Here is a 71,716-nt window from a genome sequence, read left to right on the forward strand (position 1 = left end):
GTCGAGTTCCTACAAATCTACACCACCGCTGTCCAAGTGGCATGCGGCAGTGAAAAGGTGATGGCCAATTATTTCCACGTAGCCTTGAGGGGTTCTGCCCATTCTTGGCTTATGAACTTACCCCCAGGATCCATCGGCTCCTAGGATGACCTTTGCCACCAGTTTGTGGCTAACTTTCAGGGCACATTCACGCGCCTCGGCCTGGAGTCCGACCTTCACACCGTAAAACAGCAGGAGGGGGAGACGCTGCGGTGCTTCATATAGCGCTTCAGCCAGGTTCGCAACACCATCCCGCGGATAACCCACCACGCCATTATCGTCATATTCCGGCAGGGTGTCCGCGATGAGCGGATGCTCGAAAAGCTAGGCACACACGAGGTCGAGACCACTGCGGAGCTCTTCGCATTGGCCAACAAGTGCGCTAAGGCGGCGGAGGCTCGGGCGTGGCATGTTCCGCGCCCTGAGCAACCCGCTGTCGATCAACCTGGTCCTTCCCGCTCTGACAGGCGGGAAAAGAAAAAGAGAAGAAGGCGCGAGGTTGTCCTTGTCGTGCTGGCTCAGGGCCCTTCCCATAGGCCAACCGAGGAGCCTGACCGCCGGCCGGCGCGCCAGGCGGCCACCGACAGAAGGCCCGCTCCCTCAAGGGCTCCGGCGCTCGCGAGGGCTCCGGCTCCCGCGAGGGCTCCTACTCCCGCAAGGGCCCCCGCTCCTGCGAGGCCCGAGCCGGGTAAGTGGTGCCAGATCCACTAGACCGAGTGACATGACCTCACGGAGTGCCGCACGGTCAAATGCCTCATCGAACGACGCCAGAAGGACCGCGAAGAGCGCCGAGGGGACGACGGCGACAGAGCCGCCCCCGACAACCAAGAGCTCGGGTTCCAGGAGCCTGAGCACACCGTCGCTTCATCGACAGAGGCACATACACGCCCTCCTCCCACCACTGTGTCAAAACCATATGGTGCGAGGTGTGCTCGGCGACCCCGAGCACGGAGGCCGCAAGGCCCCTGAAGTGGTCGGACTCCCCGATCACGTTCAGCCTGGCCGACCACCCCGCAAGTACTGCAGGCATGGGGCGACTACCCCTGGTAGTGTCCTCCACCATCTGCAATGTAAAGGTCAGTAGAGTGCTGATCGACAGGGGTGCAGGCCTAAACCTCCTCTCCCGGGAGGCCTTCGAGAAGCTGCATGTGCCTTCCAGGTGCCTAAAGCCGTCGCTCCCCTTCTATGGGGTGACACCCGGGCACACCCTGCCCCTCGGGAAGGTTGAGCTGCCCGTGACATTCGGGAGCCAGGACAACTTCTGGACGGAGAACGTCATCTTTGATGTCGCGGAAGTCCCCCTCCCCTACAACGCCATTCTCGGGCGCCCGACGCTCGCTCGGTTCATGGTGGTCACACACTATGCATACCTCACGGTTAAGATGCCGGGCTCTGCAGGCCCCATCTCCGTACCCACCGAGACCGGCAGCGCCGTCTCCTGTGCCGAGGAGCTATACTCGGCCTTGGTCTCTGCTCGGGCTGAGGTCGAAGGACACCTAGGGGGCCCGGGACCCTCTTCATCCAAACCCCAACTCGCTGCCGACACCTCCGTTCCTACGAAGGAGGTCGTGGTGGGCGAAGATGCTTCCCAGGTCGTCCGAATCGGCGGTGACCTGGGCGACAAATAGGAAAGTGCGCTCGTCGCCTTCCTCCAGGCTAACGTCGACGTGTTTGCATGGTAGCCGTCTGATATGCCAGGGATCCCTACAGAGGTGATCGAGCACCACCTTGCTGTGCGCTCGGACGCACGGCCGGTGAAACAGGAAGTCCGGAGGCAGGTGCCCGAGCGCCAGGAGATCATCCGGGAGCAAGTAAGCAAGCTCCTTGACGCCGGCTTCATCCGAGAAGTCCTCCACCCCGAGTGGCTAGCAAACCCAGTCATCGTCCCGAAGGCCAATGGCAAGCTCCGCATGTGTATCGACTACAACGACCTAAACAAGGCTTGCTCAAAAGATCCTTTTCCTTTACCCCGCATAGATCAAATTGTAGATGCCACCGCGGGGTGCGATCTTTTATGTTTTTTAGATGCAAATTCTGGTTATCACCAAATTCACATGGCCGTAGAGGATGAGGAAAATACTTCTTTTACCACTCCGGTGGGGACTTATTGTTATGTGTCAATGCCATTTGGTTTGCGCAACGCTGGGTCATCTTTCCAGCACGCTGTGCGCATTACCCTTGATTCGCGGGTTGGCTGCAACGTTGAGGCTTACATCGATGATCTCGTGGTCAAATCCCGAGACCGCGCCACCTTGCTGGAAGACTTAGCTGAGACTTTCAACAGTCTCCGCACTACCCGCTTGAAGCTCAACCCCGAGAAGTGTGTCTTTGGGGTGCCCGCGGGTAAGCTCCTCGGTTTCTTGGTCTCTAGCCGAGGAATCGAGGCCAACCCAGAGAAGATCCGGGCCATCGAGCAGATACGACCCCCAGCTCGACTCAAGGAAGGTCAGCGCCTCGCCGGCTGCATGGCGGCCCTCGGGCGCTTTATCTCCAAGCTCAGGGAGTGGGGGCTCCCCCTCTTCAAACTCCTGAAGAAGACCGGTCACTTTGACTGGACGCCAGAGGCCGAGCAGGCCTTCCACGACTTAAAGAAGTACCTCACCTCACCGCCCGTACTGGTGGCTCAAAACCCGGACCTACGACGTGCTCGCAAAGCACGGGAAAGGGTGGATCGACGCTATGCCAATCGATGTCCCCTGATGATAAGAAGGTGTGTGTCCACTCTAGAGAACCTACGCACTGGGTCAAAGATGTCCCATGAAGCACCCCGCACGGAACTGGATCAACCCCAAATCCCATATGATGATCTCAGTTCAACATTCAGACTGTCACGACTTTCAAGTTGTATCTCATGATAGCCAATATCGATAAGACCCCATCAAGCTCATGGAAGCTCAGTAGGCAAAAAAAAAAGAGTGATATATTCCATATCAAAGGCTACATGTCTATCTACTTCTCAAGAACTGGAAATGTAAGTAAGAGAAGTCTGCTCCTTTTTAAGGGGGGTAGTCTTCCTAGCTAATCTCTTGGTTCTGGAACCTCAAGACAGATATTGGAAACAACTAGTCAGCAAAGGTAATGTGGTAATAAAGTGTGCTAAAGGAAGAACAGTACCCAGAAGCTGCACTCCGACCACAGAAGTGATTGCTAAGAACAAGTACTCTTTCCTCGGAATTAGGATATGGCTTAAGTCAATCAACATATGAGAAGATCCTTAAAAAAAAAAATAAAGGAAACTTATCAGGAGTGCTAAAGCTACGGAATTCTCAGGAAATCAGAAAGCACTAAGATGTATCATTATCTCAAGGATTCTTATCGGTAGTATGGAAACAAGAGTGGTGTAGCAAATCGATCGACAAACTAGCGGGACACCCTAAGATCTAGTATCTATGATGAAATACAACAACATTGACCAAAGGGATTTTAGATTCATCCAAAAAGGAGACAGGGACAAGCCGGGGCTCAAGAGTACCATGATTCACTTGAGAGCACAATTTGAATAGGGATCAGAGTATCCGAGGCGATGCTAGCCAAACTTCGATGGAAATCGAAGGTTCCGAGCCCTCGGAAGTTCCGGTTGCTGGAGAGGGGGCGAGAACACGTGAGAAAGGTGAAAGGAATTGGTGAAAGAAGTGAATGGGTAAAAAGGAAACCGTTCATAGGGTAAATACCTTATGTTGAAAACTATACATCGGATATTCTGACCCAAGGATCGGATGTTCCAATGTATGCAAAGTAACATAATTGGTTCTAGGAGAATACAAAGATCGGATGTTCCGATATGAGTAAAGTACCAGAAAATTAGATATTTTGATGGGAGATATCAGATGTTCCGATATGTGTGAACTTCTAGATTTTCATAAGATCTTGAGTGATAAGAATTGAATTTCGAACAAGACTTTGGAGGAATATACTTAGGATATACTTTAGATGTTTCCTTCATTTATGATCAGCGAACACTCATACACACAAAACAATTATCATAAGTGAATTAACATGATCCGAATATCAAAAATGGATAAATTGGCGAGAAAAGAGCCAATAAATCCGACAATAGGCATAAGAGACCAAAAGAACCAAAGATGGTGATTTATCCAAGATTTCGGACTTGCTAGGACCAATATTCATTTAGAATGAGATCCCTAAGCACTTGAATTCACTTTTAGCGCATAAGTCACTCAAAGAGTTTTTTAATTGCAAAAATATTGATTTATTCACACCTTGTGGTTTGTGAGTGCTCATTAAGAGAGCAACACTTTACCAAGATATGTTTCCCATCTTTAGTTCAAAATATCTAGACAAATGACAAACAAGGTATGCAAGGAGTCAAGCCATGTTTCGAGAATATAAGATATTAAGCCCATTCCTTAACTCGCAAAACCTATGCACATCTAGGGGCTTGGTGAATATATCCGCTAATTGCTTTTCAGTCCTCACATGGCTTAGGACTATATCACCTTTTTTTGTTTGATCTCTGAGAAAATGATGTTGGATATCTATGTGATTGGTTCAAGAGTGTTGGATAGGGTTGTTGGCTATTTTGATTGTGATCTCATTATCACACAAAAGAGGCACATAATTCATATGGATTCCATAATCTTTCAAGGTTTGCCTCATCCAAAGTAACTGAACACAACAACTACCCACCGAAACATATTCCGCTTCGGCAGTGGATAGGGCTACGGAGTTTTATTTCTTGGATGACCATGAAACTATGGACGTACCCAAGAATTGACATGTACCTGATGTACTCTTCTTATCCACTTTACAACCCGCATAATTGGAATCCAAATACCGATGAGATTAAAACTTGAACCCTTGGATACCAAACCCCTAAGTTTGGGGGTATGAATTAGATATCTAAGAATCCTCTTAACGGCCACTAACCGGCACTCCTTAGGAGTGGCTTGAAGTCTTGCACACATGCACACACTTAAAATGATGTCCGACCTAGATGCATAGAGATAAAGCAATGAGCCAATCATGGAACAATATACCCTTTGGTCACTGGATTTACCATCATCATTGAGGTCGAGGTGGCCATTTGATTGCATGAGGGTGCAAATTGGTTTGGCGTTCTCCATATCAAACCTCTTTAGCATGTTCTTGATGTACTTTGTTTGACATATGAATGTCCTTTCCTTGAGTTGCATTATTTGAAATCCTAGGAAGAATTACAACTCCACCATCATGGACATCTCAAATCTTTTAGTCATCATCCTACTAGACTCTTCACTAAAAGTTTTGTTAGTAGAGCCAAATATAATGTCAGTGACATATTTGGTACACAAATAAATCATTATCATGCTTCTTAGTAAAGCAAGTAGTATCAACCTTCCCAATTTCAAAATTATTCTTGACTAAATACTTAAGGCACTCATACCATGCTCTAGAAACTTGTTTAAGCCCATAGAGTTCCTTATGGAGTTTATAAACATGAGATGGGAATTTGGGATCCTTGAAACACGAGGGTTGTTCAACATATACCAATTCTGGGATGGATCTATTTAGGAATGCGCTCTTCACGTCCATTTAATATAGCTTGAAATCATGGTGAATAACAAAAACAAGTAATATACTAATTGACACTAATCTAGCAATGTGGGCATACGTATCACTAAAATCAAAACCTTCAATTTGAGAGAAGTCTTGCACAACCAATCTAGCCTTGTTCCTTGCTACTATTCCATTTTCATCTTGCTTATTTCAGAAGATCCATTTTGTGCCAATTATGTTTTGGTTGAGTCTTTTCACCAATGACCATACCTCATATTGACCTCTCTTGAGCGCACAATAGCGTGGTTGCGATCTCGCATCCTCTATTTAAAGGAGGGCAATGCCAACACTTCCTTTTTCTATTAGCAAGCGAGATACCGGAAAAGGAAAAACTTTATCTCTAAATTTTAGGTCAAAGACTAGATCGTGAAAGATCAAGAGAAGCGTGTGGCTGTTGTTGAGTACTACTCAAATTTCCTGGGTACAGCCGAAGAGAGAAGTACCTCTCCTTGGAGGAGCTGTTCACAGAGGACGAAGTTTGGGCAAGTATCAATGAACTACCGCAGGACAAAGCGCTGGGTCCCGATGGTTTTACCGGTCGGTTTTACAAGTCCTGCTGGTCTGTTATTAGGGATGATTTGATAAGAGCACTTTTGGTGGTTCAGCAAGGGAGGGGAGCCAATTTGCGGTTATTAAACACCGCTTTCCTCACATTGTTGCCCAATTTGATGCCATACTGGTGAAAGACTATCGTTCGACAAGTTTGGTTCACAGTTTCGCCAAATTGGTCACCAAAATCTTTGCCAATAGATTGGCTTTGAAGCTTTCTTCCATGGTTTCAGCAAACCAAAGTGCCTTTGTCCGAAAGCGATGTGTACAAGACAATTTTATGCTTGTCCAACAAATAGCTAAGTGGCTGCACAATCAAAATGAGGCACACATCCTACTCAAGCTAGATATATCTAAGGCATTCGATTCAGTTTCATGGCCCTTTCTTTTGGAGGTGTTGCAATGCTTGGGATTTAGGCATCGTTGGTGCAGTCTCTTATGTAGCTTGATGTCCACTTCTTCCACACGAGTTCTATTAAATGAAGAATTAGGGGAGGAAATTGTGCACCATAGGGGTCTCAGGCAAGGTGATCCACTCTCCCCTATGCTCTTCATTCTAGTGATGGATCTTCTTAACTAACTAATCAACCGGGCATGTCAAGTTGGCCTGCTGCAGCCCCTAGCTGCTCCTGTACTGCAACATTGGGTCTCTTTGTATGCGGATGATGCAATGTTATTTCTCCGATTGATGGTGGCAGATTTGGGTTTAATCAAGCACATTCCTCAGATTTTTGGTGAAGCGTCAGGCCTTAAAACAAATATTCTTAAATGTTTAGTGACACCAATCAAATGTCAGGAGGAGGATATGATGGTCAATCAAAACTTTCTGCCATGCGAGGTAAAGGATTTCCCAATTACTTATCTTGGCCTTCCATTGATGGTTAGAAAGCCTCCCAAATCCGTCCTTCAGCCTCTCATTGATAAAGTTTCTGATCACCTCCCCGGGTGGAAGGCTTCTTTGATGAACCGGGCTGGTAGGTTGATAATGGTAAAGGTTGTTATCACAGCAACACCCATTTATCAGATGATTGCCATGGATCTGCCTAAATGAGTTCTAAAAGCAATTGATAAATGACATCGAGGTTTTCTTTGGAAGGGACAAGAGCAAGCTAATGGGGGCAAATGCCTGGTTTCTTGGCCAACGATGTGTTGTCCTATTCAGTATGGAGGGCAAGGCATTCATGATCTGTGGACATTCAATTGGGCTCTTTTGATGAGGTGGTGGTGGCTCCCAAAGACTGAGCCAACTCGGCCCTAGGCTGGTTTACAGATACAAGTTCATCCAAATGCAAGTGCCATGTTTGCCATGGCCACTATCTCGCTTGTTGGTGACGGAAACAACATGAAATTTTGGTTTGATCGCTGGCTGCACGGTCGTACAGCATTGAGGTTGCTCCTCATCTCATTATTCTCATCCCTCGAAGTGTGATCAACCAACGGACAGTGTGGCAAGCACTTGACAACCGTCGGTGGGTAACTGATATCAAGGGTGCCCTTTCTATAAGGGCTATTAAGGAGTATCTGCAGCTTTGGGATCTAGTGGAGGGAGTCACTCTTCATAATGGTGTGCAGGATCAACATGTTTGGAAACTTTTAGGTTCGGGTGTCTATTCAAGTAAGTTAGCACACAATGCTTTCTTTGTTGGATCAATCAAGTTTGTGCCTTGGAAGCGGGTGTGGAAAACATGGGCACCCTTACGCTGCAAGTTCTTCATTTGGCTTGCCATCCTTAATTGTTGTTGGATGGGGGATAGATTGGCCCAACGAGGATTACCACATCTGGCTGCCTGTCCCTTGTGTGATCAAGCAGAAGAAATTGTCCAACATCTTATGGTTTCATGTGTTTTTGCTAGGGAGGTATGGTTTGCTATCCTCCAAAAAGTTGGTCTGCATCTATTAACACCACAACCTGGGACGTCGACTTTCTCTAGCTACTGGTGTCGAGCCCTCAAGATGGTCGAGAAGCAACATAGGAAAGGCTTTAACTCTCTCATTATCCTTGTCGCTTGGGAAGTTTGGAAGCATCACAATGGTTGTGTCTTCAAAGGAGATGCGTCAGTGTGGAGTCTTGAGGCCGGAAGCAGATGAGGGCAATTTGTGGTGTGTGGCCAGAGCTAAAGATCTCCGAAGTCTACTTCTTGGGATCATATAGGCTCTATTGGTCTAGCTATTTTTTTTCTGGTTGTTTTTCTTTACTCTTTGTTGTGGTACGTATGTTATAAGGTGACAGTGTGTGGTGTGGTGTTGTACTTGGTTTCTCCTTCTTCTTAAATGAAATGACACGCAGCTCTCTTGCGCGTTCGAGAAAAAAAATGACCATACCTCATTTTGGGTGAAGGTTTTTAGCTCTTCTTGCATTGCCATCACCCAATCCGCCTCGAGTGCTTCTTCTACTTTTAAAGGTTACAAAGAAGATACAAAAGGGTAATGTTTACAAAAATTAGCAACTCGAGATCTAGTAGAGACTCACCTATATGTCTCCAAGAATATTATCGGCGGGGTGACCTCTTTGTACATTTTGATGAACTCTTGAGTGTGGCACTTGAGGTTGAGGTTCATCTTCCTCTTCTTTATCTTGATTTAGAAATGTGTTGGATATGTCTTGATCTTGAGTTGATGAAGAGGAGGGAGTAGGAGCTACTTCGGGTTGTTTTGGCTTAATTTCACCAATCGCCATTCTTTTGATAGCTTCACTTGGAATTTTCTCATCACCTAGTGTATTAGGATCAATTTGCTCTACTTGAGAGCTATTAATTTCATCAAATATTACGTCACGTGCAATTTCAACAATACCGAAGGTCTTGTTGAAAACATGGTATGCATAAGCATTTGATCCATATCAAAGAAAAAAAAATCCTTCATCGACTTTATAAGCGAATTTAGAGGTTTTAGGCTTTTTATTTGGAATGAAACACTTACTCCCGAATTCCCAAAAGTATGAGATGTTTGTCTTGTTACCGGTGAGGAGCTCATAAGGAGTCTTCTTCAAGAGCTGATGAAGATACAACCGGTATGCCGCGTGACAAGCTGTATTGACAGCCTCTACCCAAAAGCGATTGAAGATCTTGTACTCATCTAGTATTGTTCTTGCCATCTCAACAAGTATGCGGTTCTTCCTTTTGGCCATGCTATTTTGTTGAGGAGAGTAAGGTGAGGAGAACTCATGCCTGATCTCCTCCTCATCAAGAAACTCTTCAATTTGTGTGTTCTTGAATTCACTCCCATTGTCAGTGCTATTGTTCTTGATCTTCAACTTGAACTCATTTTGGGCTCTTCTTGCAAATTTTTTTAATGTTATTTGAGTTTCTCCTTTTTCATGCAAAAGGAATATCCAAGTGAAACAAGAATAATCATCGACAATTACAAAACCATATTTTTTACCGCCAATGCTTATAAAAGTAATGGGACCAAATAAATCCATGTGAAGTAGTTCCAAAGGTCTTGTTGCATCATGATGTTCTTGGCTGGATGTGGCACACCAACTTGTTTTTCTGCTTAACAAACGCTACAAATTCTATCCTTCTTAAAAGTAACACCCATTAGTCAAAATGTGCTTTCCCTTTAAAAGTTTACTAAGATTCATCATACCAACATGGGTTAGTCTACGGTGCCATAACCAACGCAAGTCATATTTAGCCATCAAGCAAGTCTCAAGGTTAGCTTTATCCGATGAAAACTTCGCAAAATAAAGTTTGCCTTTCATTTGACCCTTGAAGATTAAGGAGGAATCATCCCTTCTAAAGATCGTCATATCAACATTAGTAAACAAGCAATTATATCCCATTTTATAAAGTTGAGAAACGGAAAACAAATTATAATTCAAGGATTTAACAAGTAAACACATTTAATATAGAAAGATCATTTGAGATAGCTACTTTACAAAATCCCATTACATTTCCTTTCCCATTGTCTCTAAAAACAATGGTTTCATGTGACGATCCATTTGGGTCAAAATGTAAAAACATAGACTTCTCTCCGGTCATGTGATTTGTGCAACCACTATCAAACACCCAACTTATTCCATCAGAGGTATATTCCTACAAAATAAGTTATGCCCTGTTTTTAGGTACCCACATTTGATTAGGTTCTTTCGTGTCAGTCACAAGCACTCTAGGCACCCAAATGGATTTCTGAACATAAATGTTTCTATTTCTAATACCAACATACTTAGCAAAGACTCTATTAAAGCAATCTTTCCTAAGCACATATGATGCACCAAAAATACCATGAGAAGCATAATTAAACTTTTGGATACTTTGTGCCTTGATGAACTTGGTGTGATGTTGATCATTTTGCACCCAAGTCTTACTCCTTTTCCTTTTTGGGCGGGGTGTATCCAAGTCCTTCATGATTGAAATTTTCCTTTTGAGAGCCAAGGACTTCCTTGAGGGCCTTACTACCACTGCATGAAAAATAGACAAAGAAGACACTACATAAGTGATGGGTTGCTAGGACCCGTCACTTAAGAGTCATAAGTGACGGGTCCTGTTATGACATGTCACTTATGTAGCCTCGGGTCGGGGCCGAACCATGACCCGTCACTTATGACAGGTCATCAGTGATGAGTCATAAAGTTACCCACCACTGATGATATTAGTGATGGGTGAAGTTGTGACCCGTCACTAATGACCAACTCATCAGTGATGGGTCGTCCTAGGCTAGTCATCAGTGACAGGTGACGTTACAACCCATCACTTATGACTTGTCATCAGTGACGAGTCTCCTTAGGCCAGTCATAAGTGACAGGTCTCCCTAAGCCAGTCATAAGTGACGGGTGATGTTACAACCCGTCACTGATGACAAGTTATAAGTGACATATCATGTTATAACCCGTCACTGATGACTCAGCTCTATTATTAGAGCTAGCCAGGTACTGTCTTTTCTTACTTAATTTGCCCAACTAAAAACTAAATGTATTATGCAGATCTGAAAAGATATTGCGCAGAAAGGTTACAACCATGCTATCGTTGAACATTTACGCATAAAAGCACAATTGTAAATACTAAACTTATAACCATGCTATAACTAAGATTCAAACCAAAGAGGTATGAGACTACAAACATTTATAGAAAAATGCATCAATAAGTTACAACTTATGTTTAGCCTATTTCATGAATTTTCATTCACACGTTGAACAAAACTTGTGTAGGGTACGATGGCGTAGTAGGTACAAATATTTTTTATTTTTCTTTTATTTTTCTCTTATTTTTTCTCACCTCAGCAGCACTAGAATAGGAACCATTGTACATTTCTGCTCAAGTTTGGTGTTAGGGGTGGCGGCTTTGGACACAAACGCGCGTTCTGAAAACGGTGCAGAAACTTTATGGACCGAGAACTCAATCTTCCAAGCTGAATTTGGCCTAAAAAAAGTTACCAAATCTAACAAAGTCGGGAAGAAACGAATGTAACTTTTTTTTAGATGTCCGTAGAGTAAAAATCATCAAAATCGGAGTCCGTATATAAAAGTTATGCCCGTTTTACCGAAGGCACTTCAGATCACCTAGTGGTAAAAACAGTCATTCGTGACGGGTCAAGATTACGTCCCATCACTATTGTACAATTATTAGTGACAAGCCATGGTTATGACCCGTCACTTATAACCTTCGGCAAAAAATGTTAAAAGGTTAAAATATCTGGCTTCATCACAACGCATGCGAGGGTGTGGTGGTAAGGGGGTTGTGCGCGCGAGGGGAGGTCGTGAGTTTGATTCTTACAGAACATAGAGTACAAAAACAATGTGAAAAATATCAAGTGACCCGTGGCGAGTGGTGATGACCCCTGTGTTGGGATGGCTCGGGTGAATTTTTTGTTTGACTTTTTTCATGTCTAAAAACCGTTCAACGTTCATCAGTCATTAGTGACGGGCCAGTATTACGACCCGTCACTTATGACAAGTCATAAGTGACGGGTCACGATTATGACCCATCACTGATGACCTTCATAAGTGACGGGTCACTATTATGACCCATCACTGATGTGGTCATTGATGACGGGTCATCACCCGTCACCGATGACTAGTCATCAGTGACGCGTTCGGGGTGATTGGTGTGGGTCCTGTCACCTATGACGGTTATCACCCGTCACTGAAGACCTTTTTTCACGTAGTGTACCCTTATGGCATTTTACAAAGCTATTATAAAGAAGTCCCTTGAGCCTCTCATTTTGACTTGCTAATGCTTGCATAGATTTTGAATTAGTAGCACAAGCATCAATATCATTATCTTTACATCTAGAGCACACATTTTTGTTTGAGACATTAGGGGAGCTAGTTGTATTGCTAGAGAAGGCGGTACTACTCTTGAGAGTTTCAATTTCCACTTCAAGAGACTTATTTGCTTTATTCAAGCGGTCAAAGTTTTCTTGAAGTGACTTGTTTGAGCTCTCAAGTTTAGTATTTTAGATTTTAGCTAACTCAAGTATTTTACACAAATTGTCATATTTCACATTCTCTTTAGCTCGGGCACTCTCAAGCTCAAGGTTTCTCTCTTTCTCAAAGATAAGCAATTCTTCTTGTTTTTCGAGAGTGTCCTCTTGCCCCTCTGTTGTCTCAAGTAATTCACACATGCTAGGTAAAGGTAATTAATCTAGATGATCTAGCAAGTTATTATCGCTATCACTATCATGCTCACTAGTTAGATCAACATTTGAAAGCCCGGTTGATAGTAATACCTTATGCCCTTTTGCCATGAGGCAAATGGGTGACTCATGGTCGCTTGAATCCTCAAATAGCGACTTGATTGGTGTCGGTGTCGGAGGCGTTGGAGTCCCACTCATGACCAAGATGAGCTTAACCCTTGTAACCCTTCTTGTAGTGTGTCGGTGTATCTGGAACCGGGGGTCCCTGAGTCCCGAGGCCAAGCCAGCCGTCCGCCACGTGTCACCGTCCCGCGAGGTCCCTCCTGCGGGGTGAGGAAAGTCCAAGTTCTGGGAGAAGGTGCTCGGGGCCACAGTCCCTGATCCCCGAGCACCCCAGTTCCCCGATGATCTGCAGAGTCTAAGTACCGGGAAGAAAGTGCTCGGGGAGGTGCCCAGTCACCCCCGAGCGCCCTAGTCCCCTGACGATCAGAAAAGCTAAGTTCCGGGAGAGAGTGCTCGGGGGCTGCGTGCGGCAACCCCCGAGCGCCCGGTTCCCCGAGGGTCAGTGTGAAAGTGCTCGGGAGAGAGTGCTCGGGGCTGCACGTGGTAGCCCTCGGGCTCTCAGTTCCCCGAAAGGTCAGTGCAAAAGTGCTCGGGAGAGGGTGCTCGGGGTTGCACGTGGCAACCCCCGAGCACTCGGTTCCCCGAAGGTTTGTTGGAGAGTGCTCGGGAGAGAGTGCTCGGGGAGGTAAATAGTGCCCTCGAGCACCCGGTGCCCCGAGGGCAAAGGTAGGCATTCTCGGGGGAGAGTGCTCGGGGAGGTGAACAGTACCCCCGAGCACTCGGTGCCCCGACGACCCAGAAGGGCCCCCGAGGGGCCCGCCGACGAGGTGTCAACCAGTCAGAGGTCCGAGGTCGCATTTAATGAGCGTGCGCGGCCTGACATCCCCAACTGCTCCCGCTGCAGTGTCAGTCCCTGCCATGCTTTGGCAGAGAGGCATGGGGCTATTAATTGCACGGGTCCCGTCCCGTATCATCCGGTGTGTCTCGGGATAACATCGCCAGGATCAAGGCATTCCGTCTGCCGCCCTGCTGTGGCAGAGGAACAAGACAGGGCAGGCACGCCGGGTTGCTCTGCGGCTGCCCGGTGGGCCCTCTTTACGGCGCCCGTTGCCAGGGCGTTTATGGTGACAGGTGACCAGGCGTGCGCTGCGTTTTCCACCCCCGGTCACTTCACCCAGAAAATATGATGACGCCTTTCTCAGTCGCGGCGTCTTGGAACTTGTGCCTCCCTCCTTCCCGTTCGGGGTATGCCACAGCCGGTGAGTGCATAAAAGAGCCAGCACACAGAAGAAAGAAGAACAACCAAAAAAACAACCCAAGAAGATAACAAAAAGGACAGCAAAAACCCAAATCACAGGACGAGAGCGTAGTTCCAGCCGAAGAACAAGGAGCATCAAGCTCTTAGTTAGACAAATATTCTTGTAACCAGCAACATCCTTGAGGGACTTCCTCGGGACAGTTAGTACATCCACACAGGAGTAGGGTATTACGCCCCCGTGCAGCCCGAACCTGTCTAAATTTCTGGTGCATTTACTTCTTTCTGCACTAGATCATCATCCCCATCCACCGACTGTTGCATTTACTCTCATTCATTTCTCCGGCGAACTTGTTCAGGATCATCCCCCCGGCTGAATCTCTAAAAAGGGGTCTCTCGGGATCCCTGCGACAGGAGTTAATCCTCCGACATAGTGCTTGCTCTTGTCCTTCTTGTGGTACTTGTCATTGTTTACCCTTTCTTCTCACCTTCATCTTTGATCTTCGTGTTGGAGCAATCGGCGATGAGGTGACCTGGTTTGCCGCACTCATAGCATGTTCTTGTTGAGTGTCTTGCCCTTGATTTGCCAAAGGTCTTCTTTCTTCCACCACTTTTGTTAAAGCCACCTCTCTTGAGAAACTTGTTGAATTTATTCACGAATAGCGCCATGTCTCCTCTTTCTTGGCGATCTTCAGTTTCTTTTTCACTAGTGCTTTCTTCAACTTCTCTTCTTGTCTTCAATGCAAGATTTTGTTTCTTGGAGTGTGAACTTGAGTTGTTGATTTCATAGAATTCCTTGGACTCTTATTGCATCAAGTCATGAGCTAGAATTATTCCAAGGATGTCATGAGGTGTAAGCTTGCTGAAATCTTCTCGCTCACGAATGAGTGTCACCAATGTGACATTTATTAGAGTGATCGCTCAGAGCATCCTCTTGACTATGAGGTTATCGGTCATCTCCGTAGTTCGTAGCCCCTTGATCTCATTGACTAGAAGATTTAAATGGTTGTACATCTCACTTGGGGTTTCATCATTGCTCATAATGAACCGATCCAATTTGCTCTTGAGAACCACGAACTTGGACTCACAAACGCTTAAGGTGCCTTCATGTATGTCACAGAGCGTGTCCCAAATTTTCTTGGCACTTTCAAGTCTCCCCACATGGTTGAACTCATCTCCACTCAATGCGCTAAAGATTGTATTTGCGGCTTGAGCATTTTTTTGTTCATTGTTATCATCTTCAGTGGTCGGATTGTTTGAGTCCTGCAAAACATAGCCATTTTCCACTATATGCCAAATGGAAGGGTTAATAGACTTCAAATGCATTTTTATCTTATGCTTCTATGCCACATAATGAGTACCATCAAAATATGGAGCTCTACCAGAGGAACTATGCACATATGAAAGTGAGGAGGAGCTCGTTGAGTAATCATATGGAATTCTTGCTCCCCCTTCGGTAGAACTACCTTTCTTACCCACCATACTAGATTTCTCTAGACAGTTAAGCCTAATTTAAAGAGATTAGACTCTGATACCTATTGAAGGATCGAGATGGAAGCCAAGAGGGGAGGGGGGGTGTGAATAGGCCTTTTTCAAATTGTCCTCTAAACAAGCTAAAACTTCGCCTTAATGAAATTAAATACGAAATTAAAGCTCCTCTAAAACAAGTGACAAGGTGTAATCTTATATGAGATAAAAACAACTAGGAGTAAGACTTAAGAAATACATGAACTTGCAATAAAGTAAAGGTAATATGCGAAATAACTGAAAGACAGAGACACGTGGATGTTATTCCTAGAGATCTAGATGGAGAGAGGTGGGGGCAGGTTTTGCCTTCACCCACCCCCACCTGCATGTCCCCCACCCCGCCCCGACCCGAGACCGGGTGATTTTTTTTTTGCCCCGCCCCGCCCCATGAAGCCCCGACTGTGAACCGACCCGCCCCACCCCGTCCCGCACCGATTAAAGTCATAAAAAGCTCTAGATAAAGTTTAATTATGAGGTAATAGCTACCATAACATACAAATCAATAAAAAGCTGCATTTAAGGTTCACAAGGCCTAACATAATATGACAATAGTTACATATATATATATATATATATTAGTTTACTAAAAGTTTTATTACAAAAGGATAATAAAATTCTTAATAAACTCACTAAGCGTGCATATAACATATACTCCACAGCAGGGCGGCGTGGACCTTGACCCGCCCCCGCCCTGCCCTGATCGGTACTCCGCCCCATCTTGCCCCACCCTAACCGGTGCCCTGCCCCATCTTTGATGAGGATATCACTCTTTCGGATATACACACACCGAGTATTCCTCCAACAATAGGTCCATTGACACGAGCTCGTGCACGTCAACTAAATCATGAGGTGAGCTCGTTCCTTAGTGTTCCTTTATATTTTGATAAGGATGGGATGCTACTAAATAATTGTGATGTATTGTTACTTAGGAACACGGGAGAAGAATAGCAAGGGCGCCCAAGCCAAGGTGGAGATCCAATAAAGTTCGAGTCCGTTTCGGAGTCCAGGACCAGACTGCACTACAATCGTCTCTCTGGACGCATATGGACTCCGTTTTTTACGTTCTACACATGGTTGGAAAGCTAAGGAGATAGGCTTTCCAACAGGACTGGTCCTATGTCCAAATTCTTTCTGAGTCAATAGGAATCGTCAAAACAAATGGATGTCCAGAATCTGTCAGGGTGCTGCGCCACCATCTTTTGAGCTGTTGGGCTGTGTAACGTGTTGGAGTCCATTAGGGACGCATCCAGGGGTCCTTGGACGACCCTAGTCTTTTATATACAGTAGCCACCGCCCCAATTAGGGTTGGATTTTGCTTAGATATTGATCTACACACAGATTGTGAGATTTTCGCTCTTGTTCCGGACCGACTAGGCCGCCGCAAGTGTTTGTGGAACCCCAACTTCGAGTGCTTGAATTCTATTCGCAATATTTCATATTGCATCTTCTACGTTCTTGCTTCTGTTCTCGGTACGCTTGCAGGGATTGAGCCTTCTTGGCGAGGTCAACCGCACGACACGGTTGATAACCAACGGAGCTGTGGTGTAGTGATTGCAAGGAAGACGATCTGTTCGGGTCGAAGCCTTTGGATCATCAACGTCGAGTTCTCCACCTACTGACTTATCGCTACCTATCAGAAGATCAGGCCTACAATCTCATCAGTCTTGCCCCAATCGGGGTAGGGTGGATGGAGATCTGGCTGGTCGGGTGGGGACTTAGACCTCTAGTTATTCCCGAAGTTCGGATCCTTGAGGGGATCCAACGTTTCCGTTGACATGCTCAGTCACACTTGAGCTAGGTCTCTTTCAACCATTTTCCTCCTAATGTTGTACAAATCACTCCTCGGCTTCCTTGTGCTATTTCTTCCTTTGCAAAGGCGAAATCCGGTCTTCACAAACTTTCTCACAGCGCAACACAAATGTGTTGGTGGCTCGTGAACGACTCCTAGCCATCTAGGAGTCCTCAATCACCAAGAGAAACAAATGCAAACATAAAAGCTTGGAGATGACACATAATGCTCAAAGATCAACTTTTTCTTTCTAGCACTCAATGTCTCTTTAAAATCTCTCTCAAAAGATGGAACACTTTCTTAGGAGAGGAGAGTGGCTTTTTGCTTTTGAGAGTGCTCAGATTCGAAATGGCAGGGTGATTGGAGTGGGAGGGGGAATGGGTGTATAAATAGATCCCTTCAAAAACTAGTCGTTTGACACCTTTTCAGCTCACATCAGATGTTCTGATCCCCACGATCGAAACATTCGATCAGTTCAAAATATTAGAATTGAACTTCAAAACCCAACCCAAACCCGATAAAAACAACACATCAGAGCATCTATTGTAGTGGATCGGAACATCTGATCCAAGAATTAAATCGAAATATAAATGTTCATGTTAAAAAAAAAACCAGATGTTCTGACCTTGATCAGAACATCCGATCCAACCATCAGAACGTCCAATGTTGGATTTTAATTCAAGATCGAGAACCTAATCGTTGAGAAAATTGGACTATCCGACGTTAGAATTAAATTCCAATCCGAGAACTCCATGTTTTGAAATTTTGAACTATCTGACGACATCGGAACATCCAATGTTACAGTCAGAACTTCTGACTTCACAGAGAACGCTTTGACTTAGTGTTTGTGTTGTGAACTTGTGTCACTCTGTAAACTGAGTGTAGCTCTTTATGAGCACTAAGTTCATAATCAAACCATGATGTTGCACCCCTCTTAGTAGTACAGCTATCATATACTCAATTTCAAAAACAAAAGTGTACTTAAAAGAGTTACATCATTCGTGTCTTCTTTCTTCAATTTTTGGGAGTCACCAACGTCGTGTCGTCTACATCAATGGGACTTTTACCTATTCAAATACTCATTGAATACATTAATCCCTTAATCGGTTGTCGTCAATCATTAAAACCCACATCAGAGCCTAGATGTACTTTCAACATCAAGCAAACACTGTCTATGCTCATACGACACAGACAAACATCAAGAAAAAACTGTTTGTGAGTATTGGCTCTCCGTGGCAGTTTGTAAACTACAAACAAAATTGTTGTCCCTGAGATCAACGTCACGGGGCTACCTACGGCCCCCCTTATGGCGAAGGACCATTTTTGACGCGTTTGTGACCTCATTGCTAGGGAGAGGGTGCCATTGTTCCTTAAGAAGTGGAAGCTCATCGGTCATTCAGAGGCGGAGGCACTATTTGTGTGCCTTGAGAATTATTTGGAGATGCCACAAAATATGAGAGAGCTTGTGATGAGGAAACCTTTGGGAGTGATCAATAAGGCTTGAAGGACATTCAAAAGCCAACAAGTTAGAGAGTACGTTGATCGCAATCAGGAGCCGTTTGAGGACTATAAGTTCATAAAACATGAGGATTGGGCTGCCTTTGTTGAATCGAAGAGTTCAGAGGAGTTCAAAGCAAAAAGCAGCAAACACAACGATATTCGGGATCGCAACAATCACAACCATAGGTTGGGCACATGTGGGTACGAGGGGAAAAATCCTTCAATGGTAGAAGAAGAACAAGAAAGCTAAGAAGGAAGGTCGCTCGGTGCCATTTTCTGATATTTCTGAGCGTCGTGCCTGGAATTGGTTGCAAGGCAGTGCATCCATGGGACCTAGTGGCGAGATCATCTTCAAGAGTAGCGAGATCCAAGAGGTCTCTGAAAAAATCAGAGAGAAACAACTAGAAGCTAGCAAAGGGTTCTTCATCGGTGTTAGGGAGAAGGACGTCATCTCTGCTACCCTCGGAAATCCTGAACATCCAGGTCAGGTTTGAGGACTTTCCAGTTATGAGGGTTGAAAGTATGGATGGCTTGAACATTGTGAGTTGTATAGGAAGAGAAAGAGGAATGAGCCCATGGACATTGAGCAGCTATCTCAGAGGATTCGGGTAGAGGTCACTAAGGATGTCTTGGCCCGTGTGAGCAACTTGCTGTAGGCACAGAGACTTTAGATTGTACTAGTCAGTGGAAGCCATGTTATTCTAGGAAAGAGTTGTTGTGCATCCATTGAGGTGGAGCAGAGTTGCCACGATCCCATAAGTGACCTTGACGGGCTCACACCATGTGCCCTCATCATTAGGCCAGGCAGTTTCACCATTGAGGTCGCAAGGGGTTAGGTGCAGCCACTACAAAAGACACTGCATTGTGTTGAGGTGTGGCAGGGCAATGCAGTGGTTCAGGTGGACATGGTCCATCCCAACTTCATGGCACACAAGTTGGAGATCCCACCTAATGATGAGATCATAACTCTAGAGGAACTGCAGATGATCAAATGGAAGAAGAGTGGCATACAGTTAAACCCTCTAGTGCTCAGCATTCTTTCCCTGCCACCAAGTGCTCCTACACAATCACCTCCAGCCCCTGTAGCATTTTTAGCACCGACAGCCTTTTGTGAACCTAAGGAACCTGAAACCAAGAGCATTGAGAAGGAGACCGAGGAACAGCAAGTGCTGCAACAGGATGTCGTGCAACCTATTGTGCAGAAAGAGGTGGCCTAGAAAGAGCCGCAGGATGTCCAGTAGAAAGTAGTGGCCCAGGAAGAACCTCGTGTTCCAGCCATGGAACGTTGTACGAACCCAAAATTCGAGTATGGCCAACCGATCCTTTTCCGCCTATGAACTCGCAGAGGTAGGTCCTGCATGTACTGATCTCCAGAATTATTACATGGACCAATGCGAGAAGAGAATAGAAGATATCTTTGTCAATTCTGGCCTGAACCATTTCTACTATGACGGAGGCTACTTCCCCGTCGGCTTCTATGATTTGTTTGACCTCTTTACCCTTGATGCACTGAACATGTCACTTTTGAGGGCCTTCACATTGTAAGGACTTTCAAACGCACCTTTAAATCATTCATACCACTATATATATGACATCTAACTTATTTTTTATGTATATATAGGCACATGATACAAGAAAATAGGGTGAGAAAAAAACCTATTGCATATCTTGACTCCAGTATTCTCTCCATACAAAGCATCAGGTCTGACAAAAAATGGGTCGCTAAACATGTTGTTCATCAATTCTCACATTTCAAGGGCAAGGAATACTTTATGTTTCCCTATAACCCATGTAATCATTGGGTTTTAGTGGTTATAATTTCTAAAGTCAACAAGGTGTGGTACATGGATTCCATAAAGGCACATCTACGTAACTATGCTACACTGCAAAATCTTATCGACACGTGAGTTCTATCAGACTAGCACTTAAATATATATTGTTGTTGTATGCATGTAGAGCTTTTGATTCATAGGTCCACCTCAAATGAGGCGCACAGCTGAAAGGATCAACCAATCTGCACAATTCCTTCAAATATCCTATATAGTAAAATCTTTTAAATACATTCTTATTGTTACTATGTGTCCAACCCACTTTACACAAATATATTTCTATGTTTTCCAGTGCTACTAGCAACCACCGGTCAACTCATGTGGCCTCTACGTTGCCCACCACATGCAATGCATCACTGAAATGAGCAGCCATAAAGATGCAAAGGTCATACATCATCACTTTTAGTTCAATCTTGATTTACACATGTTCATTACTTACATTTTTCCCCTACTGACAGACTTTTAAATTGCCAACAACCCAATTGCCAACTGAAAAACTTGCTAAAATCCGAGGACGACTCGCCCTTTTCTTACTTTCTCAAGTAATATCCAAGAAAGGGGAGTTTCATTCAGATTGGTGATGCATGGCTGCATTTAAATTATGAGATGTATATGGATAGTGCTATATCTGATGTGTATGCTACATTGTGCAACTAATTTGGTAATGAGTTCGGTACATGTGTGAAAGAGTGTTGTTATATATTGTGTAACTTTGATAATGAATTCTATTTAATTTTGTGCTCTATGATTGTCATATGTGTTTGTTATATTAATTGCGTATATATATATCATTCATAATTTTATGAGATTGTAGTATGTCCAGATGGCCGCCTGAGAGAAAAGTTGGTGTTGGGGGGATTAGAGACACACAGACGGTTTTTACACCAATAGATCTGAAATATATACATAGAGACGGTTCTTAAAGTAGCATGTCTGTAAAATTTGACCTGAAAGGCAGTCTGTGTCACATGACATAGACGATTTCTTAAGAACTCCGTCTGAAACCATAAGCCAGGCACAGACGGTTTCTAGAATCTCTGTTTGAAACCATCTGAAAGGCACAAATGGTTCTGCACAAAAACCGTCTCTGACAGTACATACAGACAAACGGTTACTGAAATAAATCCATCTATGATACCTACAGACGTAGTTGTTAATCATACCCGTCTGTTTGTACCTATATTACTGATAGAGTGATACCTGTTAGTGACAAGCACGAAAATATAGACACTTTTGCATAGACGACAACCAAACCTGTCTGTGATAGGGTTTAACAACCGTACGTGATAACCTGTTATGAGGTATTGTGAACATGGATGATGTTATCTACTGATTAGTGGATTGATACAGGTATCAATATTCATGTTTGTACTGATATTTCCATGTTTTCATCTTACCAGGTTGAATGAGGTTCCTCCATCTTGATGGAGAACAGGTCGCATGCTTCTGTTCAGGGTGTTGACATGATAGATTTAAAATTTACTTTGGGGAAAATCATGGGCCTAAAGAACATGCAGCATGCCCCCTCAATAAATAAGAACCTCGTCAGCGGATCCCTTCTTTGTAGAGATGGGCTCAAGTTGGTGTTCGAGTCGAATAAAGTAGTCATGTCTAAGTATGGCCAATTTGTTGGCAAAGGCTATGACAACAGAGGCTTGTTCTGCTTGTCCCTTTCAGATTTCTGCAATAAAGTTGTGAACCATGTTTGCGATTAAAGTAATGGTGTTGTTGAGAATTAGTAGAAAGGGCAATGCAATATTTTTATGGGGTAGGGATCACCTGGCCATTACTATTGATTATAAGATAAAAAAGAGAGACACATGATATAGAGAGATTCAGATCTCCCGGAGGATAATTGCCCTATGTCCTAGTATTATCTTGAGACTTGTTTTAACTCAAGAAGGGGATTATAATGTATGATGTCTATATATAAATCCTAAATTGTTCGGCGAGTTCTTCAATATAGTCTTGAGGATTGAATCTCCATGAGTTGTGTGCATCAATTGAGTTGAGTTGAGAGAACTTGTCTTGGTGATACTCTCTACCCTGGTTTATATAGTCAGATGGTAGAGGGGTCGTGCCATACTCAGATTCCTGAGCATAACTGATTATGACTTGTCCTTCCTGTGATATACGAGGTAACCTTTCCTTAATCAGGAATACCTTCTGTACATGGAGATTTTATTTCTAGAAGCACTACAAAAAAAGGGTGATCACTGTCGGTTCCAAAACCCCATCACTATCGGTTTCAACTATTCTGATAGTGATAGGCACCGATTTTCACTGCTGGGTCTAGAACTGGCAGTAATAGATGTTCTGGGGAGCAAAAATGAAACGAGTCGGCTCTGGCTCGAGCCAGAGCCACCACGTGTAGCCGCTCGGCCGCCCACGCCGTGTGAGCTCTGCCGCCTTCGCACTCGCTCGCAGCTGCTCGGCCGTAGCCACTCGCCCGCACGCTCGCCGTCGCACTCACCTAGAGCCACTCGGCTGTCGCGCTCGCCCATTGCCGCACAAGCTTCGCTGCACGCCTGCATGCATGGGAGAGAAGCAGCATGCATGGGAGAGAGGAGGAAGAGATAAGGTATGGAGAGAGAGAGGGGGGTAGAGAGTAAGGTTGTGCAGAGGAAGGAGGAGACCGAGCAGGGTGAAAATATTAGTGTGTGGATGTGAGCCGGCCGAGCGGACGTGAGCCAAAGACTGATTGAACTAAAATTTCTGGTTTGCATCATCAGTGGCGGTTCGTGGCTAGAACTGCCACTGCTACTCGATATCAATGCCGGTTCTTTGCGGCTCTATTATAGTTCGAACACGAGAGTTTAAGAACCGGCAGTGATACATTTGTATTACCGGTTCTTGCACAACCGACAGTGATGAGCTACTATTTATGGTCGGTTCTGTATTAATGAAGGTAACCGATTATTTCTAGAAGGTCGTACTCTCTACCCTGATTTGATTAACCTACTGAAGAATCATATGACACATGTAGAGCATACATATCATGCTTGGATTTCTACCGTATTTATCAATAAGAATATTCGATGAGTGCATGGTTCATTCGAAGGCTCATGCTCATCTTGGTTCGAGCTCTGTGAGCGACGCCTCATTTGGCGACATTGTTGCCTTCGAATTCCTGGTGGACTGGAACACCCTGGGATAGGCATCCGAGTAAACATCAGCAACATCTTCCACCTCCTGAATGCAAAATGTTGGCCTTGACGGGGCCTGGAGGGAGACGGTGTCACTGCTAAGCATGACGTTAACCGACGACATCATCGGCCTATCTTCAGGCCTGTCCTGAACACACATTAGCCCAACGTTGACAAGCTTCAACATCTGGTCTTGAGGAGCTCGGCGGGACAGGAATGGATCCAGCAACTCTTCGATTGTTCCCGTGGTCCAATGCTCCCATACCTGCACATATGTCGCAAGTTATCGGACTGTTACTAAAAATTAGTTCCGTATAGGCTTGTGAGCTGCAGAAGTACTCACAAGATTTAAGAGATCAACAGATTGCTCCGAGTCAGCGAAGCTACTGTTTTTCTTTCCGGTGACAATCTCTATGATTAAAACACCAAGACTGTACACGTCGGACTTGACTGAATACTTCCCGCGCATCGCGTATTCTGGTGCCATGTATCCACTGGAATATGAACCAAAGATTTATCATGGGCTAATATACCTATGGTACCTTCTACCTTGATGTTTTGTCAAGGAACTGCAGAAAATACTTACTATGTTCCAGCAATGTGACTAGTGACACCTTGGGATTGATCCCAGTCGAAGAGTTTTGCTAAGCCAAAGTCTGAGATCTTCGGGTTGTAATCGAAATCAAGTAGCACATTGCTTGGTTTGAGGTCTCGATGAACTATCTTCAGTTGAGACTCTTCATGTAGATACTGCAAGCCTCGAGCAACTCCCTTTATAATCTTGAATCTCTTCCCCCAATCCATCTCTTTGCTTTTCTGAGAATCTGTCATCCAAACAAGAAGTGTTTTCGGTTACTAGTAAAAAAAGAAAAGAAAGAAGAGATGTCTTTCTTTTGTGGCACTAGCGATGCTGCCAGTGTGAATGAGTTATTTTGAGAAATGGCTCATGAGAGAAATGTACCGAAAAGAATGGTGTCCAGGCTCCTGTTTGGCATGTATTCGTACACAATAAGTTTCTCATGTTCTTCCAAGCAAACGCCAATGAGCCTCACAAGATTTTTGTGTTGAAGCTTGGCAACTAATACTAGCTCAGTTTTCAGCTCTTCTACCCCTTGTCTGGAGCCAAGTGAGAGTCTCTTCACTGCTATTTCTTGACCTTCAGAAAGTACTCCCTGCGCGTGTGAAGACACTAAGCTCATCAACTTCTGCAAATAACATGACCGGATTTAAGATATGACTGTTACCTTATAAACTGCACCGAACCCTCCTTCGCCAAGCTTATTGCTTCCAGCGAAGTTATCCGTTGCTGCCCTTAGCGTCGAGAGGTCAAGAAGGAGCGAATCGATGCTGTTAATGCCATCTGGATTAGTGGAATCTGTTGGAAGAAAACAGATACACGTTGATACAGCTTATAAACACAAAGTTTCTTTCATGAAATTTGATTACCTCATAAGCCGGTGATTGTATAATTTTAATATTGATGCCATTTTAGAATGCGTTGAATAAATGATTTAAAACTTTGACCATTAACACACAAAACAATAAGGTTTCTCATGAAAAGTATATTAAAAGAAATTATCAAAAATACTTTCTTATAACTTAAAATAACAATGTTTCAATATGTGTAGTGGAGAAGCCATGCCTATGTCTAAAATGACAAGTAAAATAAGCAGATGGAGTACAAAGAAGTGAATCACCGTTCCCCTGCTGGTAGACCAATTGATTCATTAACTGTGTTGCTATAGCTAGGTTAAATATTATAAATGAGCGTAGCCGGGCTTACATGGTGTTGCTGAGGGCTGTCTTGCTTGTGTTTTCCTACTCCAGAAACAAAACCATGTTACCGTGAGAGCTAATATTGCAGCAGCTAAAGGCAATGCAATGGCCAAGACCCATCCTGTTCTATGTCCTGTTGTTCCTGCGAGGTGCAAACAGTATCGTCAGATGTGTCACATATTAGCTAATGCCTCCATATCGTCAGCACATCTCTTACACACACACACAAAAAAAATCACGAGCTTCATGAAAAAATAAGTTACAGTGTGCTATTTTGGTACACCTCTTTTACAAAATATACATCTATATTTAGCGTTCCAATTAACTTTGATTTATGATTAGTAGTCTTTAAAAGGTCAAATGAGTAGCTATGAAACAAGACTGTTCAGTAATTTGTACAAAAGAAAACATCATATGAAAATCATTACTGCAAGTCTGCAACATAAGCACTTTCTGTTTAAGCAACTCACCTTGGCCGTTCACCGGTGGCGTCATGTTCACTGGCGGCGGCACAGGCGGCCCCGAGAGTTGAAGCAGCGGGCGACCAGAGAAGAAAGAAGATGTCTCGAACCGGAAGTTGCACCGCACCCCGAAAACTCTCCCGCCATGCTTCCCGGTGAAATACGTGGGCGTTATCCTCCTAATAATTTTCCCGAGGCACGTCCGGCAGTCGGTCGCCGTCATGTCCGGGGTGCACTGCGCCAACGAGTAAATCTTGGGATAAGTCTCGTCGAACTCCTCTTCCCCTGTGCCGAAACGCCTGACCGAGTCCGTCGCCGCGTAGTCCGCGGTGGCGTTGACGAGCCGGCCGGAGGCAGCATCGAACGCCGACGCCGCCGCCGAGCTGACGTTGTCGTAGCTCCAGGCGACGTATAGCCCCCTGTTGTCTGTGGTGTTGGCCAGGAAGTTCCAGTCGGCGTAGCGGAGGATGCAGGGGTCGCCGTACATGGTGGCTCCCTTCTGGAGCGCGCAGAGCTGCTGCGCGTTCTGGAACGCCGTGGCGACGCAGCTCGCGCACGAGGAGGCGTTGGTGTCGCCGCGGCAGAGCGCGAGGGCGTAGACGACGTCCGGCGGCGTTCCCGCGGCGCCGGTGGCGAAATGGGCCGGGGAGGAGGACGCGTTCTCCGGGAGGGCGGTGGCGAGGCTTCGGATGTTGGTTTGGTAGGCGCTGTTCTCCGTATAGTTCCCGGCGGTGTCGTTGCACAGCTGCCACGGCAGCGGTTGCGCGGTGGCGAGCGGCACGTGGAAGAAGGAGAGAAGGACGGTGGCGGTGGAGGCGACGAGGCAGTAGGAAAGAGCATGATGGCAGTGCATGGCCATCGCCATCGCCGTGGTTGTGAAGCCGTGATGGCGAGGAGACAGGAGAAGCAGTTTACCTACTGGGCGTAAAAGAAGAGCAGTGAGGCTAGACCGATGGAGAGTTGACCGGCAAGACTTGCGGGGTTGAATCCAGACGGTGATGCAGCCTGCAGGGCACTGATGCTACCTTTGCGATACAGATTATTAGGTTGTATGACAAATGGAACGGGTCAGATTGCGTATGGGACCGTATGGCTAAAGAAGAGTCAAGTTGAACAAAGAAAAATTGTACACTACCATAAACATATTTTCCAAAGGCGGAGAAGGATACAAGTCCAGATACAACTAGGTTGCATGGCATCATGGACAACGAAAGAACAAAGAAGAGTCAAGTTCAACCAAAGAAAAATACTAGCAAAAATGTCTTCTGGAATTAGGATGCGATTAGGTTTCATGGCAGGTGGAAATTGTTGAATGAGGAGGATTCTGCATTTACTTTTGCAGTACAAGACCAGGAGAAAGCCATATTGCAGACAGCATCATAGTACCATATGTTAACATCACAAGCACTTTAACAAATTGTACCATTGCAGAGGTAATTAAATATGGTTTATCGTAATGAATGGAATAAACATGTCACCTATATAAGTGAATGATGAGTGATATAGTTGTTGTACCACATTCAGATTAAGTGTGCATAAGTCTTCATGGAGCATTATTGAAATTGGGAGTAGATACTGAACTCATGTCAAAGAACGGCCTACCCTTGAAATAAGAAAGAACATTATATATTTATATAGTACCATATTAGAAACAGCGGTGATGATCAATCAGATAACAGGCATAGAGTAAGATCCCACAAATAGCAGACCCAGCGATCGGCCGGATCGCTAGCCACATTTGTTCAACCATAGTCATTGTCACAGCTTTATTTATGTGTCATATAGCGACCTGAAATTGGGAGCGAATAAGTCCTTTCCCTACAGTAAAATGCAATGTTTTCCACGTCAAGTAGGTTACGTGTAGTGTTGAATATTGTGACACTCGTACCTGTTGAATATATTACGTCGAATATATATACTAATATGTTACATGTTGTACTTGAAGGTGTAATTAGTGATATATTTAGAGTTAGTATTAGACTCTTGTAACCTAGTCTTAATACGAGAGGAGAGTCGTTGTTGTAACTATGACGACGTAACAACGGATCCAAGGGGAGTTGATAGTTCTGCTGATGTCAGGATCCGAAGTAGCTATTGTTGCTACTACGGGGAGAAACATCTGTAGTCATATCTTAGAAATGTAAGTTTCAGCTAAAAAACCTTGTTAACAAATATCATTCCTCTGATGTCGTGTGTGATCTCACGTGCATTGTCTCGATGGATCTATTACTTTCACATATTTATTTCCTAACCGTACCTCTGTCATAGTACCGTATAACGTTAACATCACAACGACTTTTACAAATTGCATGGACAATTCAGCCTTATCTCGAAGAACGAGAAAAGAAATACTAGCACGCAACTGATTCGGCAATAATCTGCTTGAACAGTCAATACTCATCTTGGCAAGAGCTCAGTGACTGATGCTTCGTTACATGACATTTCTACTGAATTATCGGTGCACCCTGAAGCTCCTGGCCGTGTTGCTGAAATGGAGCTGTCATTCGCAGTAACCTCCTGCATAAAGAAGTCTTGCCTGGAAAGAGAAGGGAGACGCACCGTGCTGCTGCTAAGCATGATGCTTACCCACGACATTGTCGGCCTAGCTGCAGGTTTTCTCTGAACACACAGTAGCCCGATGTGGATGCACTTCAACATCTGCTCAATGGGAGGATGGTCGTTCCAAGATGGATCGAACAACTCGATGACATTTCCCCTGGTCCAGTGCTCCCACACCTGCACCAATATGGTAAATTAATTAGTTGAATATTATTATTGGAATTTAGCTGCGTGTGAAGAGTTTACGAGCAGTCTTCAAGTACTCACAAGATTTAAGAGATCAACATCTTGCTCGGTGTTAAATGAGCCACTGTTTCTTCTTCCTGTGACAATCTCTAAAACCAACACACCGAAGCTAAACACGTCTGACTTGATTGAATACTGACCACGCATGGCGTATTCTGGTGCCATGTATCCACTGAGAGAAGGGCATAACTTTACAGGTTGATATATTTTGATAAATCTTATTAGGGACAAGGTTGAACGTACTTACTATGTCCCAGCAACACGAAGGGTGACATATTTTGATTGATCTTCTCCAAAAATCTTTGCTAAGCCGAAGTCAGAGATCTTAGGTACGTAATCGAAGTCTAATAGAATGTTGCTTGCTTTCAGGTCCCGGTGAACTATCTTCAGTTGAGAATCTTCGTGGAGATATTGTAATCCTCTAGCAACTCCATTGATAATATTGAATCTCTTTCCCCAATCTAGCTCTCTGTTTCTCTCAGAATCTGTCATTAAAACAAGAAATAGCATTGCTCTAATTCTAGTCAAGCTTTTGGTGGCCCTTGCACTTCTCGCACATTGAGAAATTTTACTTTGAAAAAGGTACTATTGAGAAAAGCAATTTACCAAAAAGAATCGTATCAAGGCTTCTATTGGGCATATATTCATAGGCAAGTATTTTCTCATTATCTTGCAAGCAAACACCTATAAGCCTCACAAGATTCTTGTGGTGAAGCTTAGCAACCAGAACTAGTTCACTTTTTAGCTCTCCTATTCCTTGTCTAGAACTCTGACAAAGCCTTTTCACCGCTATTTCTTGACCATCAGGTAGGACTCCCTGTCCAAATAAAGATAACATCAGAAAAATTGTAGCCAACAAATAAGATGCATACGGTGTGCTTTTGTACCTTATAAACTATACCAAACCCTCCTTTACCGAGCATTTTGCTTTCGGCAAAGTCTTCAGTAGCAACTCGTAGTGTTGATAGATCCAGAATAAGCATATCAGCACTTTGAATGCCATCTGAACTAATTGAGTCTGTTGGAAGATAAGTACACAATGATGCAAAGTAAGCCTATATGAGTCTTTCAGGAAATGATTTGCAAGAATGAAATTCGGCTAAAAATGTACATACTATGCTCAAAAGTGCTCATTTTGCTACTGGTCCGTCTACCGATTCATTAATTGACTTGCTATTATTTCATATTTTAAAAAGTTTATGTGTACTTACAAGGTGGAAAAGATTCTGCTGCTGATCTTCTCCTCCTCCAAAAGCATGTCACAGTTATGGCCAGTAGTACACCGGCTATAGGCATCACAATTGGCAGGACTATAGCTGTCTTATTTCTCGATTTGTCTGCAAATAAATGCCACAATTTCATATGGTACTATAAATCTTTCAATCAGAGCTTTAACTTAACCCGAATAAAAAGTTCATCTGCCTGAACATGTATATTTTGCGAATTTTCTTCTATACATTTTGGAAACAAGAGATTTATGCTTCCTCCCGTAAAAAAGGTTATGTTTTGAGGTACTTGCAATCAGATGTTTCAAAATATAGTTGTCGATATCTTTAAGAACATTTAGAAAATATACAAGAGAATATTGTGTAGACTCATCTCATAAAATACTTTCATAATATTACAATTTCTCGGATTTTAAAACTACATTACAACATTAATTGGTGGTCAAAGTCGTATTTTGAGGATCATGTCAATTTCCAACTTATATTACCTAAGGCCTGAGGGAGCAAGTTTCACAGCTGTGGCCAATTTGCTTTGTTCAGAAAATAATTGGAATGATTGCTTTTTAGCTCGTTCAATAATTTGAACCCAGCCTCTTCCGTTCGTCAGGTCAAACGGTTCAGCAGGGATACGGCTAAAGCGCTACAGTAGAAAAGGGCGGCTGGGATCGAGAGAAGTCCTGATCAGCAAAGAAAACTAGACGGTATATTAAAATGATCAATGGCATAGATAGCAAGTTGTTGTTTGTAAGGGCCTTATTTCTCGCTTGTAGCTGGTCTGTATGCTACAAGACAATATCTCTTTATTCTCTTGTTTCTTTTTCCTTCAGCTTAGAAAAAATCCTACACGACGGCGACATCACTGTACTTTATTTTCCTTTGGTGATCGTTATTTGACATTTCTGGAATGCTAAATTGTCAATGACGTCTTAGATGTTTTTGTTGGCTTTGGGTACTCATTCCGATGCAGAATATATGTCATTTTAGGATTGTTTTATCAAGCTGTTTAGCTTTGATAATCAATGTATAACGATTGAATTTCAGGAAGCTACACGTATGAGGTAAAACCTATCACAAATCACTTCTGATTTGGTGGGCTTCAGTTTTGAGGTCTCGTTTCAATTTCAAAAAATTACACTAACTGTGTTCATGCCATCAGAAATCTACACTTTTTGGGCTTTTCGTTTAGGTGCTGCCAGCCCGGGGAGGTGGTTTGGGCAGGACGGGTCCGGAGGGCCGGCGGTGAGCCAGTGACGCGGGCGGTGTGGTGAGGCAGTGATGGTCCGCCGGCAGCGGGGCGTGGCAGTGGACGGTGGTATGCAGGCGGCGACAGCGCCGATGGCTTCATTGGAGGCGGTGCAGTGGGACGGTGGCAGAGGTCGAGAGGCCGGACGGGAGGACAACTAGCGTGGGAGTTGGGAGGAAGAAGGGATGGGGAAGAAGAGGCAGCGGGCTGCTACTGAAAGCTCGTTAGCTGCCTCCATAAATAAGTATAAACCAGTTTTGTCTGTTCAACTTACCTTGTCTTCTGGTCGCCGGTGGTGCAGGTGCTGGCGGCGTCGCCACGAGCTCCGGAAGCTGCAGAAGCGAGCCGCCGGAGAAGAAAGGATACACCTCATACCGGAAGTTGCACCACACCCCGAAAACTCCCCCACCATTCCTTCCGTTGAAATAGTTGGGCAGCTGCCCAATAATGGTGCTAAGACAGGTGCGGCAGGTGTCCACCGTCCTGTCCGGCGTGCACTGCGACAGCGCGTAAATCTTGGGGTTGCTATTGTCGAAGCCCTCCTCTCCCGTGCCGAATCTCTTGGACGAGTTCTCCGCTGTGTAGTCGGCGGTGGCGTTGACGAGCAGGCGGACGGCGGCGTCAAACGCGTCCGCCGGCGTGCTCACGGCCTGGGAGCCCTGCAGGATGTACGTGTCGACGATGTAGTCATTGTCCAGGAAGAAATTCCGGTTGGAGAAGCGGAGCTGGCAGAGGTCGTAGAAGATCATGACGTCCTTGAAGAGCGGGCACCCCTGCTGCGCGCCCAGGAAGGCGGTCGCAACGCAACTCTCGCAGGCGGAGGCGTTGGCGTCGCCACGGCAGAGGGCGTGGGCGTAGACGACATCGGGGATGGAGCCGACGCGGTCTGTGGCGTAGAGGACGGTGGAGGAGGAGGCGTTCTTGGGGAGGGTGGCAGACAGTCGATTGATGTTGGCTTGGTAGATGCTGTTCTCCGTGTAGTTGCCGCTGACCGGGGAGGGGCCGCACGAAAGCCACGGCGGCGGTTGCTCTTGAGCGAGGGTGAGCGGCGCATGGAGTGCGGCGAGGAGAAAGGTTGCGGCAACGCCAGCGAGGTGGGAACAAAAGCGGTGTTGCGTGGGCCGCCGCGTGGCCATGGTGGTCGTCGTGTTGATTGCTGTGGGGGAAGAGGTTCGGGTGTATCAAATATCAAGAAGAGGTGCGTGATGCGTCCGTGGAGTTGTGTGGCATAAAAATGTTGATTTGACCTTTTTTTCTAGAATTTAAAAGATCGTTACTACCTGTTTAAAAATATCATTACTGTCAGTTTTTAAAATAACAGTGATAATCCGTCAGTGATAGTTGGATTATCACTAAACCGATACCTCCGGACACTTTAGGATTTTCTGCAATTCTCAAGTATATCTCTATCTACAGAAAGAGAAACCCTAGATTTATCTTTAAGAACTAGAAGGAGGACTTCAAAATATGTACAGCACCTCCATATATATATGGAGTTAAGGGGCCTGTAGAGAACAAGCTAATACGAGTTAAACCAGAGCCAATAGAAGTTGAAGAAGTCACTCAAACCTTTTGATAAACTAGAAGACACCAGAAGCCGAGTAAGGAAGTCACCGATTAGGTTTAGATCCATCTAGGCTAGCTACATACCCCCTTGTAATAGACTCAGATAAATATAAGATGAATATGGCGTAGGTTATTATCCTTAGGGAGGCTCGAACCTATAAAAAAACTCTCGTATGTTCTCTAGCAATTCGTCTACTCAAAGCATCTCTTATTTCTTCAGCAAGTTCATTAGATCGTTCACAAATTGTCGACAGCTGGCGCCGTCTGTGGGGGTCATGACAATAGGCGTTGAAGAATCTACACAGAATATGTCGTCGGCGTCACCCAAGCCTTCGTCGAGAACCAGTTTTTTTATGAGGATTTCTACTACAACTTTACACCTCTTCCTTGCGAATCGGTGATCGATCAGGTGAATTTCGACGACGAACTTTCTGACGACGATTCTAGCAATGAGGTAAGTCAATTTATGGATCAGTACGCCAAAGATTATGGCATCGAGTTCGAACCACTTGGTTGTCAAGACAACTATGAATGTTTGATTCACAGCAAGATGGGATCAATTCCTGCAGGTTCTGACAACATGGATTGTCAAGACACTAAACCGGAGCAATATGATGAAACATCCATGATGGATCTAGATACTTCCTCCAGTAGAGGTTACCCTGAGAGGCTTTCATCGTCGAAGATAGGGGTGACGGTCTGGGTAATCATGACGATGATCCTACAAATAGGTAGGGTCCTTCGGCTCCGAGTGCGGGCGATGGTCAGCTTCAGATGAGCACATCTCCCTCGATCCTTAATGAGTCCCAGTCTTACCATCTCCCAACCATCAACCAGGGGTTGAACGCTTTAAACCTGCAACCGCTAAATGGGTCCTTCTTCTACAAGAGGCCCTCATGCGTCCTCCAACCATAGATCTGGCTACCCCAGCCGGTAAGAATTGGATGAACTCGGAGATCGACTTGACAAAGGAGGTCATCATCCAGGTTGAGAACACTCATCTGGCCCTAGTCGGGAACATTGCTAATCGGGGCAGACCAGGCAATCCCCCATCGCGAGATGCATTAGACTCGCAGAGGCGTAACCCCCAGAACAAAGCTTCCTGGGATGATAATCGGGCGAATAACCGTTGTTATGACTCACCATTCAAGGGTCATCTGATCAGTGACTTACGCGAGGTCATCAATGACCGCAAAGGCACCTGAGGGCCTCTGAAGGGGCTCTGTCTACTCCTCAGCGATCTAATCGGGGAACATCCTGACATCAATAAAATCGAGACCAATCTCTATCTCCATGGGAGAAACTTCTGAGGCTCCTGGAACCAAGCAAGGCGCCATCAACGAATGCCTAGCCTTCTTGTTAGATCTACGGAACATAAGCTGGCCGGCAAGGTTCCACCCCGGGATGATCGAGAAATAGAATGGACGTACAAACCCCATTGAGTTTCTTTAGATATATACCACGGCCATCCAAGCAGCCGGTGGGGACAGGAAGCTAATTGTGAAATACCTCCCTACCGCTCTCGAAGGGGCAGCCAGGATTTAGTTGACCAACCTATCGCTAGGATAATCTACTCGTGGGAACATCTTTACGATGTATTCTGAGCCAATTTCCAGGGTACATACGTTTGCCCCGATACAAAAACATAATCTCTACCATTGCGAGTAGATGAAGAATGAACCTTGTGCGAGTTTGTATGCCGCTTCAGCAATATCTGGAACAACATCCCCAAAGTTAGACACTATGACATCATACACACATTCACCCGAGGGGACAGGGGTCAAAAGAAGCTGGAGATGCGTTGAAGATATCACCATTCAGGAGCCTGAGATGGTCAAGGATCTCATGAAGATCTTCGATGAGTCTGCTAAGACTGAAGACACGCTTCTCTTTGTCAAGGAGAAGACTCAGAGCATCAAGCGCCCTCAACCCGGGCTCGAGGGTGATAAGGCAAAGGCCAAGCGCAAGAAGAACGCCAAGGGTAGTAAGGGCAAGAAAAATAATTTTGAGGAAGTTTTTGTTGATGTGCCTAATACCTGTCCTGACAAACGTCCCAGTTCCTCCCGAGGCAAGAGCTCTACACTGGGCTCCAGCGAACGCGATGGTAAGCCCAGGTGCGACCTCCACAAGACCGACAACCACAGCCTCCACGAGTGCCACCTTTGGAAGAAGATGGTTAAAGTGGAGGTCGAGAAAGCAGCCGAAGGAAAGAAGACCCAGGTCCCGACCCATAGTAGGATTCTAGCTTCAGTGGTAGTGAGGACGATCAACCACTTGTTCGGTGGCTCTGCATCCTACGAGTCCAAAAGGCAGTACAAGATAGTGGCTCGAGTAGTCTTAGCTGCTATCCACAAGGGTCGTCAGGCTGTTAAGTGGTCAAATATTGAAATCTCCTTCGACTAAGAAGATTGCCCTGATAACTTCGTACGGCCAAGCCATTTCCCGATAGTGGTCGAGCCTACGATAAATAATTGTAGTGTTACCCGAGTTCTTATCGATGGAGGGAGTTCCCTGAACACCTCTTCGCTAATGCACTCGAAGGGATGCAAATCTCCCGGTCTGCTATCAAGCTGGTTACTCAAGCCTTCCATAGTATAGTACCTAGATCTTCGACCACCCCCATTAGCCAGATATCGCTCCCTTTACCTTCGGGAAGCATGATAACTTCTGAACAGAAAAAATTCTGTTTGACGTGGTTGACTTCGAGATGGCATACAATGCCATCTTAGGAAGACCTTCTCTCACTAAATTCATGGCAACCACGTATTACGTTTATCGATGCATGAAGATCCCGAGATCCGAGGGAGTCATCACCATTCGGGCCTGCACGAAAGCAGCCTCCGTTGTGACAAATGGAGTCTAGACATAGCCACACAACATCAACCCGACAAGGAGACGAAACACTCAAGGACTAAGGCTGTCGCAAAGTCCCACAACAAAGTCAAAGCAGTTCATTTGGACCCAACAGAGCCATCCAAGACCGTTCGGATTGGCTTCAACCTGGATTCCAAATAGGAACTTACGCTCATCACCTTCGCCCAAGCAAACATAGATGTTCGCCGGGCAACCGTCAGACATGCCTGAGATCCACAGGGTGGTGGTTTAGCCCATCCCCGTTTGTGCAGCGACACGATCAGGACGCCATTGCCAACCACAACACGTCGCAGCCATCACCCATCTCATCTCTGCTGATCGTTCTTCCTCTCAATGGATGATCTATCCAAAAGTATGCCATAGAATTGTGTTCCCGGGATATATGAACATCTCTATTCAAACGGTTTCTCAAATTTCATAGCCAATCTCCTGGAACGCGAGCGTCTTCATTCCTGCATCTGTTCACGGTCACCACCAAACCTAGAAGCAGTTATCGCTATTTTGCCGCTACCTCGGATGACCCCTTCCAAAACCAACCATACCGGTGAGTTAGTCTTTCCGCATTCTATGCCATGCTTCCCTCGTTTCACTCAAACACTACTGAAGCCGACATCGATGTCTGTGGCCACGTGCTCGATCGCCATCTCCGACGAAACCCGAACCACCACCGCTACATAGAGTCACCAGTAATATCCTAAACCTAGAAGCACAACCTTTGGCCTTTTTGATCCATCATAGGTGATCGATACTAGATCTCAGCGTATCCCTTCTTTAATCCAAGACGGTACTTACTTAGCAGGCCAAGTCAGCGCCCCATCATTCTCCTTAGCCTAGTCAGCGAAGTCTAGTCTGCCCTACACTTCTTGAATCTTGCGCAATAATGTTGTCAAGCCTGACACAATGAATGTGCAATAAAGCCTTTTCCATAGGAAGATAGTTTCCTTTTCAGTCTAATCCATCTCCCAAAGGCTATTCTGTTTTCATCTTAACTCCAATTTAGACGATCCTTGCGTCTAAATGTTTCTAAAATCATCCCTATCCAACCATAGTGTTTTTAAAGTGTTTTGATGATGTTTGATATGTTGTTCTTAGTGTTTGCTTTATGTTGTTTGTCGATAGTTCCTGCGATTAGTCGATAACATTCCTAAGCAGTTCGAGGGACTTCAAGACCAAGATTTCGACAACACTGAGCAGCATTGGGTAAAAGACAAGTGCCCTTGATCATATTGAACCTATGTTTTTAAATGTTTTATTTTACAAAATTGCATGCAATGTCTGTCAATATGATGGGTAGTCACTTATGTTAGGGTTTTCCCTAGATTTTCCCTTATCATCCCTTGGAACCTAGATGGTTTATGGTTAGATGTCTTTGATGAGTAGATTGCTTAGCCATGCTTTTTGGGATACTGAGAAGTGTCATAATCTTGACTAATGAACATATGCAACAATGGTCGTTAATGTGTTAATGGTCTAGCAACATGGAACCTTAGGCCTTGAGCAAAGTAGTTTTGATGGTTATCATGGTTATGATGTTGGTTTAGTATTTTCTCAAGTAACCTAAGTAAGGACCAGTTCGTGGAGCGACAACCCAAGAAGTAACGTACCAACCACGAGGCTGATATGGGTAAGGCGTGACATACTGATTAGAGTCTATCCAGTGTGTGTTGGGTCAGCACAAAAGAGGGCTTCTGGGTAGGAGCTTAGCTTGCGTAAAGCCTGGTGGTGAAACCTAGTGGGTAGACACATACTAGATTAGTCTCTGGTTAGTGAAAAGTGTCATACAATGATTCTTGGTGGCACACCACTGGCGCGTGTTAAGTGTTTCGTGAACACGGCAACATGGAATTTACTGACTCGTGGGGAAAGCTGGACAACCTCTGCAGAGTGTAAAACTGTTATAACAGCCGTGCTCACGGATATGAGAGACTTGGATCCTCACATGATTAGTGGGTTGTGGTTATGAGTTTGGTTATGGTTCTGGTACAGGGAGTACTAGATGGTTGTGGTTATGGTTCTGGTACAGGGAGTACTAGATGGTTGTGGTTATGGTTCTGGTACAGGGAGTACTAGATGGTTGTGGTTATGGTTCTGGTACAGGGAGTACTAGATGGTTTTGGTTATAGTACAGGGAGTACTAGAAGGTCATGGTGTGTAAGGTGGGGAGCCTTGTATGCTGTGTGTTAGACTGTATGGGTTACATTCACTTAATAATTGCTTAATGCTTTTGAGTCCAAATATGATTTCATTACTCGCATTTATGCAAATATACCATGTGTTAGCCTATTCTTGATATAAGCCTGCATATCATTACTTTCCCCCACTTGTTGAGTACTCTATGTGCTCACACTTGCTATTTTCCCTACACTATGCGACATGTATGCTGTTGCTCATTGAGTAAAGATGTTGAAGACTATCAAGACGAGGTTGTGATGTTCTAAGCGCGTGTCTCCCGGTCGGTTGCCTGCGGTATTGTTGGGCACCAGTGCTTCTGTTCTGCTGCAGATATCTTTATAGAAGACAATATATGTCAATTGCTGTAAGAGTTTAACGTTTATTTCATAAAAGTATTGCTTTTGTTACTTCACCTGTGACGTCCTTATGTGTGTTGAACATCCTGGGCACACATAAGCCGCATCTGGTTTTGGCCGTTAAAACCAGGTGTGACAGAGGTGATATCAGAGCCATACTGACCGTAGGACACAAGCCTAGATAGAATGGTCATGCCATAAGGTTATATTTTAAAAGCCTATTTTGAAAAACCCATCCCTCTGCTTTTCTGACCTCTCAGTTTCTCTCTCTACTTACCTATTTCACTCTTTTGAGAAAAATGAATTTCCAACACTCCCCTGTTCAAACTATTAGTTGTTGAATCATCCCAGTTACTCTGGTTGAGGAGGATGCACTTGAAGATCTCTCTTGGCTCTCCTACCTTGTGTGAAGATTTATATGATAAAGATGAAGATCCATCACGACAAGGAAGGATGATCTACCACAACATTGAAGACATGAAGATCTACCTCCGTGCTGCTCCTAGTTTTAGTTCTTCGAGTTATAGGAGGATTTTCCCTAATCTTCGGAATCGTTAGAGCGCTGTTAGTAGTGTGTGTTTGTGTTGTGTGCCTTGTGTGATTTGGTTTTTTTTTGTTTGAGTGCTGGAATGCGTTGTGTGATGCTTTAGCATCTGCTAACAGCAACAATCCTTATATATCTTTATAGTTAATAGTATAGCTGGGTTTTCTCATCTAGTCCCTTCTTTTCTTGCCCCAACCTTCTGCCTCAATGCCGATTAGATGGTGAACACAAGGAAAGATCAGCTTGGTAAAGGTACCAACAACAATAACAACAACATCCAATAGATGCCACCTCAATTTGACAAGGAACAATTTTTGGAGACGCAGACTCAGATCTTTCAAACATGGCTCAGAATATGGAAAGTCTACTACAGATCGTTAAAGCTCTGAGTGCAAAAGACGAGTGTGGAAAGCAAGACAACAACAAGAAGAGGAAGAAAGCCTTTGAAGACCATCAAGAAAACAACAGTTCTCGGCTACGTTCTACTCTTGAATAAGAACTTTGTTCTATCAACCAGCAAGGTTCACAGGTCGAGGGAAAATTTGCAGAGTACCCCTACAAGGAAGGTGTGTTTTTGCTGTAAAGAAGAAAGACGCTATGCCAATCGATGTCCCCTGATGATAAGAAGGTGTGTGTCCACTCTAGAGAACCTACGCACTGGGTCAAAGATGTCCCATGAAGCACCCCGCACGGAACTGGATCAACCCCAAATCCCATATGATGATCTCAGTTCAACATTCAGACTGTCACGACTTTCAAGTTGTATCTCAAGATAGCCAAGATCGACGAGACCCCATCAAGCTCACGGAAGCTCAGTAGGCAAAAAAAAGAGTGATATATTCCATATCGAAGGCTACATGTCTATCTACTTCTCAAGAACTAGAAATGTAAGTAAGACAAGTCCGCTCCTTTTTAAGGGGGGTAGTCTTCCTAGCTAATCTCTTGGTTCTGGAACCTCAAGACAGATATTGGAAACAGCTAGTCAGCAAAGGTAATGTGGTAATAAAGTGTGCTAAAGGAAGAACAGTACCCAGAAGCTGCACTCCGACCACAGAAGTGACTGCTAAGAACAAGTACTCTTTCCTCGGAATTAGGATATGGCTTAAGTCAATCAACAGATGAGAAGATCCTTAAAAAAAATAAAAGAAACTTATCAGGAGTGCTAAAGCTACGGAATTCTCAGGAAATCAGAAAGCACTAAGATGTATCATGATCTCAAGGATTCTTATCGGTAGTATGGAAACAAGAGTGGTGTAGCAAAGTATATGGTCCTATATGACATAGTTCAAAAAAAAGTTAGAATAAGCTGTCGTGGTAGGCTGTGGTGTCCGGTGCCATGGCAGTACCCCGAGCATTACCGAGTCCCTGGGGTTCTCGGGTAATCCTACCGCTTGAGCAAAGAGTGGTCGGGACCGCCTAGACCCCAGGGGCGGGTTGTCGGTGCTCGGTCTGGTCAGTCCTTCCCGGGCGCCACCGAATCATAGGACCTTTGGGTTATGCCTCTATCTGTATACTTTGCCAGTCCAGGTATTCGAGAGATCTCGGGTCAAAAATGAGAGCAGCCTATAATGAGTACCGCACTAACAGAACGCATCAAACAAAGAATCTTTTCCTATTTTCTAAAGCTTACAGATCAACAATCAAGAATAAAAGCAGCCCGACCGCAAGGATCTCAGTGTCCAGGGCACTGCTCGAGCCTACGGGGTCCTCGGGCAGTCCTACCGCTCGGGCAAGAGTGGTCGGGACCGCCTGGCCCTTGGCTCCCTCTCATGCTTTCCAATGCTCGGGCACTCCGTCCGAGGGAACCAAGTTCCCGAGTACCCCGAGCTCGGAGCGCATGCTGCTCCTGGATCGGTCGGCCGAAAGGCTGACAGCTGTCCGATGAGTGGCTAGAGTCATACGAATTTACATTCTTACTTACTCAGCAATCTATTGTTCCCAAGTTATCCTCGAGACCCTCGCATTCTAATCTGTTCAGCGAGATGGTCTTCTCGTGCACAAAACCCTGCCCATGTGCTCACTTTTTCCGGAACGACAAAACGGACAGTAGTCGGGTGTACCGTACGAACGGCGATGTTTGACCGAAGTCTTTCATGGTGGTCGTGGTGTTCGGCCAGCTTGGCAGTACCCCGGGCACTACCGAGCCTTTGGGGTTCTCGGGTAATCCTACCGCTTGAGCAAAGAGTGGTCGGGACCGCCTAGACCCTGGGGGCGGGCTGTCGGTGCTCGGTCTGGTCCGTCCTGTCCCAAACACCACCAAACCGTGGGGACTCTTGGTCGCATTTCCGTCCGCACGTGTCTCCGGTCTGCTTGTTTGAGTGGTCGCAAAGTGGAAAAGTGTTCACTGGTCATGGCGTGCTCCGTGCTGGATCGACCTATCTCCCGAGCAAGGAAGTTCGTGCCTTTATCTCTTAACTTAGTAGCTGTGGACTCACGAGGGCTCGTTTAACACCCAAAATTCAATTTTGCAATGATTTAAAATTTTGCTAGAAATTTAATCAAGTGTTGCAACTTAGTTCCATAGGAAATTAATTTCTAAATTTAACCTGGCCTAAGAGAAATTGTTTGATTGCATTCATGCCGTTATAGATGCAATAAGGTTTTATTGGGTGGAAAAAGTTTGCAAAATTTCACTAGATTTCGCCGCTTTAATACCTCATTTTGAAATATGTTGAAAATTCTAATGGAAAAAGTTTTGGAAATTAAGAAAATGCTCTCGGGCCGAAATCTCCTTTTCCTCGGCCCAAACCCCCTCCTCCTCCCTTCTTCCCCTCCCGCGTGGGCCGGATTTCCCCTCAGCGCCGGCCCAAGCCAGCCCACCGAGCCATCCACTCTAGCCGGCCGCCGCCCCGCTCTCGCCGACCAGTGGACCCAGCTCCGAGCCGAGCCATGCGCTACGCCGAGCCGAGCCGCCGGCTCATCTTCTTCCTCCTCTCGCTGCCCAGCGCCCGAGCCCCCTTTTGCCGCCGCCGTTTCAAATTGGAGCCGCCCCGCACATTGATTCGCGAAATCAATCGCATGGCCGTGATCCTCCCCCTCCCCTCTCTTGATTCCGGCCGTTTCCCCCTCGTTTCCCCTTTCACTTGCATGGAAACCGAAGTGTGGATTAAAATTGGGGCTGCCGGTCAATCTTCTCGATTCCGACTCCTCCGATCCCTCTCTCGGCTATATAAGCATCCCATCACTTTCCTTGCTCCATTTCCCACCAGAACCCCCATTTTTCCCCTTCATTTGCACGCGAAATCTAACTTCGCACCGATAGCCGCCACTGTTGCCGGTGAGAGCTCCGTCACCGACTTAATTTGGCCATGTCGAGCCACCATTGACCTCTTTTATTTCTTCTTCAGTGTCACAGAGACTTGGGCGTCGTTTTCCGCAGCCGCTCGGAGCTCCTCTCGTCGCCGTCGGCTGCTGCACCGAGCTTCAACCGCCGTCGGCCTCCCACTCCATCACCGACCGCCCTCAGGTCTCCCTCCGCCACCGACAAGCCCGCCGTGAGAACCCCCTCGCCCTCCTCTTTGTTTTGAGCCGCTCCTCATCGAGTTTGGTCGTCGGTAGCATGTTTTCGCGCTACTCCGGCAAGCCTCCGGTCCCCGCCGCTGTTAGCCGCCGCCTCCCTGTGCTAGCACCGCTGGCCGCCGCCCCCTTTGAGTCTCGGCCATCGGATCTCCGACCAACGGCCCGGATTAGACCGGCCGGTAGCATACCCCTTTGGTCCACCATGGATCGGTGGACCGGTGTGTCCTCCGTGGTCCACAAGCCCCGTGAACCTTTTCCACGCCTTTTCTTTTAAGAAATAAAACTGTTTCGCTTTATGACGTCATAAATTCAATTTTCCAGTGTAAAAACAATTCGGATTTTCTCTGATAATAAGGAAAATTTGCCAAAACACCCCTGGAACTTCAAACGCTCATAACTTTTTGCTCGTAGCTCCGATTTAGGTGATCTTTGCGCTCATATTCTTGTAGCGATGTGTAGATTCTGTTTATAGGGTTTTCCCCCTAGTTTTACGTTTGTTTGATGTACTGTTCTTATGTTTGATTGTGTGCTCGTGGAGACGATTCAGTCCAGGAGTTCGGAAACTTTCGGGAAGAAGATTTTGAAGGGCCTGTGCATCACTTCAACGAAGGCAAGTGTCTTGACCATGTTGTGAACCCAGTTTTTACATAAAGATAGTCTTTATCAAATATGAATGCTGTTTTACAAAATGGGTAGTATAGCAAATACTAGTGTTAGTTGTAGGTGTTTTATCCTTAGAATATCATCATGTTTATGCTTAGCCATGCTTTAGATGAACATGTAGTGTGTAGGTGATGAATCATGAGTTATGAACTAAAAGTTGATATAGGAAGAATATCATGTAAACTAATGTTGTTAAGGAAGTTAACAACAAAGATAATTGGGGTTTTGGGCAAGAAGGGCTACTTTTCCCAGCATGGTTGGTTGTTTGGAAATGTTTGGTAATATACCCTTATGGGGTTATTGGCGGTCTTGCCCAGACTATTTTAAGGACCGGTTCGTGGAGCGACCATCCATGGCAAACAGAACAACCATGAGACCAATATGGTATGGCTTGGCCTAGTAATTAGATGTTCTCCCAGTGTTGTATGAGTCAATTGGATGTGTAGATAAGGAAGGGTTACTTCCCGATTCTACCCGGCACAAGGGAGGGCTTCTGGGGTGGAGGGTTACTCCACTTATGTACGACGGTGAAACCTCAGTGGGCAAGTGCATACTAGGAGACTCTTTGGAAAAGCCTCGTAGTGATCTCTTGGCGCACACCCCGGAAGTGTGTAAGGTACCGGCAGGTACCGGCAACAGAGAAGATCACGACTCGTGGTAAAGAGTGGAAACTCTGCAGAGTGTCAAACTGAATATTCAGCCGTACTCACGGTTATGAGCAGCATGGACCCTCACATGATTAGCCGGGTGGTTGTTTTTCTAGGATTGGGAATTGGGTTGAATTCTCGGAGGTTAAAGAAAATCTTTGGTACATCTTTTCCCGTTTAAAAATAAAATTTGTTTTCCATAGTTCAGGGATAAAAATCAGCTTTTATGCAAATGAAACCCTAGAGAATAGGAAACATTGATTCAAGCCACCATATCAAATTCATTTTTTCCCCCACTTGTTGAGTATTGGAAATACTCACGCTTGCTGTTTCAGAAGGTGAAACAGTTGAAGAATTTCCTGAGGACGAGTTCCCTGAAGATGATGCCGAGTTCTAGGCTTGCGGAACTCCCGGTCGGCTGCCTGTTGGCTTGGAGCTGCGCCGTTCTTTTTCTGTTGTGGTGTTTCTTTTCTTTAGACCCGTGTGTGGTCATTTTGTAATAATTAGCATTGTAATAAGAAGCACTATGTATGTTACACTAATGAAGTCGCTATATATATGAATAAACTGATCCTGGCATACATATAGTTTACATCTGGTTTTGGTCTTGAAATCGGGTGTGACAGCTTGGGGGCTGAACGCGCGGATTGGTCTCACTACTCGGACGATGAACGGTCGGGGCGACTTCGCTCTCGGGGAAGGAAGGTCGGGCTCGGTCCGGCTAAGTACTCCTCGGGACATCAAGTGAAAAGCGAAAAGACATCATCAAGCATCAAGACAAACATTGGAGTTGCAATCCCGAAGAAAGGCTTCTATTGTATTCAAAAAAAGAACCATTCGGAGGGGATCACTCCCATATTTACAACAAAAGTCAAAAAAATAAAAGCCTAATCTAGGTCGACGGGCTCTGAAGGTGGCGAGGAGTCTTTGCTGCTGCTGCAGCTGCTCGGTACCGGCGGCGGCTCCCACGTGAAGCATGCCGGGCGGCCCCTTCCTCGGCCTCGACCACCCCCTGCCGGACCGGCTCCAGTGAGAAGTTGGGGTCTCGGCTCCAGTAGCAGGCCAGGACGTGCTCGGCCACCGCTTGGGCCAGAGCGCACCCCTCACAGGATGCCAACTCCTGCACAGCCTGGGGAAGAGCCTTCAGGCACCGGCTGATCTCCTTGAAGCCGAGGGCGATGTGGCCGATGGTCTCTTGGTCCATCCCCTTCTCGCCCACGTTGACTCGCCCGAGCCTGGCCACCCTCACGGACATCCGTGCCTGACATAGGATATCCCGCATCATCAGCTTCACGTTGGCCCGCTCGTCCTTCGCGATCTGTAGCCGCTCCTCGAGACTAATCCCCTCGGCCGCGCTGGTCGGGACACCACTGGTTGCCGAGGCTTCAGCTTGTCCCCGCTTCACTTGCTCGGATAGGCCAGCAAGGGCCCGCTCCCGGGCGGCCAGCTCGGCCTCCCATTTGGCGGCCTGCTCCTCCCGAGCAGTAAGGACCATCGACGTCGAGGCGGCCTCCGCTTCACGCCGAGTAATCTGCTGCTCCCGGGCGTCCTGAGCCGTCGCCGTGATTTCGACGTCAGTCTCGCGGATCGCGACCTCTTCCTCCCGACTGTGGACTTCGGCGCGACCCCGCTCGAGCTCATCGTTCCGGTGGGCTAAATCTGCCAGGGCGGTCTCCACAAACTTTTCACGCTGCCCGATGGCCTCCTCCCGAGCACGGACTAGCCGCTCCCGAGCAAGCACCTCCGCGGCCCACCGCTGTGACGTCTGCTCCAAGCGGTTGGCCTCCTCCTGTGCGGCGACGGCTTCGTCGCGCACCTCCTCTAGGGCCTCCCGCTCCTCGGCCAGCGCGCGCATCACCCTCTCATGGGTTGCGCGGGCCGAAGCGATGCGGGCCTCCAGGAGCCAACCGACCTCTTCTAAGCGCCCCCTCTCTTCGACAAGGGCGGCGCGGTCCCTCTCGAGCTATGCTCGCTCCCCCGCCACGGCCACCTCTAGTCGCTCGATCATCTTTCGGGCTCTTCCAAGCACGTCTGGGAGGGGTTCTGCGGCCTGGCTGGGCGACGGCCGGGCGCTGGGTCCCCTGTGAGCCCTCTCAGCAGAGGCGCTCGGGGTCTCCGATGGCTGCCACGTTGGCGCCACCCTCACCATGCCCACTTGTCCCACCCTCGAAGTACTCGGGGTGGGCTCGGCCGGCACCGGCTGCTCGGGCACAGCCGCTGCCCTCGGCTCAGCGCAGGGCAGCGCCTGCAGCTCTGTTTCGGCTGGTGCACTTGGCTCAGGCGCGGGGGCGCTCGGTTCGGGGCGGGAGCCGGCCTTGGCACCTCTGGTCTCCGGCGGGGTCCTTGGGCGGCCCGAAAACAGAAAAAGGTTAGTACCCTTAAACTAAACTTCTGAGCAAACGCTCTCAGAGATGAAAAGGCTTACATAGATTTCGGTCCGCGGTATTGCCACCGGGACTCTGGAATCTTGAACTCCGGGCCCTGCGGCTACGGCCCGAGGTCCGCCTTCCTCCTCTTCTGTGGGGGGCTCTGTCCCTCGGATCGTTGAGGGGCCGCCATGGAGCCCGCCTCCAGCGCCGCCAGCCCGGCCTTGGTCTTCGGGCTCCCGCGCCCTCGACCTGGCCTCCGTCGCGGACTCCGCACCAAACGACTGACCGCCCCGGCCTCCCTCCTTCGTGCCGCCCGCCGTCGGTCGCTGCCGTGGAGGCGATGGCGACGACGAGGATGATGGCTGGGGCATGAACAACCGGGGTCTATTTCCATTGTCCCCCAGGGTCGCCACTCCGCTACCGGTGATGCCTTTCCCACCGGCCTGATGGCGGCTGCCTGTGGCAGCCCCACGGCCGTCCTGCGGCCTGCTGCCCGCGACGTCCCTCCCGCCGGCCTGCGTCCTGCCGCCCGCGGCTTCTCTGCCGCCAGCTTGTGGCCTGTCGCCTGCGGCGTCCCCACCGCCGGTCCTCCGCGCGCTGCCCATCTCCTCATCTACCCCGGGAATCTGGATAGTCCCGGGGTTCCAGCGCCCGGGACGGTCGACCAGACCCTAGGCGTCGAACTCGGGCAGCGTCGCTTGCAGCGCCACCCGGCCCCGGTGAGGTCTTCCACGTCGGTCACCACCCGCAGCAGAGCCACCAGCACCCCCTTGTCCAGGTTCCTGTCCTCGCCGATCTGGGTCCTGGTGATGTCATTGGGGCCCGTGTACATCCAGCAGGGGCGGGCCCGCTCCCGCAGGGGCGCCAGGTGGCAGCGCAGATAATCTGCCACCACCATCACCGACGTCAGCCCCGTTTGGCGCAGGTCATCGATGCGGTTCAAGACCGGCCACATCCGCTCATCCTTCGCCGAAGCCGCCTCCCAGGTCGGCCTGTGGGGCTCCGCCACTGCCTCCGGTAGCGCGAGGTGGTCATGGGGGTTGACGTCGACGTAGACCCAGTCGCACTGCCAGTCCTCCCACTTGCTCCGTAGTATCTGGGTGATGTAGAGCTCGGCCAGCCCGTCCCGCAGCCAGAAGTTGCAGCAGCCAGCGACGTCCGCGGTGGAGGAACCTCTCTTCTTCCCAGCTGGCCGCATGACGAAGAAGTGACGGAACAACGCCACCAACGGCGGCACTCCCACGAACATTTCACAGAAGTGCGCAAAGATCTCCAGGATGACCACTGAGTTTGGACTCAGGTGGACCAACTGGATGCCGAACGTGTCGAGGATCTGGAGGAAGAACGTCGAGAACGGCGGCACCAACCCGGCCACAATGAAGGAGACGAAGACGACGATGCGGTCCGGCCGGTACATGATGGGCGGGAAGCTCACCGGTGTCACCACCGACGCCTCCCGGAGGCCTTCGGGCACCATCAATTTGCGGATCTTCTCCGCCCCCTCCTCGTTGACGATCCGTGACTCCGGCAGCACGCTGTCGGGCCCCTTGTCACGGCGGCTGCTTCCTGCCTTTGGCATTTTGTCGGTGGTGGAGAGTGTGCTGGAATGGGTGGGGAAGGAGAGCGCTGAGGACCGGAGAAAGAGCAAGAGCTCTCGAGCGCAAGGAAGAAGAAGGAAGCAAGAGCCTTGATTGCAAGGATGGTGTAAAGGGGCAACGGTTCGCTCCCCGCACCTTTTTATATCATGGGGATTTCAAACGATGCATGCCGCGGCGCGTTCGGCAAGACGAATTTCCTCGTTCAGCGCGGGCGCCAGGCGAATCTCCTTCGATCTGCGCTGTTGCTAGGTGCACTATCCTCAATCTTCGCGGGCGCCACGCGCGCCGCCTGCCTCGTTATCATGCGCCTCGGGAGTCGGTTGGACACGCGTCCGTTCGGCTCCCCGCTGGGCCGTACCAGAAGCCTGGGCCAGAGAGACCAGCGCCTAAAAACAGGCCACATGGCTTCAGTCCTGGGATCGACCTCGATGAAGATGAGGGCCCCATCCGCAGTCTCTGAGCCATCGCCTGCCGATGGACCCGGGGACTGCTGTCGGTGACACAGGAACCAGGGGTCCCCGAGTCCCGAGGCCAGAACAGCAGAGTGCCACGTGGCCAGTAGTGGTAGCATTTATCTATATTCTAGATATATGGACTTCAAACATTCACAAGCTTCTTCGAGCAACTCCAGTAGCTTCCCCATCAGCTTCTCTATAGCTAAAAGTAGGGAATATAGCACAAAAACTAACCTCCAGTAGCTTCCCTGTCAGCGTTCCTATCCTATTTGCTTCCCTGACCTCCTCCTCCTATTACCCAAAGGTAGCAAACGAATCCCATTCCCTATCTCGCCTCCTCTAGATCCCGTGATTGCCTCCTCCACCTCCAGTGCACGTTGCCTCCCCTGCCTCCCCATCTGCGGTGCGTGACACTAGGACGTGTGACATGACGAGTGACTAGGAGGTAGAGTGGTTCGGTGGGCAGGCAGGCGGCTCAGCTTGCGGGCAGGCAGGGTAGCTCGTCGGGTGGGGTTGATCGGAGAGCAGGCGGGCAGACGGTGTGACTTGACAGGCAGGAAGGGGTGGGGCGGATCGGCAAGCAGGCGGGTAGGCTGCAGGCAAGTGAGAGGGCTAGGGCGTGAGGCAAACACTCGGCAAGTAGGAGGGCAAGCAGGCTACAGGAAAAGCAGGCAGCAGAAAAGGTTGATGCACCGACTGCTCGTGGAGCGGTGGCAAGAGGAAGGTCCTCGTTCACAGTAGCAGATTTGTCAGTGAGATGTCCTGGTCCATTAGTTGATTTGCCTCTGCAATTTCTCTCCTAATTTTACATTAAAATTCTTCAATTGCTGAGTGCAGTAAATTTGTAGCTTGTAAAGAATGGAAAATAGGGGGAACATTTTGTGAACTTGATGAATGAGAGCTACAATGTTGATAACCTTAAACCGTGTAGTCCAATTGGGGAGCAAGAGTTCCCAATTGAAGATACATCTCCCCCTATTAGAAAGAGTCAAAAAAAGATCAGCCAATTACAGTGAGAATGAAGATGAGACGTTGGTGTTGGCATGGCAAAATATTAGTCTAGACACATCCATGGCAATGAGCAATCTCATGCAACTTATTGGAAGAGAATTCATGCTTACTTCTATGAGCACAAGGAGTGTGAGTCTGACCGTAATGTAAGTTCCTCACCCATAGTTGGTCTACCATTCAAAAGTGTGTTAACAAATTCGTCAGATTCTATGAGCAAATTGAGAGTAGGAGACAAAGCAAGGTGACATTGCAAGATCAGGTTAGTCCATATTCTGTATTTTGCTTGTAAATTTATATGTTTTCAATATGTTTAACAACAGATAATCACTTGCAAACATTATCCAGACATGTGCTTTGTACAAGGAAAAAAAAGCAACACAAGTTGTCGGTGACACAGGAACCAGGGGTCCCCGAGTCCCTAGGCCAGAACAGCAGAGTGCCACGTGGCGCCCTCCCGCGGGATCGACCTCCGCGAGGTACAAGAAGACTAAGTCCCGGGAGAGGGTGCTCGGTGCCATAAACAGTGGTCCCCGAGTACCCGAGTTCCCTGATGACCCGAGAAGACCAAGTTCCAGAAAGAGAGTGCTCGGGGTTGCGAATAGTGGCCCCCGAGCACTCAAGTCCCCCGACGACTAGAAAAGCCAAGTGCCGGGAAGGGGGTGCTCGGGGCTGCGAACAGTGGCCCCCGAGCACCCAAGTACCCCGAGGACCCAAGGGAAGTCAGTTCCGAGAGAGAGTGCTCGGGGCCGTGAACAGCAGCCCTAGAGCACTCGGTTCCCCGAGAACCCGAACAGTCAGTTCCGGGAGAGAGTGCTTGGGGACGTGAACAGTGGCCCCCAAGCACTCAGTTCCCTAAGGACCAAGAAAGGGCATATCCGGGAGAGAGTGCTCGGGACTGTGAACAGTGGCCCCCGAGTACTCGGTTCCCTAAGGGCCTAAGAAGTCCTTCACCGGTGGCCCCCACAGAGGTCCAGCGGTGAGATGTCAACCAGTGAAAGGCCTAATACTGCATTTAAGAGGGCGCGTGGCCTGGCACCTCCAACTGCTCCTCCACGCTTGCTGTCAGTCCCTGCCACGGCCTGGCAGGGAGGCGTGAGGACATTTAATGCACGGGTCCCATCGCGAGACATCCGACGCGCCTCGGGATAACATCGCGAAGCCCAAGAAGCCCCGCCTGCCGACCTGCTGTGTCAGGTGTACAAGACCGGGCGGGCGCGCTGGGCCGTGTGGTGGCTGCCCGATGGGCCCTCCCCGCGATGCCCGTTGAAGAACGGCATGATGACGAACAAGACCGGACGGGGGCGCGTTTTCAACCCTCCCCGTCACCTCGCGCAGTAGCCTATGATGGCTGCTTTCCATTTATGGCGCATTGGAACTCGCGCCCTCTCTTTCTGGGCACGCTACCGCCCCGTCGGGTATTTAAGGTGAGACGGGCTCCCCGGAGAAAAAAAAGTTAGTGACAGCCAAGTGAATGGAAGCTAGGCAAGACAGAGGCTCAGTACAAGCACAGAAGCTCAGATCACCGAAGAACAAGGAGCCCAAAGCTCTAGGCTAGACAAATATTCTTGTAACCCAGCAGAACCTCTGAGAAACATTCTCAGAGCATTTATAGCAAACACGCAGGAGTAGGGTGTTACGCTCAGTGCGGCCCGAAACTGTCTAAAAACCTCCTGAGCATTTACTACTTTCTGCAGCCGGTCATTCTATTCCACCTGCATTGCCTTTACGCCCATTTATTTCACCCGCAAAACAGATTCAAAATCATCCCCCGGCCGAATCTCAAAGGGGGTCCCTCCGGATGCCTGCTTGAGGAGTTCACCCTCCGACATAAGTCCTTCCAAATCCTGCATTGTTGGAATTTATTGAAGCACAATGAAAAGTGGATTAGTAGGGCATCTGGCACCCTGTTTGGATGTATGAATTAGATAGAGAATTGAGAAATTGATATTGTTGAAGCATGGTGTTCTAATTTCTATGCTAAAGGCTTGCTTGCAATTTTTTTGTGTGGCTAGAGCATGTAGTAATCTGTGCACATGTTGTTTGTTGTTTTTGCCAATTTTTTTCAAGTTGAGCCATTGATCCTTGTAATGCACATGCCACATTTTTCATTTTTTAATTGATATATAATTATTTATGGTATTAATATTGTGTAATTCATATTTTCTACTAGCCAAGTAAAAGAAATATTCATCAAAGTATAAACTAACAAAAGCATTCTACATATTCATATATACTCATGTTCTAACTTTGAAAAGAACCAATTCATCAATAGTGTACATCCAAACAGGAATTGGAATTGGAAAGTTGAATGGATTCTAACAGGCAATTTCAAGTGCCATCCAAACATCCAAATTGGAATCACAGATCATTTCCAATTCATCTTGATTTCCTCACCCAATTCAATTTTGACATCCAAATAGACCCTGAGATGAATGCAAAGACACAAAAGACAAATGCCAAGTAATCTCCTGGTACATCTTCTCCTAGTACCAACTCAAATAGTTGTGAAGGCTATCATGATGCACTAGATCTTGAGAATGAGACAGTGATTATGAGAAGACCAACTGGCAGGAAAGCGGAGAAAGAATCTTTACGGTGATGCGGTGATAAATTGTACAAGGAAGCTCTAGATAATTTGTGAGCAAAGAAGGTAGAGGCGGAGGCAGTGAAAGAGAAGAAAAAAGAAGAGCCCTATGAACGAGCATATGTGCTAGAACAAGAGAGGTTGGCAATTGAGGGGAGAGCCTATGAACTTGATATAGAGAAGGTTGCAAATGAGGCAAGAAGTCAACCGATAGAACTCAAGAGAATTAAGGAGGAAGAGAGAATTATGTTTATGGATCTTAGTGGATTGACCGAGGCACAATAACAATACTACATGAGCCTACAGAATGAGATCCTGACTCAACAAGCCCGTACCTCTAGTTGAGTAGTTGTTGTAATGTAATATTTTGTGAACTATTATGTTTGGCACTTATCTACTAGCTTCCGTGAAAGTGGCAGGAACACATGTTGTAATGTTAGTTATATTTTGCGAACTATTATGTGTGGCACTCATATGTTAGCTTTTGTGAAACCAACATAATCAAGCATATTAGGAATAGTTCTCATTATTACATATGCGGCATACAAGATCAATAAAATTACTAAAATAGCCCAACATAATTGCAATAAACTACATCCCACCATGACATTGTCACATGTGCTCGACTATATTATCTTGTAGCTAACAGTGAGTCTACTTGTTTCTAATATTATGATGAATTTGAATAAACTCTTCTAGTTCAGGAGTAGGAGCATGGGAGGGCTTGACAGTGTCTCCCACAGCTTTGTACTAGAAGTCTTCATCATCATCCCCTATTCTTCATTATCATGTTGTGCATGATGACACAAGCGGTCATGATTTCTCATAGTGTGTCCTTATCTCAAAATCTAGTTGGTCCACGAATAATGGTGAGATGAGATTAGAGAACTCCAAAGGCTTGTTCAACATCCTTTCTAGCTGCCTCTTGAGCCTTTGCGAACAATTTTTGCTTGTTCGCTCATGAAGATTGTATTGTCTTCAATAATGTGGGCCATTGCAGATATATGCCATCTGCAAGGTAATACCCCATTATATATTTGTGACTATTGATGGTATAATTTACTTGTAGAGCTTGCCCTTCAGCAAGTTTAGCAAAGGGTGGGGAATGCTGAAGAACATTTATATCATTATGAGACCTTGGTAAACCAAAGAAGACATGCCAAATTCAAAGATCGTGTGAAGCAATGGCTTCTAGAATGATTGTGGCCTCATGCACATGACCATTGTACTGACCTTGCTATGCCACAAGGCAATTTTTCCACTTCCAATGCATGCAATCTATGGCCCTAGCATTCCTGAAAAACCTTTTTCCTCCCCAATTGCAAGTAACCTAGCAGTAGCATTCTTACTTAGTTGTCTCAAATATTCATCTCCAAAGAATTCTGCAATAGCTTTCACAAACCTTTTTAGACTCTCTATGGCAGTACTTTCTCCAATGCGAACATAATCATCAGTAGCATCAACTAGTACTCCATAAGCTATCATTCTAAATGCTGTGATAATCTTCTCCATAGAAGATGGCCCAAGATGTTCAATATCATTTCTTTTTTGAACAAAATAATCATCATGGGCTTCTATAGCATTCACTATGCACAAAAAATAGAGAACACGACATTCTAAACCTATGCGGAAAAGAAGAATGATTTATAAGTAAGAGATCATCAATAAAGGCAAAGAAAACATATGACCTAATTGTAAACCTGCGCTTGAAGACAGCTAGACCGTAGGTAGGAGCATCTAAAAAGTTGTTGTTGTGTAGTCTCGAATGCCCTGCTTTCGTATTGCGATGAACTTCTTGATGGCCAATCACAGAACCGCCATGGTGTGGAGGATTCAAAAGCTTATATTGATTGTGTGATGTGTGCGCGACAACAATAATGAGTTTGTCATCGTCATTAGACGACGACGACTCCAAGGCCTGTTGCACAAGGAAGCTACGACGACTCATTATGGTGTGGTGAAGAAGAGGCACCAAGAACAAGCAATATATAGGAATTTAAAATATAGCCGTTGGAGAAATAACAGCTTGAAAAGGAGCTGTTTGAAATGTAGCTATTGGAGAAATAGCCGTTTGAATTATAGCCGTTTGAATTTTTACCGTTTGAATTTTTGTCGTTTGAATTATAGCTGTTGGATACAAATAAAATAGAGAATTATGAGATAGCGGATGAGTTTTAGTAAGCTGCTGGAGACTGAAGAGATAGCGCTAAAATCTTTTTAGGACATTTTCTATATGGAGATATAAGGAATGAGATTTAGAGAAGTTGCTGGAGTTGCTCTTAGGCCTTCCACAATTACTTCGGGTGGAAGATTGCCAAGAGAATTTCGACCAACCATTAAGTGGCATCAATAACCAAGAGTAACCAGGCAAAGGCATCTCTTGACCATAGAGGCGGAGATAATACACACTAGCTACTAGTATCAATTAAAGAACTAATGATGTCATTAAACTTAACTAAAGCACTCAAAGTGCTCATGGGAACCCTCCATAAGACTACTCCTAATTGGTTATATTATGCACATTTATTAGGTATCACATAGGATTATTTTTGTTGATTGTCAAAGAAATAAATAGGAGAGAGAAGGAAGTTGTATCTTATATAAGATACAACTCTGTCACTTAATCCAACACTTTGGATCCACACTCATAGACACAATCACAAGAACAATTAATTATTTTGGGAACTCCTAAGAAACAACAATACAATACTATGTATTGGAGGCTTATCTCCATATCAATTTAATGATCATGTTATGACGTATCAATCTTGAATATAACATGAAACTATGCACTGAGCGTAGCCTAAGTAATCTCCATATAACCTAGGTACCATAAAGTCCTAAATGAACCAGCCCGGAGGGCTATATAGCCTCGACCTCGAAAGGTAACCGTTGGAACATGTCCTCTAAAAAACAAGGTACCTAGGTTATAGAGCCGTTGGTACATGCATGGCGCTGGACTATACGATACCCAATGCTACTACCGTACCATCCAGTCCACAGTGAAGTCTAACTCCCCTGAGAGTCTGAGACCTCTATAGAGATAGTCCGATTGATCATCTATTTTCGTGGCCAGAGTACCCGGTCAAGCAAACAGCGGACTATCCGATGGATTCATAGCATCCTTTGCATGTGCAAGCTTCCGAACTCCTAAAAACATCCTCTCTTGACTATTGGTCTCGCCAATAATCTGGTCCTCCTCACCAAATCATCCATCGCACCAGACAGTCCGATGTCACAGACGAGACCGTCTGGTCCATACAAGTCTTTTTAGTATTTCTCCTGTTTAATCCAAACTTAGTCCTGTTCAATTTCCACCATTTTTTTACCTCAATACCTAATTTCTGAGTTTTGCTGATTAATGTCATACATTATTTATAAAAATAAAAGAAAAAATAATACCTGGAGACGACACCACCTCCTGGGCAAAGATAGAGAGACCGACCATTATCATCACGCATAACATCTCTCTGTCTCTCTCTCTTGCTAAATTTAGCAATGCCTTCTTCATCGTCTACTTGCCTTCCATCCCACGGATTCCACTCACAACCCCACGAATCCAAGCCCAAGTTTGCAATCGTTTTTCAGTCTTTACATCCCAACAAAGCAATTAATTCCTCCCATTTTGCCGCAAATCAACTGCATTGCGCACTTTTCTTCCATCATGCCCAGACGTATAAGACCTTTCATAGACTTCTTTGATAAACCACTTTGATCTTTCCTGGCGTGTCATATGAAGCATTATTTGAGTCATTTGCCACCTGAAGCCTTCATCAAGATTGTATTTCTCAGGTTTGTGTTTTTTGCTTCATCATCACCAGTATTTCAGAGAAAGATGAAATTGTTTCTGTCGAATTCGTTTTGGTTTTCTTTGGGGGAAAGATCTGTCACAACCTCAAACAGTTTCTCCTAGCACGGCTAGTCAAATTAGTTGTGTGTTAGAATGCCCCGCATGAGAGAAAATTGTACCTATCCCTCTTAGCTATTTTGCGAAAACCGAGGAGTTTTGGATCACATAATGCGTTTGCCTATTGCAGTTATGTCATGTGAAATTTACCTGGATATATGGCCTCTGATGCCCTGCATTGTGAAGTTTCAGGTAGCTCTCTCCAAGTCCACGATAAACTTCCCATCATGGAAGACGGCATGGATTTCAGCCCTCAAAGAAACAGCGGTGAGCACAATCGCGGTAGCTTCGAACACGATGAATTCACTCCTGAATCCACCATCCCTAAACCATCTGCGCATACGCACGACATGAAACCAAAGCTCAAGAACAAACCGGATCAATTCGACAAAAACCCGGTCCGTGCGACAAATCCAAGCCATGCTCCCAGCAACGCGACGACGGCGCAAAGCTCTGATCCGGCAGGAGCGACGGCGGCACCGGCGCCCATGGCGACAGCGACAACAGCGAGCGCGGGCAATGCTGAAGCCGTCGGCAATGGAGGCAGCTTGGACAGCAGCGGCGCGCGGAGCAACAGCACAGAGAGCAGCAGCAGCAGCTCAGCCTCGGCTCCCGTCCGGCGTCACACCGGCGGCGACAGCCGGTGGGATGCCATTCAGCTGGCCACGTCCCGGGACGTGCCCCTGAACCTGGGCCACTTCCGGCTGCTGAAGCGGCTGGGCTACGGCGACATCGGCAGCGTCTACCTCGTGGAGCTCCGCGGCACGTTGGCCTTCTTCGCGATGAAGGTGATGGACAAGGCGTCGATCATCAGCCGGAACAAGATGGCCCGGGCGCAGACGGAGCGCGAGATCCTCGGCCTCCTCGACCACCCCTTCCTTCCCACGCTATACACGCACTTCGAGACCGACAAGTTCTACTGCCTCGTCATGGAGTACTGCAGTGGCGGCAATCTCCACTCCCTCCGCCAGAAGCAGCCCGGCAAGCATTTCACTGAGACCGCCGCAAGGTCCGTCCATCCATGCTTTGTCGCAACCGCAAATTGCTCTGACACCACCTGTCGCAATCAAAGTCACTGGCCGACAACGCCGCTGATCATAGCATTGTTACACTTACAGCGATCTTGTCACGTCTGACAATGTGACAATTCGTGTCAGGTTCTACGCTGCCGAGGTGTTGCTTGCGCTGGAGTACTTGCACATGCTAGGGATCGTGTACAGGGACTTGAAGCCGGAGAACGTGCTCGTCAGGGAAGACGGCCACATCATGCTGTCGGACTTCGACCTGTCGCTGCGGTGCACCGTGTTCCCGACGCTGGTCAAGTCGTCGTCGGTGCACACGACCGGGAGTGGCGCAGGCGGTACCAGTAGAGGAGTGGACGTCACGAACGGCGACGTCGTGACCGCCAACCAGGGATGCATCCAGCCGTCGTCCTTTTTCCCGCGCATCCTGCCGCGGCGCAGCCGGAAGCCGTCCAAGAGCGACATGGGGCTCAGCGGCCTGCCGGCTGTGGAGTTCAATGCGGAACCGACGGACGCGAGGTCCATGTCGTTCGTGGGCACGCACGAGTACCTGGCGCCGGAGATCATCCGCGGCGAGGGCCACGGCAGCGCGGTGGACTGGTGGACGCTGGGCATCTTCCTCTACGAGCTGCTGCACGGCTCCACGCCGTTCAAGGGCGCCGGCAACCGCGCCACGCTCTGCAATGTCATCGAGCAGCCGCTGCGGTTCCCCTCGGACGGCGGCGGCCCGACGGCGGCCAGCGCCGTCGCGCGGGACCTCATTCGCGGCTTGCTCGTGAAGGAGCCCCAGAAGCGGATCGCCTTCACCAGGGGCGCCACGGAGATTAAGCAGCACCCATTCTTCGAGGGCGTGAACTGGGCGCTGGTCAGGAGCATGACCCCTCCGTCGGTGCCGGAGCCGGTGGACTTCCGACAGTACGGAACCGCGAAGGAGAATAAGGCGCCGGAGAACAACACGGCAGCCGTGGAGGCGTCGTCGGTTGGTCCCGCCGCAAAGTCGAACTCCGGCGAGTCTTATACAGATATTGAGTACTTCTAGGAGGTTAGATTGTCTTGATCGAGGATTGCGAACTTCTATACTTTGTGATACACTGATGCATCACTCGTCTTGTAAGTTGTAATACAGCCATCTGGATTATGTGTTATTTGACAAAAATTATTAAACCTTCGCATTTTAGTCACATCATCAACTAGTCTTCCTATCACATGCATAAAAAAATTACAGTTATCAAAAAAGATTAATCAACAGTCATATGCACGTGGATCGAGAAAGATTAACCAATAGCCAGTGTTTTATTGTTTAGATCTTTCCACAGAAAGCCTAAGGGTCTATTTATTTTTCCTGCAGATAGTGAGAATCTGGATTTCGGATTGTGGATTGTAGAAGTTACTCTAAGGTGAATTGTAGATTATGCCACAATTTAAGTCTGGATTGCTACAATCTACTTCTAAAATTCATCTATTTGTTTATATAATTCGATTGTGGAGCACGATCCAGAATCCGAAAAAAATAGAGCCTAAGTCACTGCACTATAGCAACCCCTTCGCTTGTCATATCTGCTTCACTTCGAAAAGAGTAAAGCTGACCAAGATGGGAAACCCACATTGGTCCAAACCGCAGGAGGGATGGCATAAAGTGAATATCGATGGACATTTCAATCCCCAGAGCATGAAAGGATCAACTGGGGTGGTGATCAGAAACAATGTAGGCGCATTCATAACAGCTGGGACGACCTGGCTTGAACGTGTACCTAACGCTCTGATGGCCGAAGCATGGGCATGCAAAAATGGAGTGAAGCTAGCGGCGGATTGGGGTGTTGAGCGCGCGATCGTCGAAACGGATTCGCTTATCCTGGCTAATCTGTGAACGAACCGAAGAGAGGGGAGAACTACCATTCTGCTGAAGATCCAGGAGCTTTGACGCGGGTTTTGTAATTTTGATGTAAGTTTTGTGCCGAAAGAGGCAAATAATCATGCAGCTCACCTATGCACTAAACAGGCGTCCAGGGAGAGTCAAGTGCGTGTAGCTTAATAGAGCACCACGATTGCAATCCTTTCAGTATATAATATATAAAGCTCCCGGTTGAGTCTAAAAAAATCTGATTCACTTGCACGTTTCCAGAGCTTTCTTTTTGGCCACTTCTTGAAAGTGCAATTATGAGCTGCTCATTTAGTTGTTTCTCTAAGAATGCAACATAGATCCATCTTTGTGGACATAGTATCCGTGAACTTTGGCTGCCAGGTGTTTAGCATCTTCGGGGTACTCCTGAATATTTGTTCGATACTACTACCCAAATCGTTACGATCACGCCAAATATTTTTTTTCCGGATCCAACCACACTTTTGGAATCGGAGATAACTTTCTCTTACTGTCAAGCTCAGAATATATTCTTCACCAAACAATCGAAACCAACTTAAACTTTGTAATACAATTGGCAGTGAAGGTAGCCCCTCACATGTCAGTCATTTGTCTCGGATCTAACACTGCATTCCACGTAGGTCAAATTTGGTCAAATCCCCTGTTTCTAGGAGGGGGAATTCAAAAGGGTTTTGAGATCTAGTTTTGATAGGTAAAGGGTTTTGAGAGTTGGAGATGTGTTTATCTAGTTGTGCTGATAAGGGACGAGAAATAAAACATGCAAATAGTTGGGGAACATAAATAGGCCTCTTCTCATTTGCCAAATACATAATTGATTTTTGTATGAATCTGGTGCGATATTAACAATAATATAAATAGATTATTAGGAGCATGTCCAAAATATAAACATATTGTTAGGAGCATGTCCAAAATATTTTACAAAATTTAGGAGCATTGAACTACGTTAAATAAATCATTAAATATCAGTACAAAACGAATTTTCAAGATAGACTAGATCATGCAAAAAACTTGAAACTTCATGCGCAGGAGCCACCATGCAATTTTCCACATGTTGGTTAGGGATAATCATCATTCATGCAACTGTTGTGTGGTGCTAGATCAAACATCCTGATAATCAATTGTTCAGTTTTTTTTGTGCGTGTATCTTATTGATGGTTCCTATGTTTGGTTTTCTATTCCCTGACACATTTTCTATGTTAGTAAAAGCATTCATATATTAACATTGAATGTAAATTTAGCTGTACTGAACAGTTTGTCCAAAGTGTCATAAAATCTTTGTGCATATTATGCTGCTAAGGGTTTTGAGTTGCATTCAGAAACTATAGGTTTAAACAAACTGTATCGTATTGTTAGTATTTCACCTTTGCCATGCTAATTGAATCGCTTATTTTTAGAAATAGCTATCGTTTAATTGTGTTGTCTTCAAGGCGGTGCATCAAGTCAGTGTTTAATTGCATGCCACATGTTCAACATGACAAGTTAGTAACACTGTTAATATTAAATAGCCGTTTTCTCATTTTTATCTGGAACAAGTATAAAATCTCTTAGCCACCTTTGTGTTGTGCAAGACCTGGGACCGGAAAAGCATCAATCTTCTGTATAATCTGCACAGCACGGGTTTCCTTCACTTTGTTTAAATTTTTCATTGCAGTTTGTTCTTGCTTTTTATAGATTTTGGTTATTGTGATCTAAAATGATATTTCTAAATGTATATGTTGACTCAATGGCGCCAATGAATCGTAATCGGAAGAGAACATATTCGTAGTTCCTTGAATGCCTGGTGGAGCCTAGGTGAGTTTATTATATTTTCCTTTTTATTCTTCAAAATAAAATGTAAAGACATAAATCTAAAATACAATCTTTGTTATAGATTTAAGAAATTCGGCAACCTTAAATTTTGGGACGTAGACGGGATGAGGATCATTGTTGTTAGGGTAGATGTGAGGTTACCTATTTAAGTGATAGCATCATGCAACACACTACAACAGATATAGTCATCAGTGCCAACTAAACAACGCTATCGGTGACAGTTTTTGAATCAACACTGATTACTGGCACTGATAGTCACAGACTATCAGTGCTAGTTTGATAATAAGTATCAGTACCGGTCTATAACAAAAAATTAGCACTGATACTCAGACTATCAGTGCCAATTCATGATAAAAAAAACCGGTATTGATAATCTGAGTATTAGTACCGGTTCTTTGTCACAAGCCGACAGTGTTGCCATTTTCCAAAAAAAAAAGAAAAATCTACCGGAAACAACCCACTCGATGCATCGAGTCGAAGCCACCTTCATTCCAATCATCTTACAGCATTAATTGATATTAATTCCAATCATCTCACAGCATTGAACAAACATTTGCAACAACTCAACCTCGATTTATTCAATACAGAGGGAGTTCATGTCGATTTATTCAATACAAAGTGAGTTCATTTTGACATACACATGGTGTCTACTACTTCCACACATGAAACAGAAGCAGAGAGAGATAGAGAGATATTGGTGCTCATAATGAACATAACATAGCTGCTTTCTTAGGACTGAGAGGAATCGAGAATTAAAGGAGCACCAATATCTCGAGACCAACCTATGATCTGAAAGAATGAAGAGCAATGTAGAGCTTGTTTACTTCCTTTTCCCTGATGGCGTGATCCCACCCACCGTTGCTTCGGTCAGGATGGTCCCGAGGGGAGTGCTTGCCATCGCCGCCCCCACACCTGGCCAGTTTTTTGCGACCGTGATGGGTGGCTGAGCCATGCTTTTGTGAATTGGATGAATTTGCAATGGCCTAAGAATACCGAGAATTGGAGTATTTCAATGGAGGAAACTTCAATTTTAGCTACCGAAGTTACCTTGGCTGTGAGGTTCTGTGAGTCCTTGGTTAGGATGGTGGGCGTCGACATGGCCTTGCTCGTCTTCCTGCCCGCAGCGCATGACTTTTTGTTGCTAACAACCTGTGGTTCGATACTTTGCACGCGTACGTGCAATCGTAAGGAATTGTGTGATGGTAAACTGCTAATGTGCATGCAGAATTGTTTTTGTTTGCACGTACCACGTAGGTATGCTTCTGTGGGGCACGCGCCAGCGCCACGTGGTTAGGTGAGGCGTCCGATGATGTGCTCAGGAACAACATCCCAAACGGCCGCCTCGCGCCACCGCCCGGTGCTGCCCTCTCCATTAGGGTGAGGTATCCCATGGTCGTGTCGAAGCCCACGATGTTGCCGGTATCGCAGCGGCACCATAGCTCTAGTCCATGGTGTTGATCCACACGTCACACTCCACATCCTCTGTGGCGGGTGCGGCCCAGCCATCGAATGTGAGTACAAATGCCACCGCTCTCTCCCAGACGTTCCCGCTGTTCGGCATGTAGGCCACGCTGACCATGGCCAGCTCGGCGGTGATCCGAGGGATGCGGAGCTGAGCTCAGACTCCTGAGAGAGAGAGAGAGAGAGAGAGAGAGAGAGAGAGAGAGAGAGAATGGTAGGTTGTGGAGAGAAAGAGGAGAGATCGAGAGGATAAGGAACGATGGTGAACATGAGAGGGTCCGTGAGATAAAAAAGCTGAATCAATAATAATTTTGGGTCTAGCAGCACTATTAGTGCCAGTTGTAATATGAATCGGTACTGATAAAAAGTATCAGTGCCAGGTCATGCTTACCAGCTAGCACTAAAGTATTAGTACTGGCTTTTTTCAAGAGCTGGCACTAATATTGAGTATTAGTGCCGGTTCAACCTGACTCAATCGTCGATCGAGCATACAAAGTTATGAACCGGCACTGATACTTCATCAGTACCGGTTCTATCATAGCCTGCATTGATGGCTCAGCTTGGATGACTATTTCTGTTGTAGTGACAATTTATCCCATGTATATGACTATAAGTTAGACACACGTATAGTGGAGGAACAATACTAACAAAATAAATTCTATCATAAGCTAACATTGTTTGATTTAAATTTTAAGGGGTCCAAAATTTAAGCAATTGTGAGGGTAAGAAAATGGTGATAGGTTTAATATGTTCCTCAATAAAGGATGCAATTATACAATTCATATAATGAGATTCCAACCTAATTATGAAGATATTGATTTTTTTAGAACAATGGAAACCGTTATGAGTTTTTCCTCATGCACCACACAAGAGAAACATGCAAAAGGGTTTCCAAAATTCGGAACTTCAACTTCTTCAAAGTTAGGTGTGAATCTCACTTGATGAATCTTATAATTGCAACCTTCATTCAGTAACATGTTGAGCTCATGAACATTTCTTCTCACAATCGCTTCAATTTTGTACCCCATAAAATTCACACCAAACAATGCTAGCTTGTGATTGAATGTATTTCATTAGTATTGTTATCTCCACTATACATGTGACTTAGAGCCATATCCGTGAAGATGAACCATTGCATAGCACCATTTGCTTGAACAAGGGGACTTTACATCTACCCTAATAACAACACTCCATGCTCTGTCTAAGTCCCAAAATTCAATGTCGTCCAATTTCTCAGATCCATAATAAAGTGCATATTTAGCTTTATTTGTTTACATTTTACTTTGTAGAATTAAAGGTAAATGTAAAGTCACATATGCACCATAGGGCTTTCAAAGAACTACACATATGTTCTCTTTCAATTATGATCCATTGGTGCCATTGAGCTAACATACACATTTATAAATATTGTTTTAGATAGTTCAAAGACAATTGTTGTATGATTCTAAGGTGTCATTTGAATTGAAGAATAAAATGGGGTGGATAGGGACACTGCTACACAAAAGCTCATACGAAACTCATTGTTCCACATGGTTTCTTTAGAACCATGTGAAAAAAGTTATCTCTCACGGTCCTAGTTGGAAGCCGTGTGAACAAGCTACACGTTTGGGATATTGAGAGATAGTAAATAGTGAGTATCTGCCATGGTTCCAGTTTGATCCCATGAGAGATATCAATTTTGGACTGAACACTCTAGAATCATGGTGGATACCGAGAGGCCAAGTTCCTCTCTCATGGTTCCGCTTCCCACATGTTTATGTTCATGTACTTCTGAATAATGTGTTATTTCAAAAATGACTATTGTTTATATTGATTGGTAAGTATGTGACTTGTTCATGAAACTTTTTGTTTATTTTATGATGTTATTCTTAGTCAATCCTTGGTCGCATATCATTGTGATGATAAATAAGACCAGCACATGTATTGATTGATGATCACGTTTCATGAATCATAGGTATAGAGATACTAGGTCAATGATGTGGATATTTATGTTGAAGAATATAATATTGGATAGACCCACCTTTAGATACTGTTGGAATTGTTATTATGATGTGCCATCAGTTGTTATCTCAAATGGTGTACTTGCAGGATCCTTAGACCTAAGATTGTCATTGATTTCAAGAATGTGTAGTGACATACTTTGGGATTACCAAACGCTATTCTGTAACTAGGTAGTCATAAAGGTAGTTTTTGGGTCTTTCATGAAACATGTTGTGGGGTGTGAGCAATCAAGATGGAATTTGTCCCTCCTTGATAACAGGAGAGATATCTCTGGGCCCCTCAAGGTAGGTGGATCGAGAAAGTGCATGACCATGCTAATATGATTAAAGAGTTAATTATGATGAATCCACTACTTGATCGAGTAAATGGTCGAGCTATCACAAAGGTGGCATGTATGTCGTCTTGAGCTTGACTGGTATCGTGAGGCGAAGGGATCGGTGTATGTGTATATCAAGATTTAACCGATATGATCTTTTGTGTATACTCAGGAGTCAATATGTTTTGCTAGGGACCGCTATTGATTTCAGTTTGAAAAACGGTTTCCGAGTCGTAGCCGTATGTACATAAACCTAATGAGTCACACACTTAATTTGTTAGAACAAAACATGCGAATTGGATTCGTATATGTGTTTGATTGGATTGTGATCTATGAGGTTTAGAGTCCTAAAGGGCTTCCAATGTGGGAGCCTATTAGCGAGCCCTATATAAGGAGAGGCATGGGGTGGGGCATGCAGTGGTTGAGCCATTCTGAAACCCTAGCCACAGCCTTCCACATGATCTCCCAAAACCCTAGCCGCGAATGAGGTGCTAGCACATTGATGCTCAGTTTTTTTACCCAGTACATGTGGATACCATAGAGGAGCTGGTGTTATTGCGGCACTGATCTTCTCGATGAGTTGATCGTGACGTGTATGGGACTGGTCGAGAAGCACAACGTGACCACTCGGATCTAGTCGGAGTGCATAACACGACTATTCGGATCTGGTCAGATAGCACGACATGACCACTCAGAACTAGTTGAGGTCACGACAGACCTGATCGAGAGCTGGTCGAGGAGCACGACCACCTGCTTGGAGTTGGTCGATGAGCGTGACCATCTGCACGGGGCTGGTCGCAATTCTGATCGTGAAGTTGTTCAAGGAGTTTGACACGCACGACGTTGGATCAGTCTACTCCAACTCTTCTTTCGCTGCACTACGTGTCGAGTGATAGCGATCTATGATCTCCTACTAGCATGGTTTTCTAGGTGAATGTGGTAGAAAATTTTTGTTTTAGGCTAACATAGCCTACTTGTTTCCCAACAGTGATATTAGAGCCATCCTGCATAGTTTTTGATCTAGATCAGTCTCATATAGATGATATGTGGTAGTAAAAGATTATATCTTGATCGGTTCATATGATGGATCGGTTATTGCACGGTTTGTTGTAATAGGGGTCGGATGAGGTGTGAGTCGATGGAACCATATGACCAAAAGATTAGCTCGCTTCCCCCCTGGCCGAATGTGTGACTTCCTCCTACCCATTGGAATCGCCATCGAGGCTAACAACATGTACCATTTCATGGTCAGAAGAACAGCAGATCGAGGTTGTGTGTGTTGTCATCGATTCCAGTAAACCTCACGCGATAATCAATATGATTGATCCAATGGAAATTGAGGCACTGTGAATGACTCGGAATTGGCCTGATATTATCAATCCGATGAGATTTTCACAACAATTTTATAGATATGATCTATGTATTACTGAGAGGTTTTTAGCAGACCGTCGTGCTATTCGAGCCTAGGGCTTTTAATGATAACATGTTTTCATCATCCCGTTAGAATTCGATTCTACGCTTAACTTGTTTTTTTTTGCAGAGAATGATATGAATAGTATGGCCTTTATGTGTATATGATGCATATGTGTAATTTTCATAGCTTGCGAGTCATGGTTAATTGCAGCCAAAGGCTGTCATGTTATTGTATAACATCCTGCGTACTGACTTATGATGCTTTATGTTCTCATGTAATTTGTCTATTAGGTGTAGTAGACTAGCACATAACCATGGAGACTCGAAGCATGATGACCCGGAGGACAGGGACCATGGTGATGGAGATCACCATGTGAAGGGCCATACTATGTCACAGTTAATATGATTACCTGTGATGCTTATCTATGTTACTGTCATACTATTTTATTCATGTTTTCTATGAGATGGATATGTTTACATGATAGAATAGCCTCCCTCAGAAAAATTAAGAGTAATTGATATCCTTCCAATAGCTATACCTACATAGGTTTTGATCATTATTTGGTAGGTCTGCCAAAGCAGGGTGCCATATTTTAACTTAACCAGTTAGGGTGGATGTCCAGACATCCACACGCATAGTGTTGGTTTACTTAACAAAGCTATCAAAGCGGTTTTAGGCTTTGGGGCATAGAGTTCGGCACCGGGGCATTCGATGCCACCAAACAAACAAGAGTCACATAGGGATGTGATTAGCAAGATGTTGCTTACCTATGTCACCTAAGTTTCTAGTAGTGATGCCAAAGCTCACTAGAACCTAGCGGAATATGGATCTTGTTCCACTATATGTCGTTCGAGGGAAACGATTTCAAAACATATAATGGTAATATCTTTTGTTAAATTGTTAAATGAAAGGTTTACATAAACATAGTGCTAAGCTTTGCATATTTATTTTTGTTGTAGACCATGGCACCTACTATTAACACCAATTCTAGTTTTAATTTGCGTTCGATTCTTGAAAAGGAAAGGCTATCTGGAACAAACTTTATTGATTGGTATAGAAATATGAGAATTGTTCTCAAACAAGAGAAAAAGGAATATGTTCTAGAGTTTCCCTATCCTGATGAATTAGCTGATAATGTATCTGCCGTTGATCAGAGGGCTTACGAAAAGCATATCGATGATTCACTCGATGTTAGTTGTCTCATGCTTGCTACTATGTCCTCTGAGTTTCAGAAGTAATATGAGAACACAAATGCTCACGATATGATTGTGGGACTCTAAGGCATGTTTGAGAACCAAGCTAGGCCGAGAGGTTCAACACCTCCAAGTCCTTGTTTGCGTGTAGGTTGACAGAAGGTAGTCCAGTTAGTCCTCATGTGATCAAGATGATTGGTTACATTGAGAGCCTAGAAAAACTTGGTTTTCTCCTTAGTCCTGAGTTGGTTATGAATGTGTTTCTCCAGTCGCTCCCTACGAGCTTCGAGCAGTTCATTTTGAACTTTCATATGAATAGCATGGAGAAGAGCATGGTTGAATCGTATAGGATGCTTAAGACTACTGAGAAAAGCATTAAGAAAAGCTCTAGTCATGTGATGATGGTTCAGAAAGAAGTACAAAATCAACTTGGCAAGACAATTAAATTTCTACGGTCTGATCGTGGAGTTGAGTATTTGAGCCATGAATTTGATCATCTAAAGCAATGTGAAATTATTCTACATTTGACTCTGCCAGGTATGCCTCAATGGAATAGGGTGTCTGAACGGAGGAACTGAACTTTGATGGACATGGTCCGGTCCATGATGAGTCAATCAGATATTCCATTATCTTTCTAGAAATTGCTACATTCACTTTAAACAGGGTTCCATCTAAAGCCGTAGAGAAGACACCATAAGAAATATGGACTAGGAAGCGTCCTGGGTTGTCTTTCCTTAAGATCTGGGGTTATAAGGCCTATGTAAAACATTTGACGTCTAATAAGCTCACGCCCAAATCATGCAAATGCTACTTTGTGGGGTATCCTAGGGAAACCAAAGGATATTACTTCTATAACCGGGAAGAAGGCAAAGTGTTTATCACCCAAAATGGTGTTTTTCTAGAGAAAGAGTTTCTCTCAAAGAAAGTTAGTGGGAGCACGATGCAACTCAAAGAAATTCGGGAACCATTAGAAAGTGTTTCAGCCCCTACTGAACCATAATTGGATATTATAGAACATGTTAGGAGACATCAGCCCCACGTCAGTTAGAAAGGGTCAGTCACGCACCTGAGAGGTTTATGTTCCTAACCACAGAGCAATGCAATATATTATTGTTGGACAGTGATGAACCTAAGACCTACTCGGAAGTGGTGGTGGGACTGGACTCTAAGAGATGTCTTGGAGCCATGAGATCCGAGATAGAATCCATGCACGATAATCAAGTTTGGAACTTGGTTGATCCACCTGATAGTGTTAAAGCAGTTGAGTGCAAATGATGGAAATGTTCACATCTATAAGGCACGATTGGTGGTGAAAGGTTTCAGGCAAATTCAAGGTGTTGATTATGATGAAACATTTTCACCTGTCACAGCGCTAAAGTCTATCCAAATCATCCTAGCAATTGCCGCATATTATGACTATGAGATATGGCAGATGAATGTCCAAACAACTTTCCTTAATGGAAACCTAAGTAAGGATATGTACATGACACAACTTGAAGGTTTTGTCCATCCAAAAAATGCTAGGAAGATTTGCAAGCTACAAAAGTCCATCTATGGGCTGAAGCAAGATTCTCGGAGTTGGAATCTTCATTTTGACGAAGTGGTCAAAGAGTTTGGTTTCATCAAGAATGAAGAAGAGCCTTGTGTTTACAAAAAGGCTAGTGGGAGCATACTTGTGTTTCTGGTCTTATATGTAGATGATATATTATTGATCGGGAATGATATTTCAATGCTTGATGCTGTCAAATCCTCGTTACAAAAGAGTTTCTCAATGAAAGATCTAGGAGAGGAAGCATACATATTGGGCATAAAGATCTATAGAGATAAGGTCGAGAAGGCTGATAGGATTAATCCAGAGCACATACATCGACAAGGTATTAAAAAGGTTCAATATGTAGGATTCCAAGAAAGGTATCTTGCCAATGTCACATGGCATCTCTCTCAACAAGAGTTAGTGTCCTTCGACCACTGATGAGCTCGAGAGGATGAGTGTGATCCCGTATGCTTCCACTATCGGGTCCATCATGTATGCCATGCTTTGTACACGGTCAGATGTTTCCTATGCTCTAAGAGTTACGAGTAGATACTAATCAAACCCAGGTGAAGCTCATTGAGTAATAGTAAAGAATATCCTCAAGTACTTGAGAAGAACTATGGATATGTTCCTAGTTTATGGAGGTGAGGAGGAGCTCATTGTAAATGATTACACTGATGCTAGCTTCCAAAACAACAAGGACAATTCGAGATCGCAATCTGGTTTCGTGTTTTGCCTCAATGGAGAAGCAGTGAGTTGGAAGAGTTCCAAGCAAGAAAAGGTGGCCGATTCCACTATAGAGGTCGAGTATATTGCAGCTTTTGAAGCTGTAAAGGAAGCTATTTGGATCAGAAAGTTTGTTTTTGAGTTAGGTGTGGTGCTAGTGCTTCTAGTCCAATGGATCTCTATTGTGATAATAGTGGAGCCATTGTGCAAGCCAAAGAACCTAGGTCACATCAGAAGTCCAAGCACATATTGCGGCGTTATCACCTTATTCAGGAGATTTTAGATAAGGGTGATGTGAAGATATGCAAGGTGCACATGAATTTGAATATTTTTTATCTGTTGACAAAGCCACTCCCGCGGCCAAAGTATGAGGTGTACATGAGAGCTATGAGTATTATATACTTACATGATTGACTCTAGTGCAAATGGGAGATTGAATATGATTGTATCACACATCTATGTTTATGTACTTCTGAATAATGTGTTATTCCAAGAATGACTATCGTTTATTTTGATTCGCAAGTATGTGACTTGTTCATGAAACTCTTTGTTTATATCAAGATGTTATTCTTAGTCGATCCCTGGTCGCATATCATTATGATGATACATAAGATCAGCATATGTATTGATTGATGATCATATTTTATGGATCATAGGTATAGACCCACCTTGAGATACTATTGAGATTCTTATTATGATGTGACATTAATTGTTGTCTCAAATGGTGTACCTGCAGGATCCATAGACCTAAGATCATTATTGATTCCAAGAATGTGTAGTGACATAATTTTGGGCTACCAAATGTTATTCCATAATTGGGTAGTCATAAAGTTAGTTTTCGGATTTGTCATGAAACATGTCATGGGGTGTTAGTGATCAAGACGAAATTTGCCCCTCTATGATAACAGGAGAGATATCTCTGGGCTCCTTGAGTTAGGTGGATTGAGAAAGTGCATGCCATGCTAATATGATTAAAGAGTTAATCATGATGAATCCACTACTTGATCAAGTGAATGGTCGAGCTATCACAAGGGTGGCACGTATCTTGCCTTGAGCTTGACTAGTATCGTGAGGCGAAGGGATTAGTGCATACTTATATCAAGGTTTAGTTGATATGATCTTTTGTGTATACTCAGGAGTCAATATGTCCTGCTAGGGACTGCTATTGATTTTTGTTTGGAAAGGGTTTCCGAGTCGTAGCCGTATGTACATGAACCTAACAGGTCACACACATAATGGGTTGGAACAAAACATGCCAGTTGGATTCGTATATGGGTTTGATTGGATTGTAATCCATGAGGTGTTATAGTCCTAAAGGGCTTCCAATGTGGGAGCCCATTAGCGAGCTCTATATAAGGAGAGGTGTGGGGTGGGGCGTGCAGAGGTTGAGCCATTCCGAAACCCTAGCCGCAGCCTTCCACACGATCTCCCAAAACCCTAGTTGCCCGCGAGGTGCTAGCACATCGACGCTCTGCGTTTCTTCCTAGTACGTGTGTACATCGTAGATGCCCTGCTGCTATTGTGACACTGATCTTCTTGACGAGTTGATCGTGATGTGTTCAGGACTGGTCGTGAAGCACAACGCGCCTACTCGGATCCGGTCGGAATGCACAACATGACCACTCGGATCTGGTCGTATAGCACGACACGACCACTCAGAACTGGCCGAGGTCACGACAAACCTGATCGGGAGCTAGTCAAGGAACTGGTTAAGGAGCACGACCACCTGCTTAGAGTTGGTCGAGGAGCATGACCATCTGCATGGGGCTGGTCACAGTTCTGATCGAGAAGTTGTTCAAGGAGTTTGACGTGCACGACATTGGATCAGTCTACTTCAACTCTTCTTCCGCTGCATTGCATGTCAAGTGGTAAGAATATATGATCTCCTACTAGCATGGTTTCCTGGATAAATGCAGTATGAATTTTTTGTTTTAGGCTAGCGTAGCCTACCCATTTTCCAACATCTTCATCTCCTGCCATGGTTCTCTCTCCCAAGAAACCCATGACCATCTCTCTCTCTCTCTCTCTCTCTCTCTCTCTCTCTCTCTCTCTCCCCCCCCCCCTCTCTCCCTCCCTCCCTCCCAAAAAACCAAATTCCCATCCGTATTGTCCCAAAGATCCCAATCTAGGTCGCCGCTCCCACTTCCCTAGCTCCGATCGCCGCCGCTCCCTCTTCCTTAGCTCCACGTAGCTTTATGTCCATGATGCCATTGTCACCAATTAGTTGGCCCTCCGAGGAGTTCTCTGAGGAGGAGGAGGAGGAGGCCATGGAGGTCCCCTTAGAGGAGCCTGACTCCAACGTCTTCATCGTCCTAGAGGAGGCTGGCAGCGATGATGACTTCAACATGTGGTTGGAAGGCCCTTCGCCACTCCCATCCTCTGATGCGGAGAAGAGGAAGAAGATGACGAGCTAGAGGGGTGCTGGTGCAGTGCATGCAAGGGGGGCAACAACATCTCTGAGGTAGAGGAGGCCAGTGATGAGTCCGAGGAAGAGGACTAGGAGGCCTTCGACTCCGAGGAAGAGAAAGAGGAAGAGGAAGAGGAGGAAAATGACGCAGTGGTTGACATCAAGGGCAATGCCACAGAGGGCAGTGATGCACCAAGGGCCACTCCAGAGCTGGGGGTGACACCACCAAGGTCGTCAAAGGAGCAGTGGGTCACGATGGCGTTGTCCACACCACGGCATAGGACAACATTAAATGTAGTTAAATGCAGTTAGCATGGATCACTGATGAGGCTTAACCTTCATTCTTCAG

The 71,716-nt window shown here is 45.8% G+C and overlaps 3 protein-coding genes across 5 annotated transcripts; 1 reads left to right on the forward strand and 2 right to left on the reverse strand.

The window, feature by feature from the left end:
* Positions 1-23,453: 23,453 nt before the first annotated feature.
* Positions 23,454-27,125, reverse strand: LOC133885082 (cysteine-rich receptor-like protein kinase 10). 2 transcript variants are annotated; one of them, XM_062324716.1, is made up of 7 exons: positions 26,076-27,123; positions 25,613-25,747; positions 25,074-25,204; positions 24,791-25,001; positions 24,416-24,653; positions 24,173-24,323; positions 23,455-24,094 (listed from the first exon to the last, which is right to left on the reverse strand). In XM_062324716.1, exons 1-7 carry the CDS (start codon positions 26,929-26,931, stop codon positions 23,753-23,755), a joined length of 2,064 nt encoding a protein of 687 aa, XP_062180700.1. In that variant the 5' UTR covers positions 26,932-27,123; the 3' UTR covers positions 23,455-23,752. The 2 variants fall into 2 exon arrangements, with proteins under 2 accessions (XP_062180701.1, XP_062180700.1); XM_062324717.1 differs by lacking the exon at positions 25,613-25,747 and having other exon boundaries at positions 23,454-24,094; positions 26,076-27,125.
* A 1,111-nt stretch (positions 27,126-28,236) lies between these two features.
* LOC133885146 (cysteine-rich receptor-like protein kinase 6) lies at positions 28,237-32,594 on the reverse strand. Its single transcript, XM_062324801.1, has 7 exons — positions 31,615-32,594; positions 30,083-30,208; positions 29,759-29,889; positions 29,478-29,688; positions 29,119-29,356; positions 28,893-29,043; positions 28,237-28,802 (listed from the first exon to the last, which is right to left on the reverse strand). Exons 1-7 carry the CDS (start codon positions 32,474-32,476, stop codon positions 28,464-28,466), a joined length of 2,058 nt encoding a protein of 685 aa, XP_062180785.1. The 5' UTR covers positions 32,477-32,594; the 3' UTR covers positions 28,237-28,463.
* Positions 32,595-54,932: 22,338 nt separating this feature from the next.
* On the forward strand, positions 54,933-57,666 carry LOC133885323 (serine/threonine-protein kinase AGC1-7-like). 2 transcript variants are annotated; one of them, XM_062325021.1, is made up of 3 exons: positions 54,933-54,952; positions 56,198-56,614; positions 56,763-57,666. In XM_062325021.1, the coding sequence occupies exons 2-3, from the start codon at positions 56,388-56,390 to the stop codon at positions 57,664-57,666; spliced, it is 1,131 nt and encodes a 376-aa protein (XP_062181005.1). In that variant the 5' UTR covers positions 54,933-54,952; positions 56,198-56,387. The 2 variants fall into 2 exon arrangements, with proteins under 2 accessions (XP_062181005.1, XP_062181004.1); XM_062325020.1 differs by lacking the exon at positions 54,933-54,952 and adding an exon at positions 55,148-55,170 and having other exon boundaries at positions 56,165-56,614.
* The last annotated feature ends 14,050 nt before the right edge of the window (positions 57,667-71,716 follow it).

Source organism: Phragmites australis, chromosome 11, assembly GCF_958298935.1.
Source record: "Phragmites australis chromosome 11, lpPhrAust1.1, whole genome shotgun sequence".
Lineage (NCBI taxonomy): Eukaryota > Viridiplantae > Streptophyta > Magnoliopsida > Poales > Poaceae > Phragmites > Phragmites australis.

Coding starts and splice junctions, on each gene's coding strand:
- LOC133885323 (XM_062325021.1), top strand. CDS start 56,388: ATGAAGGTGATGGACAAGGCGTCGATCATCAGCCGGAACAAGATGGCC. Junction 56,615..56,762: donor TTCACTGAGACCGCCGCAAG/GTCCGTCCATCC, acceptor AATTCGTGTCAG/GTTCTACGCTGCCGAGGTGT.
- LOC133885146 (XM_062324801.1), bottom strand. CDS start 32,476: ATGGCCACGCGGCGGCCCACGCAACACCGCTTTTGTTCCCACCTCGCT. Junction 30,209..31,614: donor ACCGGCGACCAGAAGACAAG/GTAAGTTGAACA, acceptor ATTTATTTGCAG/ACAAATCGAGAAATAAGACA. Junction 29,689..29,758: donor GGTTTGGTATAGTTTATAAG/GTACAAAAGCAC, acceptor TTATTTGGACAG/GGAGTCCTACCTGATGGTCA.
- LOC133885082 (XM_062324716.1), bottom strand. CDS start 26,931: ATGGCGATGGCCATGCACTGCCATCATGCTCTTTCCTACTGCCTCGTC. Junction 25,748..26,075: donor GCCACCGGTGAACGGCCAAG/GTGAGTTGCTTA, acceptor TGCACCTCGCAG/GAACAACAGGACATAGAACA. Junction 24,324..24,415: donor AGTCACATTGCTGGAACATA/GTAAGTATTTTC, acceptor TTCATATTCCAG/TGGATACATGGCACCAGAAT.